The 72,089-nt window shown below is 49.7% G+C and overlaps 1 protein-coding gene across 1 annotated transcript; it reads left to right on the forward strand.

The window, feature by feature from the left end:
- Window positions 1–6,836: 6,836 nt before the first annotated feature.
- On the forward strand, window positions 6,837–59,504 carry LOC144475818 (uncharacterized). The gene is made up of 2 exons (XM_078192114.1): window positions 6,837–8,947; window positions 57,195–59,504. The coding sequence occupies exons 1-2, from the start codon at window positions 7,858–7,860 to the stop codon at window positions 57,560–57,562; spliced, it is 1,458 nt and encodes a 485-aa protein (XP_078048240.1). The 5' UTR covers window positions 6,837–7,857; the 3' UTR covers window positions 57,563–59,504.
- Window positions 59,505–72,089: the final 12,585 nt, after the last annotated feature.

Below are 72,089 nucleotides of genomic sequence, written 5' to 3' on the forward strand. Positions count from 1 at the left end.
GGAATAATGTTTTATAAATATACGCCTTATTTGTTGCGTGGAACTAGAGCGTCCTTCGTTATATGTAGCATTTAATGTGTTTTATGTGTACATACCGCTATACTACTATCTTTAAAGTACCTACATATGGAGCAATACGACCGCTGATAAATAAATAAAAAAAGAGTTGGACGATAAGATCTGAAACCAGTTTTCCCAATCGAAACCGGGTTCGGCTCGGCAATACTTAGACTTCCGACAGCCTGAGCCCTATTCGCGATTTCTAAGAGCCTCCCCGCAGCTGTAGCGTAGTCTCCAAGGAAACCTCGTTAAATCAGGCGGGTCCGCGCGTAATTTCGCCGGCGGCTGGATCGCCGGGTCGGAGATGAGAAAAATACGGTGGCTCGGCCGGGTTCGGTGGTCCGGAGGACAGAGAGGGCCAAAGGGAGGGCGAAGGGGAACAAAGGGGGCACAGGGTGATGCCTCGGCGAGACGACACGACGCAACCCCCGGGGTTGGACGGTAAAAATTCGGATGAACGCGGCCCGCGGAGGGCTTGCCGAGAGGGAGATCGAGGGAGAAGGGGGTTGGCGGGAGAAGAAGGCTCGCCGTCGAAGATATAAATCGGTCCTTGGGAGCAGCTCGGTGGCCGCGTTCCGGCTCGTTCGCCAATCAGGAGACCGGGGAGGCGTGGACTGAGAGGCGGCAGCTCGCCGGTGAACGACGGATCGAGGGTGGTGGTACCAGGAACAGCCGCGATAACCTTGAACAGGAGAGAGACGACCGAGCCGGCGAGGGCGTGCTCGCGCCGAGGGCAGGACGGTGCCGAGAAGTGGGGTTAATTCGAACCCGTGCCCAGGGATCAGCGGAAGGGGCAAATAGATAGGCTCCCTACCCCTACGTCCGGGCAATCGGGAAGACAAGAGACGGAAGAAGAGAGGGAGGGAGACGGAGAGACGCATAGAGAGAAAAAGAGAACGGAGCCGCACATGCGCTCGGCCACGTTAAACTGCTGTCGGGAAAGGCTTCGCGTGACTCGGCCCTGGCTCTCGTCAATTATGGCTAAGTACACGTATCGCATCTAACGCGGAGAGGACACAGAACGTGATGGAATAGGTCGATACCAACCCGAAGACGTCGTACACACATTATTAGCGAACATCCCCACGACGTTCAACGAGACTGAACTTACGTAGTCTACGAAGCCTATGAAGTATACGGACCCTGAGGGAGCAGCATCCATGGCCTCAGTTTGCATACAATAGGGGATGCTGCTGGCAGGTCGCGGACTTAGACGCTCCCCACAGCGCACCCAAACAGCCTTTAGTCCTGGGAAGTCGCATACTTTGACTCGACTTTAGTAAACAATCCTCACTCCGAAAATCTAATGCATAAGTCGCAGTTTCTGATCTTGGGCAAGTCGAATCCTTCGAGATCGGCATGCAAGAATTTATACAATTTAATTACGTACTACTTCTCTGAACTCCTCTCGCTGATTTCTAATCACCTGTGCAGTGTCCTGCCACAATAAGGTGAAGGTAGGGAGCTTATGCTACTTGGGAAAATAAGATATTAGTGTCGAGAGATATTTCGAATACGTTTAATAAATATCGGGCGACCATGGGGCGTGTCGATCGAAGTCCAAGGAGTAACAGGAACGATGAAAAGAGCAAGGGGTACAACATTGTCAAACATGGGCCCGGTTGGGCTCGGTTGGGCTCGGTTGGGCCCGGCTGGCATCGCCGGTGGTGGTAGCCTTCGAGCGGAGACGCAAACAAGTGTTCTCCATGGCCCGCGAGTTGTTCACTGGATCGTTATTACGAGACGCGCGCGGCAATTACTGTTAAGTATAGGTGTCCATTATATCAGCTGAATGAGAGCTTCGAATTCGATGGAACGGCTTGATAAGAATGACGGCGTCGTGGATAGTTATTAGTGCTCGTCACGTCGCTTTACTCGTATGATTGCGAGTACCCCCATTGGCCTTCCATCAACCGTAGATACGACTCGAGTTTATTCCGTGGCTGCCACGGACGTGATCCCTGATCTACGATCCCCGTTTCCGGGGATTCGCATGTAATCCAGGTCGGTTTCAGTCGGTAGTCGGCTCGTTCAATGGATTTAATGAGTTATTAAACTGGACAAGGTGCGAATTGGCCGGTAGATTCCACTCGTCGATACTCGAAAATGTGATGAAAGCTCCTTCCAGGGAAACCGAGATTCCCGACGAACGGGCGACACCATATCTGATTTGCTACAATTTTCGCAGTATAATTGTAACTAATTAGCCGCGTTCTCGAGAACGTGGAACGTTAAGGGCGTAGATTCTATGCCGTAATTTCAACGTTTCATACCACTGATGAAATGAAGTGCAAACTGCGGACGATCGTCACGCTACATTCAGCAATTATCTCCTTCGAGTCTTCTCTCAATATATCGTTACTTTTTACTACAAAATGATAATACACTCCCAGAGAAAATTCAGGTTACGATTAAGCGTTAAAGAAGACCGTAGTGGAGCGTTACGAGTTGTCAAGGAGTTAAAGGACGCGATGCTATTAAAGTTAAAAGACTTACTCGTTACAAGTTCTCGAGATGAAAAGGGACACCTTCTGTCGTGGCAGCAAGTCACGCCATTCAGGATATGTTAATTTCGGCCCGGATCGCGTTCAGGTCTTACCGATGGCTACGTCGACCCGATAACATTCCGACAAATGTCACGAAACCTTTAGGAAGGGAAAGCCAAGGCGGGTCAGGCCCGCGGACATGCTCGTTGCGAAAGGTTTCGCCGCTGCACGCTTATTTATTCGACCACGCAGCCGGACAACGAAACCGCGCGCGTGTGCTCCCGGATTACAAGCCAGCCCGCTGTTATCGCATAAATATCCTTTCATTAGCGGGCAGTCGCTAAAGTTTCTTACGGCGGCTCCTTCCGTCGCGTTTCGCAAAATTCCCTGGCCACCGGCGTGTTTGCCTCTCCGTGGAGTCGTCGGAATGGCCCGGATGACTCCGTGTCCCCTTTCTGTAAACGAATGGTCGCTGAAACCGGATGAAACCGACGAATATCGAAGAATCGACGCGCGGAGAGTCCGCGAAGAAACTGTGCAGCTTCCAGAGGTTGGGAATCCCGCGAAACCGGCGATGTTAATTTATTATATTCGAGTTAATTTGTAGTGTGTCGGTAGGAGGACGTAATGAATGGTATTACGGTAAATTAACGGCGGTAAAACGTATCCTGCAAACACTGCCGCGAAGGGTTCGCGGGGCCGATAGGTTGAAAAAGCAGCGGAGATTAATCGAGAACGGTAGAGATCGGCCGAAGGCGCGCGCGTGTGGTCCGCCGGGGACCGATCGAGAAAGAAGGAAAGGAGGAGGCGGAGAAAAGTGTAAATTTCAGCGAAAAAAAGTGCTCATTGATGAATAGTTTATCGTGTCCTCTCGACCGGAGGAGCCGCGAGATCCGCAGCCTCCAATGCGTGGATTTTTGCACTCTGCGGACCTCTCGCCCCACCACCCTAACGATCCGCTGCACGAGCTTCCCCTTCCGCCGGCAGGACAATGGGCCCTACCTAAATATCGGGGGATCATGCTAAACGGCGGTAGATCAAAGGCACCGACAGAATCCAGTGGCGAGCTATCATAATAATTAGGCTCGCTCGCGCCTCTTTGTATCGGGATAGAAAAGCCGACGGGAAGGTCGAGAGACGAAGAAAAAGGGCCGACCGACCGCTCTTTGGTTAGCTTTGCTCTCTCCAACTCCTCTTTCTCTCCATTCACGCTTCTCGCAGGTCTGATCGCTGCCAGAAACACTCGAAATTTTTCGAAGCAATCCTGAACAATCGACTTCGCCTCGCTCTTTCGATCCCCAATTCGATATTTACTTTACTTCGTGTCTACTTCCCTACTTTTACTCTTATTTTGCTCTCTACTGTGCTCGCTGTATTCCTTGCTTCCTCTCAAGCTTTCGTATTACTTCATACTATGATGTCTTGATTCGACCTGCGATATTTTATTTTCTGTTCCAGTCCTGTGCTATGATCTCTACTTCTTTTCATTTTTTGCTTCTTGCTTTGCTAATTTGAAAGTGCGCACGGCGAATTAAAATCTTCCTAAGTGAAACACTAAGTGACGCTTTTTACTCGTGCTTTTTACATACAGATCAATAAACTACTTGTTCCAACGTTTTTCCCCGCCTTTGTAATGACGTCGTTCTCGTACCGTTTCCGTTGCTGTCAACTATTATTTGTTCCTGTACACTTATTTTAATGGATGTTATTATAATAGCAAAACACAGCCTAGAATTTGGAATCGACATCGGTGAAAAAGGCCAGGGCACACTTCCTCGTTTCTTGCGTATTTCCTATCGTTGACTCCGTTTCGAGAAGCAGACCGTAACGTGCCGCTGGTGGCGTAAAAATCCTGCTCGACAGAGAACAGAGAATCGCGTTTAGCGAGGAAACCCTCGAGTTGTTCCTGTTGTTGGTAAACGACAGACGCTCCCATTCAGAGGAGCACGGCTCATCCTGCTCCCTGGATGTCAGTATCCGGCGCGACTCAATCTCCCGGCGTGTGCACACGGGAACGCGTCCCCATCCGTTGTGGTCGGCTGACAATTCGAAAAATGAATACATAAGTCTGCGGACAGTGATTGTCTCGTGTCGTGAACAGACTCGTAGTCCTCACCGCAACGACTCGAATTCGAATGGAGCTCGGCTCTTGGCACGGCACGAAAAGCCCGGGCCCGGCGTTACACGCGAAAAATTCACCGGTGGCGGAATCCTCGTCCTCTTTTTCCCCCGTCCGAGGACGCTTGTTCCTCTCTGTCGTTTAGGCCGGAGAAGTCACGCGAGCATCTCCGGATAGAATGTCAGCCAGATGGGGCGCAAAAAATCACGGGGTCTCTCTCGGTGCTGGTGAACTGTGAAGGAAATTAGGCGAGGAGCGGCGGGGGATGCCGGCAGGGGAAGCTGAATTCGATGTTCGACGGGGACGGCCGCGGAATTTCTAACGACTGCCGAGGCCGGAGCGGAGTCGAGCGGAATGGATATGTTTCGCGCGGTGTCGGGACATCGGCTGGCAGAGCCGTCCGCGCTCAGATTGCTCCACAATTACACGGGTGAATCGATTCTCAGGACTGATCCGGGGATAATAGTCTGTATGTAATAGTCGCCGATACCTTTCTAGGTCCGTTCCGGGCCAGCGACGCTCGAAACGACGTCATTCGAGCATTATTTTTCCAACGGTCCAGACCTACACGGACCCGCGACTCCCAACCGATTCCGGAAACATGTTCGCCGTGGTCAACTTCCGCTTGTCCAGATCGAGCCTCGAAAAATAAAAGCTGAACTTTACCAGGATCGGTCGGTTGGCTCGGTGGGATCGGTTTCCTAGCCGCTCCGCAATACGATTTCTTTCGATCCCGAGATGTTTCGTGGCTGATATCCAACGATTACGGTCACGGAGAAATTAGATTGATGATGCAACGAGCGAAGAGCACGAGCTCCGACGAAGGCGTCTCTTAGCAAACTTTAGGGAGAAACGTTTCTACGATGGCATTTGGGTGCTTCGTACCAGCGTTTCCGCCTGTCGACATATTCAATTACTTCTATCATTGCCTCGCAATATAATACTAAGTTTTCATTTGCCTGTGCACCGGTCGAGGATTGCGTAAATGTCAATCGATTATACAAATGCGCTAGGTACAAGCGAATGATTTACCACAATGTTTTTGGTTCACTTTCGTACAGAACTACTAACTCGTGAGACTGTTTGGGCCTTCTTTACGTTATTTGCTCCAGAAGTTGACTTTTTCGATGCACACCGTTCTGAATTATATGATCCGAGTCGTTAAATTGTGGATGAATGACAGGTTTATGTGGTCTTGTACGGCGAGCCGAGGTGGATGAGGAAACAAGAAGTAGCAATTTTGAAATTACAAGAACAGGGCAGAATTAAGTGTTCATTACCATACAATACCAATGCGCGGATGTCCGAAACTGCTAGGTGAGGGATGGGTAAGTGTCTGATTAAAAATATAGATAATTGGAAGAATGAACCACGTACCCCATTGCCTGTAAATATGCCCATGCTAGACGCTACGCGTTTTACGTTTGAGTTTGTTCATTCGTCTTTGACATCGAGCACCAACAGCTGAGTTCGAGCGACTTTATATCGTCGAGAACCGCCGGCACGGTTAATGCAAAGACGCTATTATTAATCGGCTAAAACCGCATACTCGTTTTTTGATAGTTATTCGTTCTTAAACACATTCTACTAGGAGATTTGGTCCTCCCTATATTCCGTCTCTTCTAGAATTCTCTCATCTTGTTCACTCCATTTATCCGAAGACTTGCCAGAACCATTTCAACAAATAGTAAATAGATAATTATCGAACCAATCCTCCGGTCGAATTGCGACGGACCTTATGATCCGATGCCAGGGCGTTTCGATAAGTCCCAGTGGAGCGGAACTTGGGAATGGTCAGCCCGGGTGGGATGAAATCACGGTGGTGGGCCTCGTTAGGCGTTTTCGTCGTGGAGGGTCAAGTCCCACGTTCGCCAGAGTGCCGGCCTTTACCGCAGGAAGAGTTTCGAGCCTGTGTCGGAGAGAGAAGGCAGAAGAGGTTGACCGAAAGAAGACGGAGCGATGAGAAAGACAGTTCGAAAGGGGATATCGACCGAGTAAGGGAGGAAAGAAAGAAGAAGGTCGAAGGCCGGGGTACGTTGAGGCCGCTCGAGCAGCGCCACAGGACGTTAAGTACGTCTCGTAAAAATTCCATCGAGGCAGCGTCATTTTGCCGTGTCGTAGGGGCTACGATCACGAGTGGGCAGGGGCAGGAGGGAACTCAATGGGCGGGGCGAAACGAAGGAACACCCACTCGGCTAACCCAGGCGAAGTAGACTCGCCCCCATATCGGCGGTAGGTGGTGCGACCGGCTGGAAGCGTTGCCAGCGGATTCGAGCTGCTCGGTCCCCACCTCTGCCCTCTTCGAGGCGGTCGGGAGAGAAGTGCCTGCCCCTCGAGGAACCCGGCGATACCCGAGATCCCCGTCCCCGTACCATTTCGAGTCACTGGCTTGGACTGGCTTGATACACCGAGCCTGTCCAACTCCCGCAGCTCGTTCACCATCGACGTTTATTGACGTTTCGTCCGCGCATCGACCGCCCGCTCGCTGGTTCCGCATGCCCGTGTCGATCCCAGCTGGCCTCGGGACCATCGGACTCGTTCGAACTCCATCAACGGAAACCGCTGACGGAACTTTTCGGTGCACAGTGTTACCGTGTGCGCGTAGCAGAATCTCAACGGCTTGTTCGCGCGAGTGCATCGACATTTCGACTTGGTGCGGGATGAGAGTTCGTCACTGACTGCGCGCGTTTCACCACGCGTTTCACGCCTCTGAGACCCGGGAGTCTTCGAGGACCTGAGATGACGACGGCGTGGACAGTGGTTTCCTGATCGCTGAGAATGACGAGCAGGCCCGCCGGTGCTTGTGGGAGGCTCGACAGGCTGCCAATGATGTAACGCGAGAACGTGGCCGACGATGACTGGAGGACGATCAGCGGAATGACAGTGCACCGTTGAAAGCAACAACTGCGTGGAAAAGTCGCCCGTGCGGTGGCCAGTGGTGTGCTCGCGACACCGGGATGACTCGAGCAGCTCGAGGGGATTAGCTCCTCGAATCGTGGACGATCCGATCCGCTGGTCTCGGACCTGCTCGACCGTGAATATGTGTGTGGCTTGCGTCGACGTCGACGGTGCCCGAGAACAGTAAATTGACCGCGACAGTGATGCAGGACAAAGATTGAGACGGCGCCGCGTGAACGTGTACGGAAAAACCGCTCGGAAAGTCAACGATCTTTGGAAGAGCTCGCAGCAGTGATGTGTACCACGGAGATGACAGAAGCGTATACGATGTCGCCGTCGACGACGGTGTCTTCCAGTGCGACTACCCCCGGCTGTCTGGCCTCGCCTGTCCACCGACGGACGCCTTGCCGGGGCTCGCCAGGCCGGGGCGACGCTCAGGACGACGAGGACGAGATCTCCGTCGGCTGCCCGAGCCCGCTGCCGCTGGTGGTTGTCGCGCCTAGCGCGGAGGAAGAGGAGAGACTGTCGCAGACCAGGGAGGAGTACGACAGACTGAGTCCTCCGAGGAGGAGCTACCCAAGGGAGTCGATGATCGACGACGATGACAGCTATTCGAGGGGCGAGTATAGGATGTCGAACGGCAGGAGTTTGCGTGCCCGCGAGAGCAGCGCGGGCGAGTCGGTAACCACGCTCAGAGAGGACGAGGAGGACGAGGAAGACGACGAGGAGCTCGACAGTAGGACCAGCAGCAACGGTCCTTCGGCGACAGGCACCACCGATGATTACTTCAAGCCCCTGAAACGCCTCAAGATGGTACAGATGCAGCACTCCGACGAGGAGGACGACAGGGACCGCGACACCAACGAAAGAGGCGTAAAATCCTTTAACATTATGGACATCCTCTCTCACAGACCCAAAGCGAAGATTGTCCGGCCGTGGGACACGGTGGAGTCGAACCTCAGCCACCATCATCGCCATCATTTGCAGCAGCAACCTCATCGCCAGCACCATTTGCACCATCATAATCATTCCACCGCGCCCAGGGATTTGTCCTTGATGGGCATGTCCCTGGCCTCCATGTCCGGATCCATCAGCGAACCTCCCCTGAGCAGCTCGTCCTCTTCCGGGAGGAGTTCCGTATCGGACTCTGGCAGTCCCGATCCCTTGGCGCATCACCACAGTCTCCACCACGGTCTGCACCCCGGACTCCATCATCCCGCGCTTCAACAGCAGCAGCAGCAGCAACAGTTCAAGAGGAAAACGTCGCAGCAGCATGGTGGACAGGCTGGACATCACGGGAAGAGGACCACGGGTCAGGGCAGCCCTCTCGATGCGCTCTTCCAGATGACCAGCAAGACGTTCGACGCTGGCGAACATAGTCAAGGTGAGTCCTCCATGGCTGATTACCGTTATCTCTTTGTAACGCTGACAGAGGTCCGATCTGCTATTTTTTTCGTCTAATATGTTCGCTGTACTTGCTCTCATGAAGTTATAAAAACAGCCGGTCACAGGTCTTTAAAGTTATTTGTGTCTTGCTGATGAATGAACATCTTCAATCTGGTGCAAGGAGTACAGAACGTATTCGTCACCCAATCTATACATTCCAAGAGAGTTAAAGAGTATGTAATTAGAACGTTTTTCGCGGATCCCACAGAAGTCTCATATTTAAATGAAGGGTTAGAGGTGAACGCGGAAGGATCTCGTTCGGACGACACGCTAGAGGAGTTACTGCGCGGACAACGCGATGAGAATTGTTGACGTGTCTCTAGCCCTGATCACGAAACAACGTGACGCTAGAAAATAAGCTACTCAGCGAATTTCGAAAGAGCTGGCTGCCGACACGTGCGAATGGGACTTAATAGAATCGAGCGTACGGTTTTTATCAATGACCGGGGGGAGGGGGGGCGGCTGTCTTTTGTGGCAGCGAGTGTGGACGCTGAATGCGCCGCTTGATTTTGATTGATGCTCTTTGTGGGCGTACGAGTTTCGTTTCGCTGCTCCTCGGACTTCTTTCATTCAATTATCCGCGAAGATTCGAACCGCTTTTTGCTCTCGAACTCGGGCGAACGTTAAATAGTAGAAACGTTCGGGAGCGCGATACTTCTGCTCAAGAAGTAATGATAAATGAAGATGACAATGATAATAACAATATGTAATAATGATAACAATACTAATAATGTTGTTATTATTTTTATTAATAATAATAATTTGAAACCGTGCCAGTTAGTTCCTCTATTGGTCGCAAACGACGAAAACCGGCGCGGCGCGACCCGGCGTTTTGAAACGAGGATGCGATTGAGCAATATCCATGGAGATACAGTTTACCGATTTCCGTTGCGTACAGTTCACCATGTAAATTATTCAACCCCTCGTCATCCATCTGTGGCGGCGGACGCGCGTGCACGATGCATTTGTTGTGTGTTTACCTCATTTCGAAAGTGAGAAATGAACATTAAAAGGCTCGCCGGTACGTGCATACTCTAATTCCCATGCGGACCGTTGCCGCACTGCAATTGATCTCTATTATTCGCATACAATGACTCAGAATCAAATTATCCTTAAATTACGTCCATTAGAAATTGAATTACTGCCTCCGGAAGTACGACCTGTCGGTACACACTCTGGCCCGTGTTCGAGGAAACATTATCGCTTAAATTGTTTCATCGATCCACGAGTTTCTCCAATTTCTCGGCGCTGGCGGCTTCGTTACAAAATGAATCCCGCATTAGGTAACTTCCAACCGAAGTTTGATCCGCATTAGGAGAGTTTAAATATTTATTCTTTATCGACAAATCGCGGCCGCTGGAAAATCAAGTACCGATTTCCGATAGGCTGTCGATTTATCAATATTTATCTTCGTCAGTCGGTTCGATCGTTATTGCGGTGACGAACGCTCTGCAACAATCACGGCCCCGAGAGGCAGCAGAAGCAAGAAATGCTGGTAGCGGAGTCGCCGAGCACGTTTCAAGTGCTACTTTCCAGAAGCACGCTTCCACGAACGCTACTAATATTAGTAGCCGCGTGGCTGTTACGAGGTGCACCGTAATTGAACGAGGATGACATTTTTCTTTTTTGCTTTGCTACCCGCACTCGCCGCGGTCTCTCGACCTTTCTCTCTTCATCTGTCGCCTGTTCATTAGGGTTTTCCGTCATTCCGATGTTAGAACATATCGATCCCCCGAGATCGCGGGAACAGATTCACGTCACACGAGGGACAAACGCGCGATTACGCGACAAGCTTAATGGGGATGCACGCTCGACGGTCATTCACGACGATGCCGGCCAACGTTTACTCCGTTTCCCAGTCAATGGAAACGTTGACGGACGATGTACAAAGCGTCGGGGGATTGCTGCTGCTGCTTCGTTTCAGGGTGGGAACATCGATTTCTTCCACTAAAATTACTGAATCCGTGATTGCCAACAGTTTGTTTGCGTTGCGATCCGACGATGCTTTAGATTTGGTCAAGATTGAAACGAGTTTTAATCTTCTCGCAGACCGACTAAGTAGCTTGACCATCGTATTTGCTTAGCACAAGGTAGCAGAGAACGTTCGAGACTCTCGCAAGTTGGTTAACACGAGAAGTTTCTTCGAATATTTCGTGAAGTTGAAGCATCTTATTTGTTCGGATTAAGATTGAATGGTTATGTTGTGCAAGTTTTATGAATCCTAATAAAATTAGCAAGGCATAATAAATTGGCGTAAAAATTTATTTTCAAATCTAAGCAAATAATTCCGTCATCGATTTGTGCGGAATAATTCCGGTAGTCGAAGTGTAAATCAACAGCTTATTCAGAAATATGGTCTTCCACAGCTTCCATTATTTCTTCACGACAATGGTAAATGCGATTCGATTGGTAGACAATAAGATTGATTGTTTTCGTTATTAGTGTGTCAATGTACGTTTTGCTTACGGTGGAAACGGCACCAGTTCACTGACTACCTGATAGGTATTTGCCAATAGAGAGGAGTCCATTGACGATTCAGGAATATTCTTTTGTTGTTTGCGTGGTCCATTAGCGACTATATACCATGGGATTAAAGCGTTGCACACTGTTAAATTCGCTGGGTTTACACGCAAAGCGAGTGGTTGGTTCCCTGGTCGAGTGGATTCGGTTATTGTTCGGAGCATGCTCTTGAAATTAGCAGACAATGGTCGGTCTTTCTACGGGAGTCTCGGGCGAGGACGGAGGTCGAGATCGCGTCTTTCGATTCCGCCGATCCGTGGGCCGAGACCGAAATTGCCGGCTGTAAAAGCTCGATCCTGCGGTTAATTGCCAGTATCCTTTATTGAAACGTTCTCTGTCCTAATGGAATTATAATTTTACGCAGTAAAAACAGAAATCTCTGTCGTCGGCTTAACGCGAGATGCAGGACTGGCAGAACTCGAAAAAATTGGATTTACCGATGATATTCGTTTCGGAATGGGCACGCAAACAGTCGGCGGCCCACCAATCTCGCTGGGAGTTTCTTTAATCCAATTACCTGAGCAGTAAAAGCACGGTAAAGAGACGCGCGGGACCACACAAACGGCGCTTGTTTTCTCTGAGTTTCCACTCAGCATAGCCACCATAAAACCCAGTTTTCCGTAACTCGGGGAGTCTGACAAAAGTAAATTTCGTCCTGGACCGGGCCCGCAATAATCATCGTAAAATTAAGGGTTTTTGAGACGAGAATTGCCGAGGCCTCGGGGATCCTTCTACCGCGGCGCGACGGTCTTGTCTGGGCCTCGTGATCGCCCATTGTTTGCTATGGGCTCGGCAAATTGTTTTACAACCCTCCTGACCGGTCTCTGTTTGTTCGAGAAAAAGGGAAAACGCTTCTTTTTTGCTCCAGACGACGTAAACATCGGGGAAGGCGCAAAGCGGATTTCGGGGCCACATTATCGGCCACTCGACGGCCTCCCTAGCGCACGACCCACGGCAATCACTTCTGCCATTTAGTAACCAGGCCATGTTTAAAGGTACCATGTTTTTCTCCGGGAACCACTTGCTCCTGAATTATTTAACGCTATTCTTACCGATTTACCTATTTAACTATTCGAATTAAAGCAATTTTATAATCATTGTAGAAAAGTTCAGAAGTCCATTGGGGAAAACTGTCAATTCACTATTATTTATTCGATACAATAACGTTGGTTCAAAATCAGAATAAATTGGCGCATTTATAAACAAAAAATAAAAACTACGTGTTGACTTAATTAAAAATTTAAAAAGTATCTTTCGACCTCTTTGGTAAAAATAGTTACACTTATACTTTGGTAAAATTTTATTGGAATTTCTTGAAAGAAAATCATTGCTGCACAGTTTGGATTTCTCATGTTGCAATTCTCCGTTGAACGGATAAAAGAGGATGCAAAATCTTTCAGTTAAAATATAACAATAGATCGTGATCTTCAAAGAAGGAAGTATCGCTGCGAAGTATTCGCCGAATGTGTGCATTGCGCGACCTTCGAGTGCTCAACAAGTAGAATACACATTATGCCTTACGGCAGCCAAGTCGTCGTTAAATATTTAGTAAACGTTACATTGAGAAGCGGCTCGTTTCCCATTATCGTGCAGGAGACACGCGACGAAAAACGAGTCTATTTTATTCGGTTCACCCTATCGATGCAATTTTCATGCACAGGAGTATGTACATGCTTAGCGACTTGGTAACCGGTCTACCGAGGAAATGATCGCAGGAACTGTCCCAGCTATTTGCATCGATGTTAACATTGTTCAACCAGCTCGTGATCGTTCCTGTCATGCATCCTTGAGCGCTACATCTTTGTAGCCCACGTCACACTGTGGGAACACGAACGACGCGAGTCTCGGTAGCAGTGGTAGCACGTTTACCGACTCGTTGTGGACTTATTTCGTTGAGAGCACATTAACCCTCCGTTGTCACATTTCCTTTTCGAAACACGTATGTCATACTGGATCTATTAGACCCAGTTTATTTATTAAACAACTCTTTCTCGAAAATCAAGAATATTATCGGGAACCAAAAATTTGAGGATACACTTCGAAAATCGTTTTACTATATTAAATTATTAATTTCATTCTTCTCGTGATAAAATTACTTTTCCAAACAAATGTGGGACATATAGATTCAGTGTCATAGCGGTGGGTTAAAAATAATCCTAATTTGTAACCAAACTTAAAAAATTCTATTCATCCCGGGAATCCAATCATACGTGTCGAAGATATTATTGGAACAACATCAGTTTCATTGTTATGTACGGAAAAGAATGGGCCAACCTCGGATACAGATTTTCTGTGCGGCTACACACAGGAGGAACACGAGAAACTTGACGCGGCAAAAAGACGAAGAAAACGAACGAGAGGAAATTGATTCCTGGGTCAAGAAATCCCGAGACAGAGCTAAACGCGCGTCGTGCAACGTATCGAAGCGAGATGCATCCTCGGGAATTGAATATCCTTTCTGTGCACGCCGCACCGGTGGCAGCATAATGACTCGGGAAAAGGACTCGTCCTCGGAGGACGCGGATTGTCGGAGCAGCGGGACGCGTCGTTCATCATTTTCGTACTTCCGTTCAATTACTCCCGGGAGTAGGAACGAAAAGAAGAACCGGCGGCGGAACGTGACCAAGTCGAACACGACGAATTTCCTCCTTTTTTGATTCCGAGCACCGACGAAAGCGCGTTTTTGAGACGCGTATCAGGCTCAATGTGACGCGGGTCCTGGACACACGAACGTTTACTCGGACGTTGCTGGGACGATACTCGAAGAACAACGGAACGGACGTTGCACGACCGGCCGATTGTCCGCTCGTGTCCCTGTCGGGGCCCTCTACGTAATTTCAGGCCCACCAATACATCCAACGGTACCTACACGACGTAATTTGTTATTTGGCACGGCCGGGAAGCATATGTCTCATTTGCATATAGCGTGATACAGAAAACGCGAACCCGGGTTTGGAACGCGAGGCGACGCGAGCCGAGGTGAGGCGAGGCGAGGCAACGCGACGGCCGATGTGCGAAGCTGTTCGACAAAAGGGACGACTTGTCTGCTTTTGGAACGACCCGATCAAGCAGATCGGATCGATTACGACACCTCTGGTAATCTTCCTCGGCTCCGAAATTATCCGTCGAGTTGTAATTAATCGCCGACACGAGTGGACAATGCTCGGCGGACTCGCCTCGAGCATCGAAAGTCGCCGAGATCGGCGAGAGGCCGTTTAAAGGGAAAGTCACGTAGAGTTTTGCAATCTCATAATTGACCCAATATCGGAGGGTTCGACGGTCCTTAAGGGTTGGCTCCTCGAGGTGTGGCGCGGGGAGAGGCGGCCGGAACAGAAGGGGAACACGTTGCCCCGGGCAGCGTGGCATAAAACCCGGTGCGCGCCTTCGCTTTACGCAATTTATGATACGTTCTTTAAACGGGCTAACATTAGGCGAAGAGGCAGCGGCTCGAGGGAACGTTATATGGTCCGTGATTGGACGCACGCGTATTGAAAACTGTCCGATATTAATGAAATCCGCTTTGAACTACGGACGTCTATATACAACAACGGGCTAGCAGACAGTTCGATGAACCTTTCCTTCCCCGAGAACCCGCTGGTTTTAACGGTACGAGCCTCTAAACCTGCAATCTCCACACCGGGAAGGGATCTGGGTGAGGAATTTCGATTTTACTCCTGTTTTTCGCTATCTCCCTGCTTTGTTCGCTCTTTCTCCTTCGCGATCTTTTTCGGACGACATTCCATCCATCAACTGTTCTCGCATCCTCGATAGTCGCATTGCATCGGAAAGGAGTAATAACATTGATTGCGAACATATAACAAGCAAAATAGAGCAGGGCTACGATGCTGTTTCCCTCCTCTACATTTCCACTGTCCCTTTCAAATCATTTCAATGTACCCGTATTCTTAACCTCGACACGAGGATAGTGACAAGATCTTAACAATGATTGCAAGTTGTTTCTCATTTCCTGATCATCTCATTGTTCCTAGCAGAAATGCAAACAAGAAAAAGAAAGCAGGTTAATATTTCTTGATTCACGATGATTCTTTTATTCGCAACTGTACCTCGGTGGTCGATTTCGTAGGCGGTAAGATATATCTTTAATACTGCAACAGCCATTACTCTAATCATCTTCATTGATGCACTGTGCTTGCGCTCGAAGTGGTCAGTCATCTCGCAGCTAATTCTGCAGTCGTAAGCCGGTAATCCAAGCTCATAGATCCCGATGCAAGAAGATTCGCGGCGAAAGGGTACGGCAATTTTGCCAGAGCAAATGAAATTCCGGTATCGATCGAAATAATCTGTCCCTGAGTTCTCCGATATCTGGTCACGATCGAGCGGCTGTCTCCTCGGAGAATCGCGAGGCCTGCAGAAGATATCGACAGGCTCTTCCCACGTCCCGCTCCCCCTGGAATTCGATCATTACCATTCTCGCGGAGGGTACTCCGCGAGGCCAGTCAGCCAGTCAGCCAGTCTGCTGGGGGTTCCGGTGCTCGAGAAGAGAGCAGCAGCCGGCGAGGTCGTCTCTCTGTCTCGGTTTTTGCGAAAGGATCTCCGCAGCGGTGCGGCGATTCGTTCCCTGGGCTCGCGTACCCCTTGCCACCCGGAATACGCATAAAACGTGTTGTTCACACGAGCGATCGGGACCGACAAGGCAGGCAGGCAGCCAGCCAGCCGGCTACCTCCTTCGACCCGAGCGCTGCGGTCTCGGGGCCGAAATTACGAATGATATCGAATCGAATCGCTCGTAATATTATTCGATACGTGTTCCATTACTGGCGCGGCGGAGCCAGCGGCCTCTCGGGATTCAAATTAGATTACCGATGGGTTAGGCTCGGACCCGATCATACGTAGACCCGTGTCCTGCCATTCTGCGCGCTCCTCGATAGTTATATACTGGGTGTTCGACCGGCCGTGTCAAATATTTTAACGCCATCGTTCTCGCGCGGGTGGTAACGCGCAATCGCGATCTCGTATTTACTTCTACGGCACGTGGACGCGTCTTATTGGATGATAAACGAGCTAATAGAACGCGTAGAAACAAATGACGATGTTTTGTCGTACGATCGTAATCAGGAAATTACATTTTCTTTCATATACACCCTACGTACGCGGCACCCGAGGTAAGAAAATGACCGTATTTTCATCGTGATGGACGTACGAGAGAGTTCCCTATACCTATTATCCGAAGAACTTGTGAATCGTTAATGGTTTGAAAACGGTCTCGTTATTACAGCAACACCGTTCCCGCGTTTAAATGTTTCACACGCGCAGTCGAACACCCTGTATATATTATTTATATACAAGGAGACGTTGCATACGCGAGTAGAGGTGTCCGCGAGCGTGTAGCCACGGTGCAACACATTTGCAGAATAACAGAAGAACCGGAGGAACAGACGGACGGACGCGGCCAGCGGGCCCTCGGGCCCAGGGCCCCCGTACAACACGGTAGCCTCACGTATCCGCAATTTACTTCTGATTATTATGCTCTCTATACTTACGCGGCATTCTTATCTCCTCTTCTTTTTCGACCTCTTCTCCCTCCTCGCTCGCCGCTTCTTCCTCCTCTTCTTCTTCTTCGTCTTCGTCTTCTTACCGGCAAGGAGACCAGTTCCCCTCCCGCACCATCGCAACCGATTGTCCGACTCCCTGCCAAGGTCGAGAACCGAGTATCGACACCCGATCGCTGGATCACCGATCGTACGAGCCCTCGTCAATGACCTGACCTATCCTCTTGTCGGAACTGCCGCGATCCTTAGACCAGCTTCGCGACTGAATTCGCATTTGATATTTGTAGTAACATAGATAAAATTAGTTTTTATATTTCAAACCATGTTCCTCTGGGTTTACATTAGCCGACCGTAGTACTATTAAATATTTTCCATCATAACTTCTCATAAGATCTAAGTAATCTGATTGACACTCCGATGGCAGAGCTTTGTCGCTAAAATGTACTTGAGTATATTCAGGACTGTTTATATTTTTATTTATTACTTTTTAAAATACGTTTTCTATACTACTTTCCTAGAGACACAACTCTCTTCTATAAGCCTCGATGAAACATGTGAAAGTTTAAATAAATTGTCAGAAACTGGATAGTAGCGTTACTTACTACAGTGAAACGGAAATCAGAAAATGAAAATTTATCATAATAAATGGTATTTAATCGTTTTAATAGAATTCAATTTGTAGAAATATGTTAAAATTAAAGAATTAAGATTGGTGATCCTGTTAACTAATGATCAACGATAAAGAAATTCTAATTACTAAATCCGTTAAAGAAAATCATACGTCGAGTGATCGATGCACGCGAATAAAGTGTTGGTCGTACAATTGAAAAAAAAAACGCGATACAAGCGGTGGCTGATAAAAAGCGAATCCCTGCATCAGACCACATTAGGTGTCCGCGCAGTACAAAAAGTACCAACAACGCGACCGTTTAGGATTCTGAAAACTTTATTCACGGTGTTCGCAGTTGCGAATCTCGAGGAGAAGAGCACGGCTCGGTTCGTGGAACACGCGTAACGCCCGTCGAGCATGCTTTTTACTTTAGAGCCCGGACTTAGGCTATCTGCTAGTCGCTAGGACGGCTTGTCGTAAAGGCCGCAGAAAGCGACCGCATCGTAAACGGCACTTCACGGCACACCGTGTTCGGTCTATTTTTCCCGTTCTTCCGGTTAATACGAGACTGCCGTGCCGGTCGATCCAATTGATGTTGATGGATGTCGCGATGAACGGATCTTTTTGCAAGAACGGGTACCGCGAAATGTGTTAATGGTCTGCCGCGGCATTGCCGTGAAAAAGAATCGTCGGTTTCTATATTAAATTTCATTCTGTCACCTAGCCGATTTAGAGTCAGATTGCACGAATTTTTAAATGATTGTACTAATTTATATTATCAACGACTTGTTTGTAAATGTAAATTATTTGTAACTGAATAAGTAAACCAGTAAAACAATTTATTTCGCCGTTGTCAACTCGTAAAGTGTCACACGAGATCTTGCGATAGTTTCGATGAATTGTTCTTCGAGCAGAGAATTGTTTCAACGTTTCAAGGAATGATACTCACCGCACAGACAAGTATTAGTTAACGGAATAATCAGTTCTCGTTTTTTTTTCCTTATTGGGGGGGGGGGGGGGGTGAGTAATTACGTTTTCTGATTGACGGATACCGGTACGTGTCCACGTCGCGGTGCGGCGTGGCGCGGCGTAGCGCGACGCCGCGGCGGCGGCTCGTTACAACGACAAACGATCAGGCTGGTAATTAGCCTGAGTATGACATCGCCGGTAACGCGCATAGTTGCCGGACACGGTCGGTAGCCGCCGGTATTATCAGTCATAATAACGAGCCGGCGCACTCGGCCGGCGTAACAAGCGCCGATGAAAGTATTTACGCTCGGCAACGATTCCGTAATTAAACGTCCCGGGTGTGCGCCGCGTGTAATTGCACGAATTCATTCTGCGGATCGATGCGGTTAACGCAACGCGGCGGTGCGGTCGATATCGATGCCCCGTATTTCGCTCGAACGATAACGGGCGAACAACCGATTCTTCGATCGTGTGCAGTTATCGAGAACCCGCGATTGTTTTTGTAATCGGAGCAGAAATATTTGGGCGCGAATCGAAGCTTTGGATCGCTGGAGGTGTTTCGAGGAAAGATCAATTTAATAAACTGTTCGATTGGCGGAACGTTCCGATCCCAAACCTTGCAAAGGGACCCATAAAAACCGAAAATTCACCTGATTATCCACGGTCGACGAAACTCGTTGGTCATACGAGACTGTTTTCGCCCGTGATCGCGTCTCTCGTGTTCATCAGAAAAGAGCCAACGGGTCTTTCGCTGGAAGCTTCTTAACCGGATAATAAGCTGGCCCGTTCGAGACGTCCGCTTTCCGTCTCTCCAGCACGTGACGGCCTGTATCGCTTCTGCTTTCTTTTCCTGTTCAATGGTGCCGCGTGTTAGTCAGGTTAAAGGACCACTCGAGTTTCCGGATCCTCGTGGGCCCGCGCAGAGACCGCGGGAAAGGAATCTTGGCTAGATAAAAGAGGGTGGGCCGTGCGTTTGTACTTGTTGTGACAGTTTCTGCCGGGCAAACAAAACACCGGCAGCTCCACCCCCGTCGTCACCAGAGTCCGGATGCCGGCCCGACTTTTTACCCGACACGACACGACCCGGGGCACCCCTGCTGCGTTAAGTGACCATTCGGTTTCCGAACAAGTGTGCGCCCGCCGAGGACATCCGAGACATCGCGACCGTCTTCTGCGTCTCCTTGCTCTGGAAATACGAGGGGCGTCCTGTTGCGACATCGGTTCACGCTGATCCTCTTCCTCCTTCGAGGAAAACGCACAGCACGAGGCTCTTCGTCTACCGAAAAGCACCGGTAAATATTGTCGAGTGTCTCCAGTCTCCAGGCCTGGGTGGTCGCCAATTACAACCATGACGGCATAATCAGTCGCTGAAACGTTGTTCCGTTCCGATTTCCGTAGCGATCGACAGCCGGAGACTATTACGGAAGAAAACTGATGGCGATAAAAACAAATTCGTCGCAAGCTATTTTGGGTGAAAACCGCCCGGGGAATTTTTGTCATTTCATATATGCAACGTGAAACCTGAAATAGGGATTTCAAAGACAACTACAATATTCGTTGTAAGGAAAAATCAGATCAGTATAAAAAACTCTTACATGGAGTGAATGAATTTTTGTAGCTCGGTTATTTAATGTTTCTCAAAAGTGAATGATTCTGGAGATGTAGTATCACGAGACTGCACATTTTATGCACATTTTATAAGAAAATCGAGTATGTGTTATTTAAAACTGGAGGAAGTCTAAGATATCGAAGTATATTGACACAAGAAATCGATATTAAAAATTATTAAAAGAAAGAAGAAACTTTTTGTTGGTTCTTATTTCTCGCGAGATCCGCAGATTAATTATTAACATTCTCAAGTTCGATAATATGATACGTCTTCTACCACACAATCTACCACAGAAAACAATAGAATCGACGCTACGCGCTGATCGTTAATCGCAACAGCAACGTAAACAGACCGGAGGAAATATTTCGGAGCGATCGGTATCGAGCGGTCTTTGTCTTCGCGTGGAAATCGACAGTCCGGATGGCCGGAGGGTGGAAACGCAATGGCGGATTGAATTCATTTCGTGCACGGTTGCCTGCGCACGGTCTGTGGTATTGGGGATACTTTGCCGGCCTATTAATGCACGCAAGAAGGAGTCGATTGGCCTGAAAATTGTGACATGTTTCGTGCAACATTGTGTCATACAGTGACAGAGCCGTGCCGGTGAAATGAACGGGTACACGTTGTAATAAAACGTGACGGCCGGTCAAAATTGGACGTAAAGCGACGTTAATGGTATCATTTTGCCTCGGATAGGGTTGGGAGCGTGGTAAAGAGCCACGGAAACGCGGTTTTCTGCGCTCTCGGTGCGCGACCGCATCGAACTCGTGTGTCGCACGGGGAAAAAAGGGCTGCGAACCGAGTCGCCGTCGCGTCGGTTTAAACGCAATTACCGGCGGACACGAAGCACAACTTGGGAAGCCGAGCGTTTACTTTTCGCAGCTGGAATTTTCACGAGCCGTGCGCGGCCCCCCACGGCTGCAACCCCCGACCGTGCCAGCAGTTTTATTTGTTTCTGTTTCTATTGGTGCATACAGCGCCGTTATTCTCGCAGCGACACCAGCCGCTGAATCTCGTAAATTTTTAAACGAACGAACGACTCGCTTCAGCTTTTCGAGAAACCACGTTTTTCTTGGCTTCGTGCGCGTGCGAGGTATGCTTTGAGTCTACAAGCTGGTTCCGAGGTTTCTTTTTCCCAAGGAGGAAGACACCGAGGAGCGTTGTGCGACAACTATCCCGCGGAGGCTCGATATTAAATGCGCAACGAACGTTTTTACGAAAGATCGTTCGAATCCGTTCTGCGGGTGGAAATGCCGGCTTTTTTTTTTATTTCTGCCGTTTGTAGCGATCCGGGGCTCTTTTTTGCCACGGAAAAGTGCACTCGAGTCGTTAAAAATTAATGAAACGCGTTGTACGCATGCTTGGTACAGGTTCAATTACGCGAACGTGTTATTAGCAGCGCTGACCGGCAATACAGCTTATTGCCGATAAAACGGTGGCACATGTTGCAAAGGAGTTTCCGATCTAAACCATCGTAAAACAGCAGGCCGAAGAGTTCACTTTCTTGCTGTACGGTGCGCCACTAATTGAAAGGACCAACAAAATACTTGCGACCGGGTAAACCGGTTCGTTTTGCAGCTTGCATTACCAACACCTCGTCGACGATACAAATAAGCTGGAATTTCTGTATTAATTAGGATTATTAGGTTCTGCAAATTAGCGGGAGAGAGCGACCAGTTTTCAGTTCTTTGGAAAAATCGTGCTACAAATTGTCGGGCTTGTTAAATAATTGTAGAAGCAACCAGTTCGTTTGCGCATTACCAGCGGATCTCGTTTGATAGTCGCGCGGAGATCGTGTCGAATCGGTGGAAGGAAGGGGATCTTCCGATTCCTGTGGGAGGTGATTCGTTTGTTGTGCGATGTTTAAGCAATTCCATTCGCCGCGCGTAATCCCGGTGTCGTTCCTCTCGACAGGATTTCCACCGATAACTCAGCGGAATTAGCCGGCAGCGGTATTGCGGGGGAATAATTCTCAATTAGTCGGTGGAGATGGCGAGTCCCGGCTAAGTCGTATTTATGTCAGTCGGCGGAGAGGTTCGTCCGGTCTCTGGCCCGACCTCGGCTTCGGCTTCGGCTTCGTATTAGACCAAGCCCGGAGATTTATGCGATCGATCCATCTCAGTTTGCTCTCGCTGGATCCCCGCGTTCAATAATCGTTTCGGCCATTCGTCTAGCCGTCTCGTTCCGTCGCCAGGCTTCCCAAACAACCCCTTGCCACCCCCTGGGTTTCAGCCGGCCGCAGAACTGCGAGACGCGTGCCGAGGAAAATCATTGTCCCGAGCTACGCGATTGAGGGATCTCCCACTGTGGAACGGGACGAATCATCGGTGACCCTTCAACGGCAAATAGAAATAAATTTCCCACAGATTACACCCGGTTGACACGGTCCTGGATTTACGCGAGTTTCCAGCCCGGCCCTTTGACTTTATTGCTTTCGAATGCGGCTGCTGAGTTGCAATTTATTCCTGGATCTCGGGGCTTCGGGCAATCGGTGATAGAGAGCAGGCTTAGGAATCTGGCTAGCCTTTCAACACACCATCGCCAATGTTGTTGATACGATAGATTCCGGTACATTTAGAAATGTATTCAACAATATGGAAATAAATTTTTCCAACTCCTTTAGAAAACAAAGAGCGTGCAAAAGAAATCTATGTAATAAATTTTGTCTTCTCCGTTCGTACAGTGACAAATAAGCTGCTCTAATTTTGTACGACTTGTATGGGCAAGGCGTTAATTAAATAAATACGACCAAGGGCTATTCGATCAGAATCTATTGTTCGGTGTTGTTCGAGGTAACCGGCTGCCCCGATGTATTGTGTATCGTTTGCTAATATTTGTATTCTATCTTCCAGAATACGAAAGTGATGTCATAGAACTATCTACGATTGTAGATAATTTGGGCCTTGCATAAAAATTCACAGAGCCTCGACTATATAATGACTGGCTTTGCCGAGGATGAGGCAGCCAGGTCGCGTTAATCACTCTATCGTAAGCCAGGAGCGCGGTCGCGGCATATGTCAAATGTGAAATCGAATTTCGCACGGGAACCGCACTCTGGCAGCCGGTTCCTCTGTCTCCGGCAGGAATAAATAAAAATACGGTGTAACCGTTGACGGCCGTTCGTGTAAGAATGGCCGATATAATAGGCTGTGCAGGGCCGGCTCGGCGCGATGAGGCCCAACCACCGTTGAAATTGATTTTCGCGTGTCACGTATATTTCGGCCGGGGTTCGGGCTGATTGTCAGAGGATGACCATGGCTCCTTTTTGCCTTGTCTCTCGGTCTCCGTCGCTGGTCTTGCCGTGCCTCGCCGGTCTCGCCGAGCTCGCTGGTCTCGCCGGAGGCTAGCGCGCGTGTAGATACGTACACACGAGAGGAAGAAGAAGTCTCTCTCGAGAAGGCCGGGACCGCAACGCACGGACGAGCCTATGGAACGGAAAGGGTAGAAAAAGAAGCGTAAGAGGCAGAACGCGAACGGAAAAGGGAGAAAGGGAGAAAGAGGGAAAAGAAGAGAGAGAGAGAGAGAGAAGCCGGCCGAAGAGGCAAGAATAGAGCCATAAAGCCTTTCGGTGAGGCTCGCGTCAAACCGCCGCGCCGCGCCGCGCCGGGCCGCGGCTGGCCGAGCAGCGCCGAGCCGCGGCTCCCTCATTGTTTCGGATTCGAGACTTCCGCTCGGGAACGCTTCTTCCCGCCACACCCTCCGGCTGGATCCTCGTTAGATCGTCCGTCGAAGAATGAAGACGTGAGCCAGCCGCGAAATTGCCAGGCGAGCATCGCCAATTCTCTGGAACCGTTTCTCTCTCTCCTCGGGAACAAGCGTCCGCGTCCGTCCCGATACAATTCGCCGAGTTTTTCGAGCGTCGTTCGTGTCGTTCGCCCCTCGAAAACCCATGCGAATCCGTCGCCGGACGTCGCCTTTCACGAAACTTTACGACGGTGTTAATTTCTTGGACGCAGAGGCGAGGTGCTAACCGGCCGAAACAAAAGCCGCTTCTTTCACCGGTCGATCGATACGGGAACGTATTTTCCGAACGATCTTATCGCTGTTAGGATCGCCCCGCTTCCTGAACACGAGTCGTTCGTTTTAATTTTCGTGTAAATTTCACTTGGATCCGGCGTTAGCATCCATTGTACGCCGAGATTCGTTTGGCCGATTAGACGGCGAGCAACTCGTACACGGGCGGTAAACGAAATTTCTTTTTCTCTCTGTTCAGAAGTTTTTGGCGATTTAACGCGGTCCTGCTCGGCCGGCATCCACGATTCAATATTTCACGCGCGAAGCAGACGAAATTGATTTTCTGCGCGCCGCCTGTTCGAAGTGTCGCAATTACATCGTTGAAAGGTGAAAGATCTTGGCGAGTCGTTCGAGCAGCTGTCTACTTTACAGATTTCTTTTCCCTCGGAAGGTTAGCCGGAGATTTCAGACGGTGGCACAACGACCTCGAAATCCCTCGTCCACTCGTTCTTATCCGGTACGGCGAAGATTGGCCAATTAGCCGGAGATTTGATCGCGAGAGGCCGATTAATTGGCGAGCTGAAACGGCAACGGGCCTCGGCGATCTCGGTGAAATCACTTTAAGCGATCGGGGAGACGGCTTGAAATCGCGGTCATCCGGTGACATTTGAAAAATTGCCGCGATCTCGCGTCCCGCCACGGGATTGGCCGGTCTCCGCGTGACTCGCGCGGCCGGTTCCTTTACTGTCCGATTAAAGAACGTGAAATGCCCGGTCGTTCATGTCCGCGAGACATTAATCTAGAACAAACATGGCCGTCCCGGGCTACCGTATCGAGCAAGGCTATCATGTCTAATGCGCTAATGACTCTGGAATCGATTAGCCCGCTGCATTCTTCATCCTAGCCGCGCGGCGCGGCGCGGCGTGGTTCACGGTAGCACGCCGAGACGAGCCGCGCGCCGCTTCGAGTGTCGCGAGAACACGCACGGACGCACACAGGCCAGAGCCACTTACCCTTTGTGAAACAGGAAACACGCGTCTCGAACCGATAGGGACGTATGCCACTGTAAAAGCGACTCTGCGAGCATGGCAGTCCCGTGGCTCGTTTCGCCGGGCTTTCACGAGAACGTACGCGCGGACGTGTTTTCGGGCGGCTGACGCTTTCTTTCGGCAGCGGAAACAAGGAGAAAACTCACTCTTTACGAAATTACACACCGATCGCTCGTGAAAGGATCGGAGCTCTTTAAATTTTCGACCTCCGGTTCGCCGGTACCGTTGGGAACGTCGCGAAGATCCGAACGAACGCGACCTGGCGAAAGTCTCGTAAGCTCTTCCGAAACCATCAAAGTGTCGAAGTCCATCAAACTTCTGTCTGCCTTCTTAATCTCTCGTTGAAAGATGCTACAAAGGACGCGTCGATCCAGAAAACAATTCTCTCTTCACCCAACTGTGCCTGTTTCCGACTGCTACCAAAGGGTCTCCCGACGAGATAATACCGAAAATATTTTGTGAAAAATACATGCTTAAATTGAAAAACATTCGACGAATCTTTTGCGTAACTTTTAGTACGATCGTTGAATTTTAGTCCGATTTTTAGTTGGAGGGATCGCTCGGAAGTGTTGCGGCCGCAAAGATCGAGGGCTTCGAAGCAAATAGAAGTTGCATTAACCGATACGGAAGCATAATGCGCAAGTAGATAGCGGAGGTAACGATCAGGCATTCCGTAATGAGGATCGCGTGTGCTCCGGGCGAGCGTGGATGCTCGAGTGTCGGCTGCTACAGCGTTTTCCTTGTCTTCGGCCACCCTCTGGCCCACCCCGCGGCCACCCTTTGGCCACCCTGCGCTTGCAATATCCGTTGTTTAAGGGTGAAACGCGATACCGCGGCACGGGCTGTTCGTTCGATATCTCGTTATAATGTGGCAACAGCTAACACTCGTTAACCTCCGCCGAGAAACCTTGCTCTAGTTCAATCATGTAACAGTATCCGGGCTCCCGATGCTCGTTCGAGCTTCTCGGCTCGGGCAGAAAACGCCTGGGCCGGGGATCGATCTTCTTCGAGAAGCCAACGGGTTCCTCTTTAAAGCTGCGTAATCCGCTAACGAGTTCCGATCGGGTAAATCCGATCGTGGGCGACACTGATCGCGGATGATTTGCGGGTTCGCCAGTTTTTGTTAACGAATCAGCATTTTATTTCGCGCGGCGTTCAGGCCGACAACCTGTTTGCCGGTTTTCCACGCTCGTTCCCTGTCGGCCAGATAACAGAAACGTCGATAACAGCAGCTATCGTGCGGAGGCCGGATCGCGCGTGTCCTGGCCCGCGATCGTTAAAATTTTCGCCGATCTTAACGACCTGAAATTACAAGCCACTCGTTCCAGTTTTCTTTTCCCTATCTTTGCCGCGTGAACCGCTCGGGACGTAATTGCGATCGACCCTTTGCGAAACGTGGATTATTCGGTTGCTAGTCGGCCAGCGTCTCGAAGTAAATCACTCGGCCGATCGACCATAAAGTTGATAATCATTTTCGAGTTGAGCGCGCCGCGCGACAGATCTAATTGCTTCTAATACGCGACAAGAATTGCCGATCGTACGGTCTCGTTTAATCGATACTGTCAGATCCAATCTCGGCTGAAACGCGTTTAATCGCCCCGCAGATCGCACACCAGCGAATTAAAGGTCGCGATTGGATAGAAACTAGACGAGTTGGTCTGTACAGGTTAGCTTTGGTTCGAGGCATTTTTATTGACAGCGTCTCAAAACCGTAACACCGATGAATTTCGAAATGCTTAAAAAATGCTTATTCAATGTATTAACAGTTAGCAAAATATCTTTGGCGACGACATTGGGATGACAATGTCTCTATGTAATCCACACACAGGACGTCGACCGTCAACCCGACACGATTATTCCCCATAAAAAACGATATCCACACCGTGGAAAATAAACAGTCCTTGTTTGTGTCATATCTAACGCCGGGGATCCTAGGTATAGCTACGTCGGAGACAGCAGAAGTGACTTATGAATCATTAGTTATTTATTTCATCGTGCATCGCTGATGCCAAGTCGTTCGATTGCTTGGCTATAGCACGCGGTGGTAAACAGACCAACTAATGAAATAGTCTAGCTGCAGCTAGTCCCGCGAGGATAGAAGAATTAGCAAGTAATGTTACCCCCGTACAATTATTCTACAATATCCACCGTCTTTGCGAAACTTTTTTCCGCTGTAGAGGGATAGCTAATGGCACCTATGACTTGTTTCCTCGGCAAAGGGAATCCCCAAGCGAAAATAATATTAGATCGTTCGGTAAGTTCGTGCTATTCTTTCCACCCCACTAGATGTATGTATATGCGATCATATAGTAATCAAAGTTCAAGTAATGCGAATGCATTTCTCTTGGGTTGTGAATGCATGTCTATTTCGATTTTCCAAATAGATAGTTTCTAAAACAACCGAAATTGCTGTCACTGTAATCCAATAGTTATTTACGTCCAACGACGTCACGCGAAAGTGAAAGAAACTACCAACGATACGTGAATGTTCAGAGAACTATTGTTGCTCCACTTACTCGAGTAGCGGTGCCAACATTTGCTAAGAGCAAACGTGCCTATTTAATTAGTCTAAGTATGTTGAAGGAAAAATGCACGGTGCTGGAAACTTCGCAATTCTGGTGCCATGGAGAAGATAAGCAGCAGAAATTCATTAGCGTGGAATAATCATATTACACGGCTAACTGCAGCAAAAAACAGAACACGCGAACTTTCGACGTTAAAAAACTAACTTACCTATTGATATAATTCATCCTCGAGACAGTCCTACAAGTCAACTGTGAAATATATTAAAATTGAACTTTGATATATTTTGACTACCTCAACCCTTCAGTTTCACTTTGTAGATAACAAAACGAACAAGCTTATTTAGTTCCAAGCACATTTGAAACGCCATTATGATCATTAACACGTTGTTCTGTTCAACGGGTTTTTAAAAACAACTGTTTACTTTCCCATAGTAGATTGGGGATCGAACGACTGAAGATCGAGGCTCCCAGCTGAGAACACGAAGGAATTTGCAAGCGATGAATATGTATTGTTTTGCACGGCGTATATCATCCCATAAATGATAAATACCATTTTCCGTAACGGAGCGATAGAAGCTGCTCCGAAGACGGATGTCCGGAGCGGTTGTTTTCAATAAAACTGTCTACGAAGGGGATTCAACTTTGCGCGAGTGGTGGGGCAAGGGAGGTCTGGAGAACGTATCGATTGGGTTGGGTAGCGACAATGACAGTGCCGTTCGCTTGGAAAACAAACGATCCGACGTCGGATCTAGGGGGATCTAGGGGGATCCGGGGGATGAAGTAGATCGTGGGCGCGCCACAGTGCGAAAATGAGCTTCTACCCGGGCATGGTGCGGCATGGCGCGGTATGGTGAGCAACGACGAGACGGTGTCGCCACCATGGCCGCACCGCACAGTCACTCGTCGTTAGTAGCGAATGGTAGCGGGACAGGCATCACCACCTCATTCTACAGTGTCTGGTCGCTGGCGCGACCCCGAAAACCCGTTGCACTATGGGCGGAGGCGTTGCGGAACGTAGCAGGGACGCGACGTCGGCCATGGTGGGGAGGTCGAGGGTGTCGACGGTGTCGGGGGTGTCGGGGGCGGTTGACAGCGGAATGGGGCGGGTGTCAGCGTCGTTGCGGGGAAATCGGCCGGAAAATGGGAAATCCAGCGGCCTGGTGACAAATGGTTGATCGCCGCGGGAGAAGCCCGAGTCCGTGGCTGCCTCTAGACGAGTTTCGGATGGCAAGAGGGTCTCGAGAGCGCGGGGGTTGAACGGGCCGAATGCGTCGCGGTCGTTGGACGGGAAACGCGCAGCTATGCGAGCGAGAAAGTTCGTGAACCGTGTTGTCTTTTTCGTTATTTTCCACGGGGGACCCGGGAATTCGCGGACTTTTGACTCTTCCTCGTGGCGAATAAATCCGGCGACTTTTTCACGAAAAAGTCCGTTCGGGGTCCGCGAAAATTGCGAGAACGGTCGATTTCACGTGTTCGCATATTCGCCGGGCTCTTAGAAAATTCATTGCTGCGTGTCGCGGGCGTACGCGCGATAATTAATTCTCCGTTCGAACAGTTTAAGGAACCGTCTCGCGCAAACAGGAGAAAAACGTCGGGAGATCTGAAAGTTAAATATTTGACTCGGCGTTATAGATCCCGATGATTTTCATCTTGAACGTCGGGTGGAAAGCTAGCTATCGGTCTGCGCAAATATTTGTCTGTGTAACGTGACCGCGGAACGTTATGGCCTTAGGCAGACAGAAGCGTCGCGTAGTGTAATTACACGATAAGCGATGATTTAGTCGCCGCTGCGATCTGACCAGGGCTCAACTTATTTTGTCCCGCTTTATTTTCAGGTCGTCGATAACAACGGTAGTTTTGCGGCTGAAAATTATTTAGCAGAGCCGCGAAGGACAGTTGACATTTTAGTACAGTGTATGGAACGGCGTCGAAGGCTGATTTATACCCTCGCACTATCTCTCAAGTGTTAACACAACCTCTACACCCCCTTTCGCTCTATCTGCCGCGCCGAATGAATAATGCAATCCAGAATTCCTTACAGGAGTTCGTTTTCCCAGGTGAAACGTTTCTCGACCGTCATTGTCGCGCAGGTAGTTTCTCTCTGCTCCCGAGCCGCGTACATACGGTAAGAGTACAGAATTACGGTGGCTACATACGAATAACTCGATCATCGACGACAGAGGGTTTTGCCGGACTATCGAGCCGTAACGAACGAAACGAATGCGAGCACGTGCAAAGCCCGGTCGTCGCACCGTGCCGCACCGGTTAACGAACAAACGAGCGGAGATACGGTCTCGCCAGGACGAGGTTTAATTATCCCCCAGGAATTTAGTAATTTTCCATTTTACCATCCCGGTGGCACAGCGGCGGTCGCGTCTCTCCCTGAGACGATACTACGCGAGATTTCCATTCGTCTCGAGCCGGTTCGCTTCGGTCTATTTACGCGTCTTCTCATTCTTCCTTAAATTTCTGCGATTCCGAAACGTCGAAGAATTTCATTCCGCCGCGAACATCCCAGACGGGGCAGCCAAGACCTGCTGGCTCAAGGACGTCGTTTAATTATGCCAGGGGAATTCAGCGATCACGGTTTTATCGGCGAGCCGTAACGCGACTGGTCTTCGTGCAGGCTTTCTTTCAGAAGACAGCGGGGCGCTGCCGGGGCCGAGGACGGTTCATTTTTCCAGGCATCTCGCGCGGAAACGCCGTTGCGGTTGCGCCTCGGAAAACTGCTTTTCTAGAGGGGACGCGACAAAACGTCTCGCCTTGACTCGCCTCGCCTCCCGTAAAATAAATGGACCGATTTATGTGCCGCAGACACCGGTTCGCTTAATAAAATCTCCGCTATGTCGATACATTTTCCTCGGGTATTCGCCGGGCCACCCTCTCTGGAAAGAACGTCACTTACCGACGCCACTGAACATCCAGGCTATCCGATAACGACATTTGCACGTCGATCGAGAAACGATGCTTCCTGTTCCTATTAAAATTCCTGGGCACTGTTCCCAGAAAAGCGGCAAATGGTTTTTCAACTATTCTAGAACGTGCAGCGTTTAACTTTCGCTAATGACGACGTTGCTCGGCAAAAGTCTTTAATCCATTTATCGTCTTGACTTCGTTTTGGAATGGTGCGACAGTTTTAAAAGGGAACTGGTCGTATTGAGGGTCAGTGAGCTTAAATACGGAATTCTCGCGGACGCTAATGCTGTTGATGGATCAACGATTTTTGAAATGAGATGTGGACTTATCCGGCGCTTGTCAGAGATAAAAATGGTGGAATGCGATACACCTAGACCTGTGGTGCGCAGACGAGTCGACGACCCGGGGTCAATAAAACGGAAAATTGCTGAATTCTCGGGGCATAATTAAATGGCACCCCTCGCGGATACCACCCTCCGAGTTTACTTTCTCTCTCTCCACACTCTCTCTCGCTCTCTCTCTCTCTCTCTGAACTCTCTGCCGGTTCTCCGGATTTACTGCCGCTCTCGTGGATCTTACGGCCGTTACGAATCGGTTACACCTTTTCCGCGCGAAACGATTAACGTCGCACCCCTGGTGAAACAGTGGCGCTCGGGTTTCCGGGCGAAGACACCGAAGGGGCGAGAGGACAAATAGTCGACGACAAACCGTGGAAACATCGGGAGGGGGGGTGAAAGCTGTTCAAAGAGAGGAAGAAACGGAGGGAGCTGGAAAGGGACAGCGCTCCGGATAATCGCGCGAAACGATTTGCTCTTTTCACGGCCGATTAAGTCCGCAATCTGTTGGCCGAGCGAGGAAACAACTGGGGTGGATAGACGTTGAAATAATACGGGAGATCGGTGGCTGATGCCCAGGATAATCGTCGCCATTAAAATCTCTACTCTCGAATTGTTCCGATCGCTTCTTTCGATCGCTGCAGCTGCAACGACGGCTTTATATTTTCTTCAAGGTAGGCGGCTAAATTTGGTCTCGAAGCAGAATTGGTACCATTGGCAAAGCTAGGAGAATTTTCATCTTTGTCCAAGTTAGGATACTCTGTCCTACTTTACGCACAGTTTTGATCGAGCGGTATACTTGGGTTTAGAGTCAGTTGTCTCGGAGGTGCATAGCCAAGTCTCGAAGCCAAGGCAATTTACGTCACTAAGCGGAAAAATGTTCAACTTATTAAAGCTAGGCCACTTTGTCCTATTCTGCGCTCGGGGATCGACGCGGTCCTTATTCACACTTGGCGGCGTATAATAACGTAAAAAACCCTATACAAGCGTAACGAGACAAGTTGGTAGCAGCTATAATAATGACACGCTTTAGTTCGCAATGACATAATGAGGTTAAAGCGTCCACCACCAATCGACTAGAGTTACCAGCTAGCGCTGGCAGCTATTTGATTCAGTCGATGGCGTTCGTGAACTTTATTTATCATGGCTGTCTTTCTAGTCGCCGGCGGTAAGGTGTCGTTCCTCGGTTCAGGCAATTTGGGGACCGTCGAATCGACGACGAAGGATAAACGATCCCACTCGAGGGTGGTGGTTTGCGACACCATGGCGACCATCTTTCTACGGCCGTGCTATAAGCAGAACTGTCCTACGGGCGAACCAGGCTTCTGCTTCGAATCACCGGCAGATACTCATGCGGGCGGCGTGTTTGAGGACTTATCTCGGGCTCTGGTCTACAGCCGTGCCCGTGCCTCCCATAAGCCCGAACATGGTGCCGTTAGCCTGTTCGCCGCGGGCGACCTCCATTCATGCATCCAATTTAGACGTCAATGGCGCAAATAAACCATCGCATCGGGAGCCTTAATCGATCGTGGCGTTGATCCTCGATCACGGTGCTTTGTTTATTCGAGGACATCGAGATCCAAATCGCATCGAATTATGTAGCCGTAAAACTCGAGCTCGTGCGCTTCCAAATTCAAACTACCTTAGTTCCGCGGTTTTAAGCGACTACCGGAAGAAAAGATATTATTATTTTCTTCCCTTACCAACGGGATTAATCACACATTTGTTACAATGAAAAAATAAAAAAATCATAGCATTCATGCAAGTACAGTTAAAACAGAAGAATAAAAAAAGAAACGGAAGGAGAAGAATGAAAAAAAAGAAAGAAAAGAAGAAAACCAATATTAAATACAAACAATCGAGGCAGAAAAGCTTTCTTTCTCTACGATTACGATGTTTCTAGCATCTCGCGAATTCTATGCTATCAGAAAACTCGCCTGAGAATCCATTTCGATTTTCGCGAGACGGATGAGTTTATCTCTTAGAGCACGAAGCATTAGATCGCCTCGGAATTGGCAGTGCCACGTTCTCGTGGCAACAATCCAATTCCGTAGGCTGGCTCGAACGTAGTCGCGCGTCAGCAAGGACAAGGTGCACGGGAAAGAGAGCAAAACGATGGTCTGAACATGAAACGCGGATAGTTACACGCGGGTGTCATTAGTCCGGGCAGCAATTAGGAATAATTTCGAAAAGTAAAGCCCGTAATTCACGCGGGGGACAAGAAAATCTTTTATCACCGTGTCGTCAGCGTCATCGGCCCGCGACGCTGAGAGTTGGCGAACCTCCAATCCTTCTCCGGGGAGTCATTACCTAATTACCCGAGCCGCTTTATGAACACTTACGTGTCGGGGTTCGTCGTTCGCGGCCGATTCGAGGAGACAACGACGATGTGGGAAAAGCCGGTGGAAATGAACCACCTTGGGGTCACTTCGGAGTTTCGCCGGCGATATATAAGGCCGAGTCACCAAGCTTGACGTCATCGTTGTCGCTGCACGATGAAACGTTGCACCGAATTATATTCGTTGGGCTAAAATACGCGTAACACTTAAAATTATGGGATACAAGTGTTTTTAATGTATTGTTAAAGATATAGTAAATGATGTTAATTTTAAGCGACACGACTTTTCTTTCGAACGACATTTCCATCGTAAATCACTTACAATCTATTCGCAGTGTCATCGAGGGAGATGTACAATGTAATAATTAAGTTTTTGTTGTTCTGCTCTTTTGTCAAAAGGACACCTTGAATGAAGATCGTTGTGTAAAAAAAATCGCTAAGATATACGGGTGTAAAACTCGGTAATTACCGAGATATTATTGAAATAGCAGAGTCCCATGTCTCGCGCTGCATTTAGTGAGCTGCCTATTAAAATTAATTACTACGTCACGAGCTCCCCTTGACATCGTATAATTCTTGTTTGAAAAGTGTCTCCGTACAACAAACAGGCTGCAAATAATTTCAAATGGTACACCGAGTGACTCACCCTACTATTTGTTTCACTATCACTGCCACGCTTACTCCTCACTCGAATTAAAATTCACGTACTCCCTTCGCGACACCTGTATATTGCGTTCATCTGCTCGATCATTTCCGTACGTGGCATAGATCCTGAATTTCAGTAAAACTTCAGGCCACCGTAGAAATAACTGTTACTGCATAAATATCAGATCGATGGTGTGGAACAAGATCAGCAACAGCGCATAATGTTTTTTGAGAAACAGTTCCTCCGTCGCGTTCTTGGGGAATTCCAGAAGCTGTTAAGGGTTGACAGTAAAAAGCAATCTCCGGGGACGTTCGGACGGTGTCCCGGCAGAAAGTATAAAGGACGCGTGTTTTACGGTTTTGCGAGCGGCGGGCGTTTCAACTAACATTCCGCGGAAGCCCGAAGGAATGGAGTTGTTCCACGACGAGAGATTTGTAGGTCGGCTTCTCTCGGTGTACCCGCGCAGAAAATATTTTGGTACCAGAGGACAGAGAGAGAGAGAGAGAGACCGGCAGCGGGCGCCGCGGGTCGGTGGCATGAACGACCCGGACACGGGCTTCGAAATCAGAGAAAAAAGAATGGCCAATAAAAGTAATTCGAGCTTGGCCGGATAAACGACGTCGTCGAACCTTTCGACTACATTCCACGTAAATTGGACACGCGCGCCTGCTGCATGACGAGCTAGAACCAGCGCGCTCGGTCTGTCGGAAATAAACACCTGCTAATGTCCATTAGTCAATTCCTCTTGGCCACGGATTTTCGTTCTCTTTCTCTCCCCCGTGCCCGGCTTTTTTCCCCCCCTCCGTTCGGTACACGCGCGGTGCATGGACATCCGGTTTAATCGCGTGGAAACGGCCGAGAGGTAATAAGTACGCGGTGGCACTCGAGCGACACCGAAATCGCTTCGACGCACACCGATATCGCGTGTTTTGCCGATTATTCACCGAGCCGATCGTTTCTTGTTCTCAACGAGCAACGCGGAATTTAATTACAAAGCTGCCGGCGGTGATCGATCGACGACTGTGGGCGAAATCGGGGGCGGATCCCGTTTCGAAAGGATATCGCACGCTGCGACAGTGCACGCGTGTTGTGCTTCATATGTTTTCACATTATAGCGGAATCGCATCGAGGGTAGAGCAGAACGCATTTATTCTATTATTCGACAAAGTTCGAAAAAATGAGTAGGACACCACTAATTTCTGTTTCAATTTGGACAAGAGTACATCGATCACGTTTGCAATCGTCCATCATTAATGTACGAAGCATCAGCAATCGAACATGATCTTTATTCGACACCTGCGCGCACGGTTGAGATGCAAATTTATTCATCCCCATTTTCTTGCAGTGTTCGTTCGCATGTTAGTGAACAGCGGATCTTTAGACGATCGTTTTGGAGATATTTTCCGTTCATGTTCTCGAAATTTGTAGTAATTACAATTGCGAACCTGCAGTCTCATTGTTCCCATGGTAATCTCCTGGGTCGCTAGTCTGTTATTACATAATCTATTTGTCCCATCTTCCGTTCCGACTTCTCGGTTACTCTCCAAAACAAACGGATTTCGATTAACGTCAATTCGCGGACCGTGAATTTACAGTTTGTTCTCTTTTCGCTAGTTTTTTGGTCTTAAATCCATTGGCAGAGAGAATGACGGCGTTCTAACTGATTCATTTCTTTGCGATTTCTTTTTCGAATCGAGGGACCGGACCGTATTTCATGGGAGCCTTTGTTCTCGAATTTAACTTGCAAAAACCCGTCGAAAAGTCGCCCGAGCCCGGGGTCTCGCTGATGGAAAAATACTATAGCCCACGGGTGTTGCGTGACAATAATTGATGTGTGCAGCGGAAAACGTCACGTATTTGCTGCGTCGCTGCGGCCTCGTGGCACGATGCATCGAGACCCAGCATTCTATCGTCGCGGATCTCGGCCTGCAACGGGCGAATCGATGGAATAACATTGTTGCGCCGTCGTGATCGATGCATCCGCTCGGAACGGTATCATCCTGCGCGCAGGACATGCTGGAACATCGTTCAGTCGTGAAACGAGTCGGGTTTCATCGAAACCTTTCGCGTTTCTTTATCCGGTTGCACGCTCGATTTGCGTACCTTAATGCCCCATTACTCGAAGACAAACATCGTTCCGCGCTACGGTTGCAGTTAACTCAATCCAACTTGAAGTTTCAATAGCTTGATATCGTGGTGTTGCGATATTCCAGCGTTCTCGACCTCATAGAGTCGCTAAATAAAAAGTTAATAAGTTGCACGCGAGCACAATGGGACTAACAGATCCGTTCTCGGCGTGTTACGCTCGCAGAATTATTCTAGAAAGCACATTGTTGACTTCTACATGTTCCCTGACATATTGCAACCATTATAAGTCTTACAAGTGAATTTAAAATCGAGTTTAAACTGAAGCTGGTAAGGTAAAGCTAATAGTAGGGATCGCTTTTTGAATAATTGCTTGTCATAAAATTTACTTTGCTTAATCAAATGACTGTTGTAATCACTTTGTAAAGCCTGTAAATTACTGTAATTATACTATATATGTTTGATATTTCTCAAATTTTGTTCGAACACAGCGCTTTTCTAAAATATATAATTTCATAAAGAATATCGAACTACACGTCCTTTTTAATTAAAAATTAGCTATTTTCGACGAGTATACTTATCAAAGATAGCTAAGCGATTAACTACTTGGTCTTAATAATTACAACTAGTTAATATATTTTTACAGAAACAGGAAAATTGATGTTTATCGCGTGTTTGTATTTACCCTAGCGATCAAGTAACATTAGCAGACGTATTAAATTTTGTTTCGATTTAAAACAGACGAATGACAGCGACAGACAGTAGATTCTATACGCATGACGAGTCTGTTACGATGTGTCTAAATCAAAGAAAAGAATGGCATCAGCCATATGTACATTATCACCGCGCGGCAGTCAATACGTTAAAGAATAATCGTTGGCTGTCGATGTCGGAGAAGTTATAATCATGGCATCGGCTGCCAAGATTTAGTGACTGTCAGGTCCTCGACGGTTCGTAAACACGTCGTTAACGAGTAGAAAGATCCCGGAATGAACGAGTTGGATGATTTGCTGGTTGAATTTCAGCCAGCAGCGGAGGAGAGCAACACCTGCTCGTCGCGGATAGCCTCGGTGCAACAATATCGATTTCCACGGTGCATCTGCGTCTCCGATTAGTCGCGGATTATTCCCACGAGCCGTTCTCGGGCTCCTCGGGCATCCAATTACGGTCGCAGGACTCAATCTAGTGGAAAGCCCGGGGAAAGCAGCGACGGAAACGCAATCGGTTTAGCCACGGCGTGCGTTTACAGGTGGCGACGTTTGACACGGTGCACCGGCACGTACGTCTCCCCCTCTTTGTCTCTCTGCTTCTCCCTATATGCGTGCACTCTCTTTTCCGGCTCCGTTTGCAGCTCGCGGCCGACGCTGTGCGGCGTTCGTTCCTCCAATCGATCGATCGATCGATCGATCGAACGGGCCCAATCCCTCCAATTACCGTTCGAAAAAATACGTTCGACGCAGGGCATTACGCAACATGCTAATCGGCCCTGATCGGCGGCCGAATCGCGAGATTTTCCGAGAGCTGGGACTCTGACCTTTCCGGCGAACCACGCGTAACTTCGTCATGCTAACTCGTGCGCGGAGCTTTATTGCCGGTGACTATCGAGGAACGTTCGTGGAGCTATCAAACAGCACGCGGATGGATCATGCGCACCGTTAGTCGCGAGTCACACGGTCGTTCCGCACTGAATATATTATTCTTATCGCCGTGTCGTTTCCTCCTGGGCTTTGTTCGCCAACCGACCGAGAATTTATACAACTTTTGCCCCCGACCAGTTTCAATATTAGTCACGAGGTGATTAGCCGTTAAAACGGTATTCGTGACTTGCACGTACGAAGCGTGTAGATTACAGATTCGGGTAATCCTTAACGGAATGATTGTCGCAGGCATTCGCGTTGAAAGTCCGCTCGCAGACGGATCGGTTAACGAACCGCGGAAGAATGGCAAATTGAATGCGCCGCCGCCGGTCGCGATTATTCTCGGGAAGATCGGTCGCTTCGTTCGTTGCTCCACGGTGTGGATGTGGTTTGATGGTCGATACGGTAGATAAACGAAGTTACCGAGCGGCTTCGAGGAACACGCGCGTGCGATGCGCCGTGCAGCGAAATTGATTGATCGAAGGATCCCTGCAATTACGTTTAATGGCGACTGCTCGTCGGTTATTGCGAAATGTACAACGCCGCGCGATTACTTCTTCCCGAAAAGAGCGACCGGTAATGTTTCGGGAAAATTACATTTGTAAGCAGCGGTCCGGGCCGATAGCATTAACGACGCACGAAAACCCTTCCCCGTAATGTATTCGCTATTATTTTAATGCCTGTTCCTTTATATCTGGCAACAGCGATGGGCGCGAGCGTATCGCGAACTTCACCGACGTCGAATTTTGTCGGGACTCCTTCAGGAAGTAATGGCGGCCTGTTCGTACCTTATACAGAATCATCTAGCTAATTGGAAATGATAATAAGGCCAATTTATACGAAATAAAACACCGTATTTCCACCCACAAAATGGAATCAAATTCCTTCTTAGGTCTCGATTGATTGTCGGCGACGATACGAAAGTTTCTTGATTTTGCGGGTAAAAGATTACCTGTATGCAGAATTCTCCGAAGGGGTGTGGCTCTATTGCCCGCGATCTCGTAGCGATCCCAAAAAGATCGTGGCCGTCGATCGGCACGAGCTCAACAAGCGCGCTAACGAAACGAGTCCTGGCCCGATTGATCGATATTCCTGGATACGGATCGAGATCTGCTCGCTACCCGGCGAAGGCGGCGAAACGCCGACACCTACAATTACGTCTGATTGGCCGTTCATACGGGCGAAGATGAAGAACGTTCGTTTTCGACGAAAGTTGGATCTGCTCGGCCGATGATTGATCGCTGGTCGATCGTCGCTCGTTGCCGGTCGCTCGCAGAAACGACAGCAAACTCGGGAACGTTGTCGTCGTCGCGTCGACGCGTCGCCGCGATTTATCGTCGATTTAGCTGTCGCGAGATTCCCGGTTCGCAAATCTCCGACGAGTTTTTCGCGAAACTGCGAAGTAATCGCTACGGCGAGCTATTGCGTTTCATTCGGCTCGAGGCGATTCCCGGGGTTGGTTAACGATGGACGCGACTCTATCAGAAGGTAACTAGGTAGTTTTACCAATTCCCTCGTTTTCCACGGCGGCCGATTAACAGATCGCCGCTCGATGATATACCGCCTCCCATTATCCGGCAAGTACGCGGCTAATAGTCCTCGATAAGAACGGTCGGCGTCCGGGAAGAATAGACAGAGCACGGCCGTAGATCGATATCGGAGATAACGACTAGTTAGACCGACAACAAAATTTCATAAAGCAACCAGGGGCTTAATTGCGGGCTGTAACGACGCGACGTCCACGATCTTGTTGCTCGCCTTCGCAATACATTAAGCCGCGCATCGAACCGATCGACCAGTTAATTAGGTTCTGTTTATTGGGAAAACATGGATTTTAATGCGACAGTGGATTAGCCGTGTTTGTGGAAGCCGTCTGAGCCTTCCGGAACGGCGAGCACCAACGGACGAGAGCCCGGTCTTACCATTCGCTCGCGATCTGTTGGCGCAGCTGTCCTCTCCTTGGTGCCATTTTTACTCCCGTTCGCCAATGGAGAAGTTCGTCTCGCCCCGTTCAGACGAAACACGACCACCGAGCCATCGATATAATCGGACAGGATCGGATCAACGCGTTACTGTCAATCTCGTTCTACACCGTTTTCCCGATAACTCCGATTAAGAGCTTTCTCGGACAGCAGACATGATAGCGTTGCTTATCGTTACTTGTCCTGGTTAACAAACTGCATTAGTCTACTTGCTAATTAGACTTTTCCGGTTGTTGCGCATTGCTGGCCACTGTATTTCGCAACGACAAAATTAAATAGAACACCATACGGGTTTCGCAACCTGTCTTCTCGCGATTTCGAATTGATCTCTTTCTTCATTCGCACCCCTTGAATATCGTCCGCAATACGATTATCGCATTGCAAGAAACGCGCGACGATTATTGACTTCCGGTATGGGCATATTTTATTTATATTTCATATAAAATTGTTTTGTATCATTATGAACCAAAAATCCATCTGTTATCATGGTCTTTTAGCAGAACAAATTTTTGTTCATAATTCGATTGCTGAAGACTGTCTTCTCTTCTCGGGCCTCTGATCGATCAGTCGATCGACAGCTTGATCTCTCGGTGATTTTCTCCCGTCGCGTCGTACCAAGGAATAATAGCTTCGAGAAGAGATTGTGCGGCGAAAAACCGCGAGATCTGCCGAATGCAGATCGGCGAGCGAGCATTCGGGAGTGCCGGTGAAAGGATCAAAGCATCCCGAAGAGGCAACACTCGCATCATTCACTCGGTAATGCACGTAGGTTCGATACCCGATACCGATACTTTGACGGAGGCTTATTAATAACGTCGGCGCGGCGGACTAGTCGGTTGCCGGCCGAACGATACCTGCCCTGGACAAATGATTCTATTAATGAATCGATGCTCGCTCCATTAACGCACCTGCGTGATCGAGAACGGGACGCGACGCGACGCGACTCGACGATGAAACGTAAACGGTACAACCACGCGAGAAACAAAAGCGAGAACGAAGAGAGAAAAAGCACGGTGCAGCGACGGAAAATCAATCAATTATCGATTCGTAGCTCTTAATAACGCGTCCTTTTGCGCGACCCATTGTGTAGCGGATAAAACGTCGATAAGTACTCCGGTGATTAATCGCCGATATTATTGTTAATTACCATTCTAATGAGTGATTGATCGAGGGAACGACGACGCCCGCGATTAGTTGCACGCCGGACAATTAATTACCGGAGAGAAAGTTGCAACACGTTCCGCCCCGTCATTCCTCGCCGTTTCTCGAGACAATGACGCCTCGGGAGCTTGCCTCGCACCTCGTTCTACCGAGATCCTATCGAATGGTTTTTCTGACGCGCGTGGGTAAACGCCGCGCCGGTTAAAAAGAAAACGGGGGATAGCTGGGATAAAGGGACACGGCGACGACGTCGAACGATCCTACGCGATCGAACACGAACTTCCGACACGCTTCTTCGCCCGGAGAAAACCAGTCGAAACAATGCCGGCCGAGCTCCGATCGGGTTCTTAATTTCCTGTCCGAATCGATTGTCCTGTGCCACTCTTTCGCGTCTTCGTGCCGGCCTCCTTCTCGTTCCCGTTAATTGCCACCGCAAAAAACGATGGCACACAGAACACACATTCGTCACGCGACCCGCAAAAACCGCGCCGAAATCTGCTCATGGCGTCTATCGTCTTCGCTTCGTTTCGACTAGACTGTAAACCCTTCGAAAACGAATTCAGTCGCAACGACGATATTCGAAACGTGCCGCGAAGAATTTTCCAAAATTTCTAGGATCGTTGGAGAAACGATCTCCGGGGGCATTAAAATCTTCGAACGCGAGCGAGACCGTTTCACGATCAATGAAATTATATTAACGACGGAGCCGCCATTAAAATCGAAACGATACCGAGAACGGCGATTGCCCGTGGATTTTCTGCTCGCGGAGATCGGAATAGCCCTGGTTTCTGCTTGCCGAGCTATAAACATGGCGAGCGGGGCCTCCGACATTTCTTCAACCACGATAGAACTGCATAGCATAACAGTTCGATGGGTCGGAGCGATCGGAACAGGAGTCGTCATCGGTCGAGTCATTGGCCAGCGGCGATCGCATTAAGAAAATGAAATGGAGGACGTCTGGGAGCTACGTTCTAGGGAATTTAACGGGCAACGACACGATAACGAGGACGACAGCTTTCTGGCCGAGAGGAGAAGCTGGGCGCGGAAATCGCGAGCGATGCTGTTTCGCGCGTTCGACCGCGCTTTTAATTCGTCATTCCATTAAGCGAGATCCCGGGAATCGGTGGCTCCCCATCGCCGCGTGACCGTGTTATATATGCTAATTATATGGCTGTCAGCTGCACCTTTTTTCCCCTTTTCTTTCTGTCTCTGTCTCTCGTCTGCCTTTTTTCTATCTTACAACCTTCCTCTCTCGCTCTCTTTCTCTCTCTCTCTCTCTTTCTCTCTTTGTCTGTCTGGTTTCTTTTTCTCGCGTGACCTTTCCCGGGCCAAACGACACGTCGAAACATCGGTTTATGGCACACGAGGCGAATCAGTATTCCTCGGGATCGGTGTTCCGCAGCCTTGAACTTTCTCGACCACGAGATCATCTTTTTTTCCACCATCAATAAATCTTCGAATCCATCGGGGTCCTGTGATTCTCGTTATTATCGCGGGTCGAGGTTCGATCGAGGTTTCGAACCGCTTTTATTTCGCTGCGATTCTCCGCGTCGTAAACGACTGTTTTTCTCCGGGACCCTAACAGAGCGTGGCCTTAACCGGCAATCGAAAGCTGTGATTCAGAAGTTTAAGATCCCGTGGCAACCGATTGTCGGAAGATCGGAAACGATCGATAGAGGTTAATAGAAAAAGTAATAGACGAGTCCGTTTGCGGTCGCAAACAGGTGCTAGCTCGAAGAAAAGTGCTGGGTTAGAAGAGCAATCCGAGTATTAATTTCCCAGGCCGACTGTTGCGTGTAATTAATATATCAGGGAAGGGGACTATTATTTCCGTCGGTACTTGCACCTTCGGTCGTGTTCCAGCGATTTCGAGAACACCGCTCTATTATTTGTCTAGTCGATAGCCACCGCCCTTTGGCAAGCGTCACGCCACCCTCTGCCCTTCGCGCCCTTCTCCCGATCGCCAGTTGCTCGGTTCCCCTTTCCGCGTACCATACGACCAACGGGAACCGCTCGACAGAAGTTATGTGATCGATTGGACCTGGACCTTCTCTCGAGCACGATCGAATTGGCTGCAATTAGCCGCGATTACGCACTTTTCCAAACGCTTTCCTGCATCAGCTTCTTATCCTCTAGAATTAACCTGCGACCAGTCTCAAACGAGGACCTCCATATTTGCGTGCAATAATTGCGTAGATTTATATAACAGATTCTACCACTTTACTAGAGTCAGCTTCAATGATCGATAGAATTAATATGTTTCTCCGGTAAAAAAACCCCATCTAGACATTATGCTTTGCGAATGTTTTATTTACATATGCGTGTGTGCCAACGCGGTCGCTTAGAAATGCTCGTTGCTAGTCGTTAAATTCCAACGGATGCTCTACGGATCTAATCGTATCAACCGACTATTCGTAGCGGCTAATCGTTTTCATAACTTTATTGATTTCTTCTATCCTCCTCTTTGTACATTTCAAAGCTCAGTCTTACGCGCGTTACGTCATCCAAGAAAACTGAACAAAGTGAGATAATACGTTTACTTTCATTCTAGTTTTGCAACACAAATTAGGAAAATAAAAATAAATAGAAGAGGATTGGGATCAGTCGACGAAGTGTACCTTGTATTTCGATGCTCTCGTAATTAACCTTTTAGATACTACGCGCAACTATAGTGGCTTTCGCGAATGGCTCGTGCTTTACTCAATTGTCTTATTATTTATTAAAGCAAACAATTAAAGTGAAAGTGGGTATATACAATATATTAAGAAAAGAATATGTGTTATTAGTACTATATATAGATATCCGGAAAAAATATATATTAAGAGAAAATCGTAATTTAGTTACGAAAAACTTTATTTGCGCAAAATCCTGCCGTATCTAAAAGGTTAACTCGCTTGGATCGCTTTCTCGAGAAAAAGTCTGTGGCGCCGCTTCCCTCGTTAAGGTCCCCAAGGCAAATCGCAGGAACTCCCGGAACCACAGCTTCCCGACAACTTTCGGGGTTGGACGAGAGTTGATTTATACCGGCGAAAGTGTCAGCCTATAGTCCTGACAAACCAACCGCGGCGACACGTTCGAAGAACTGCTGGAATCCGGTATCCCGACGACAGAAATTGTTTTCCAAGAAGCATCGACTTCCTCGGCCAGCCGTGTTACTCAATACCGTGAACTTTGAACCCTCTGACGGGATATTGCACCCAGGGGAATCGCGGCCCGGCTTTCCGGGGTTGAACCCGCGGGAAATGACGTCGGCTTCTACCTAGCCGCACGTGTAGCCGGGCTAATGTCACTCTTGGCGACGATGGACGCGAAAATTAATTCCCCTCGCATGCAGTTGCTTCCCGGCACTTTTATTTAAACAGAAAGACGGGCAATTTCTGTTGGAAATTATTTTCCCTTCTCGTGGCTTACCTTGACGCACTTTCGATTGTTCTTTTGTCGAATTGTTAATGGCGTGGAAAAAATTACGGAAGTTGAGTAATCGAAATAACTCTAGAAATCTAGAGTGATTCGTCGCTCAATCGCTCAGCGACTTCCGGAGCAGAGGCAGAAGGGAACGAGCATCGGAGCTATACTTTTCATTTGTGTATTTAAAATGCGCGCTCGTCCGCACCTCGTAGAAGGACGCTCGTCTCGTCGCGTCTACTGACAGGACGTCGTCTCCCGGTCATTAGTTACGGCGTCGTCACTTCTGCAATTAGAAGCCACTAACCATTTTTTCTTCCTCTCCGTTTCTCTGCGAACCTCTACTGCTCGGACGGTATCTCTCGCACGTCTCTCTCTCTCTCTTTCTCTCTCTCTTTCTCTCTCTCACTCTCCCCGTCGCGTCTTTATGAGCTGTTACTGGCGTGAGTCAACACGGTCGACTTCCCAAGAGGATTCTCTTCTACGGTCGTAGGTAGCATGTTAACGCCACCTAGCCTCTGACGGTTTTTCAAAACCGGGTTACATTTTTACTCGGCGATCGCCATAGGTACTAATCTTGGGGGATACGACTCAACGAACATATTGTACGAAGCTGCCCCACGCGACAACACGCAGACTGATCGATGACAATTCGGTGGTCGCGTGTTTCCAAGCGACGTCTGAACAAGCGTACGAACTTCGAGAACCAGTTTCTCAAAAGTCGGTTTCTGTGTAAAGCCCAACGCCGTCGCACTTGGCCGCGAATGTATTCATATCAAATGAGGGTGAACGGTTGCCGGTCGTTTTGTGGACGGGAACAGACGCCGCATCCTGTCTTTGCGGATTCCGTCTCCGACGAACTGCTCGTCCTCTATCCCTTCTTCGGCATCCTGCAAACATCGCTCTGGAATCAGCGCGGCAATTCAATCGCAGGATTTGTAGAAATTCACTTCAGAGTTTATTACCATTTAGAATAACTGTTGGTTAATTTGTTCACGGGAAAAACAAAATAAAAATTATACAAAATAAAATATTATCGCTTATAAAGATTAGTGAAAAATGATCATCGTACAATCTTCTGCAGCGATAGTTTTAGCCTTCTTAGAAATTATTCAATTATATCTGTCTTCGAGTGATCGAATGATGGATCATTCTGCATTTATACCATTTCGAGAGCCATATGTCTTGCCATAGTTCACAGAATGAAATAATGTGCGATTCCTTAAATAGTTTTATGGCGCATACAGAGTAACAATTGCATAATTACTGGAAACGAAATGTGATTTCTAATTGCTTTACTTACGATCAAGATATCGATACTACTATTGAATAATACAGACATGAGAAAAGACAGCGATTTTAGCTTTTAGAGGGGAACAGTCGACAGATGTCTTGCCTGTCTGGTTTATCGAAATTATCGACTGATATCTACAATCTGCATAACAGTTGGTTGTTCTCAACGATAACGCAGGAAATCAGCGTTGCAGAACTTTGTGGAGATCATTTGTTCCACGACAAAAATCCGTAACGGAGGTGGTTAATTGCGTCGCGGTAATTCGAGTTCGGGATTAGAGCGGGAACGGGGGGAGTTAAAATTAACGAGACAGTGGGGCGAAGACTTTGTAGGAATGGAAGCCGTGTAGTAGCCGACGGAAGCACCATCCTTGCTAATTTCCGCGCGGAAAAACGCGGCGGCACGTTCAGCCGGTGCGGCGCAAGGAATTTCTCTGATAATTACGCTAATCAGCGGCACGTGAATCGGGCAACTGTCTTTCGACGGGCTCAAAGCCACTAAAAGCGAGTAAACGACGACAGTGGCTGGAAATAGAAGCGGCCGCGGAACGGCGTGCAGCGGCGCAACGCAGCGCGGCGCGGCGCGGCGCAACGGCGGGGGTGGCTGCGAAGCTCGTCGAGGATGGAGCAAGATAGAAATCTGAGAAAGAAGTCCGACTTAATAGGATCACTGCGCCCACGGTCAAACGGCTCTTGAAGTCCCTGTTATTTCAAGAGACGAGAACGAGCCGGCGCGAGCCGCTGTTACATTCCGAGTTACATCGTACGCGACAGCCTGTCTTTTGCAAACGACTCCCCTCAACGATCCTATCGAACGGGGAATGCCGTTCGTTCACCGTTCTATGCTTAGCGTATATTTGTCATTTTAGTGTCTGATTCGTTACCAATGATGAATGGATTCCCTGTCGTAATACGGTTGCACTAACTGTATGCAAAATTTCCAATAATTTAGGAATCTACTTTTTCAAACGTTGCACAAACTTCGCGAGAATCTGTGGCAGTTGATAGGGTTAGCATATTAGTGTTAAAAAAAGAAATATTCTGTCAGGGGATGCAGGAGGAAGTTTATCGAGATACAAGATTTTTGAAGATCGCGGCGTCCGAGGAATCTAGGAAGCTTCGGAACGAATTTAAAGCGGTAGCTACGTGTCGGCGCGTTTGGATTTTTGCTGGAGCGGAATCGCATCGGCGAAACGATCACGATCCCAGGCGGAGGCACGCGCGATAAAATACGATCTGCATCGGCATGAGCAGACGGTAGGCGAAGTCACGAGCCGTTCGGGTCGGCGCGGGTCGCGGATCGCAGATCGCGATCCGAAGCGGAGAAGACGAAGGAGAGCCAACTGTTCGCGTCTTCATCAGCGGGGCTGTGGAAGTAGGGGGGACCACCCATCAGCAGCAATATCGTTTCATCAGTCGCTAATATCACTGCTTCGAGTGGTTCAACACCTTGTAGCACCAGGTGGGACGTTAACGGCGCCGCAGGAAGTCCTAATGAAGACAAATCTCACCGAAAATGGCGGCCATACTTATTTCCTGCTCCGCCCATCCCTTTCTCTCACCGTGGCACAGCCATTGTCCGACCACTTTGTCTCGGCCCGACTCAATTTGACGCTGTTCCACGGAAAATTTAATTAACCTCTCGCCTCGACAGCCGTCCCATCCTGCCTCCTTGTCGCGTCGCGTCGCCGTTCGTCGGTTCCGAAGCGGCAACAAATTTATTTGTCGATCGACAAAACACTCTATAGGTATAATACGGTATCGCAATTTGCTTTGTTATCGCGACCTACTGCGACGGAAGATAACAGCATTGTTAGCATCGGGAATTCAGAACAGACATAGAAGAAATGGTATCATAGCTCGTACGAAGTCTCCAGCGTTTTCCCAGCGGTCTTTGCATAAATTAAAACATAGTTGCCGGCGTGGTCGTTTTCGCTCGCATAGGTTCCTGAATATTTGACGTAGTCGTTCCTCGAGAAATTGTGACGAACGTTTGACCCATTCTATACCTCTTTGATGATGGCACGTGTGAAGGTAGACTAATATTATTCGCGCAGATACCTTACGTATTCGTTCAGCATCGATCAGGCAAACGTTCTCTAATACGACATTTCCAACCATATATCGTTTCACCTGTCTCTTCGCAAAGTCTTCTATACCTAATGATACAGCTGTTACAGCGAAATTTTAAACCTTTTCGCTACTACGCACTTTGCCAATCGCTTTACGTCCATTGACAGCTCAGGTAATATAATCTATATAATCTTTCAACCACGAAACACGACTTTTAATGCCACTCGCGATCACGCTCGATCCTTCGGAACCTAGCTGCATGCGTGGCTGGCTGTTCCACAGTGTTCAATGGCCGAAGGAAAAAGCAGAAATCGTTGGGCTCTCCATCGGGGTTGTTTACGCGTCGCGTTAACGATTGCCGAGCGCGGACGGAAAACCGACGTTGACGGGAACGTTAGCCGCGGCGCGCCGGGATAATTATGTGAACCGGAATATTTACGTGTATCGGCGGCATGCACGCGCACCTGTGAACCGGCCAAGCTACATCGAGCCCAGAAACACGGCGGAGCTCGTTATCGATCGTGTCACGTGTCGCCCATGCTATGGAAACAAATAGCCGAGCAAAAAGAATACCAGAATCCTTTATGCCCGGCGCGGCGAGCCCCGCGAACCAGTAATTTCGTATCAGCGAAGCCACCGATTGGACAATTGCCCGCTGAGAGATGCCCATCGAACTCTTGATTACCCCTTTCGCGATGGGCTTCGTTCAATGAGTCTCGCGATTCTTTTATCGTCCGCCAGTTAACAATGAACCCGACGGATAAAACCGCTCGATCGAACCAGTTCTTCGTCGCAACGATCGATAAAGTCTTTATCGTTCGAGGCAACTCTATAGTTTCTTATCCGTTCGAACTAATGGCTTCTCTTGAATTTCTTATTCGCCTATTCGATAGCAGTTCTAATCGTTAACTAGACTGCAGTTGAATATCGACTAGCAGTGGTAACGCCGCTAACCATTCATGGCATCCCTTTAGTTTTCTATCCGTCTATTGAACAGGAATTTCGATCGTTATCTCGATTGTCCTTGAATTCGACTATCACCAATAATTCCACTTGCAGTTCTTGCGTCATCGAAAGAAGTTTCATATCCTCGGCAGAATCAATGAATCAACTCTACGAATAACTCGTTGGAAGCATCCATTTGTATCTCGATTCGTTAATAACGTTGCGGTACGCTTTCGTCGGGTTTCCGCGATTGAAGTACGGCGCGCGACACTTTGCGGAAAAAGTGGGCAACGAGCGAACGAGGACAGAAGAAAATCGCGTTCGCAAAGCGGCGAAAAATCGAACGATAAATCTTCTGTCCGGAGACAGTCGTGCCCTTGGGCCTAAACGACTAAATAAGTGTTCCAATTTCAAAATTACCCGCTAAACGATTTGTGGGCCGGCAGAAAATATATCGTTGACATGTGGGCAAAGCCCCTCGGGCTCGCCGGAGGGGTAGAGGATCGTGGGGATCGTGGAGGGAGCAGGGAGGAGAGGAAGTTCCCGGGAGCCGGAGGGACCGCGAGATGGAGGAAGACAGACGGAGAAACGGGGATGGAACGGGAACGGGAACGGAACGACGGAGCGGAGGAGCGGAGGAGAACGAAAAAGAGAGACACGATGCGACGCGCATGGTTGCCCCGGGGAGACAAATGACCGTCGACCAAAGGAAGACACTTCCAAATTGCTCCACGGTGTCGCTGTCCCGCCTCTTTTTACGTGTCCCTTCGTATATTCCTCGGTTGGACGGCTCGTCGCGAGCGAACGACCTATTAGCAAAATATTCGAGGAACTGCCGACGCGTGCCACCCCTGATCCTCTTCGAACCACTGTCCTCCACGCAGCGGATGTCTCCTCCGAAACTAGACTCGTTGATCCATTCTCGCGAACGTCTTCATCTCGAAAAGATTTAAGCATCGATTTCTTTAGGAGAGCCGATACAAATGCATCCGATTCGAGTTTCTTACGCAAGCAAAAGTAAGCAATGAAGCCCGTGTTCTCCTTCGAAAGCGAAACACGGGACAAGATTTAAATTAGCTTACAGGGCCAATAAATCGGCGCGCATGACTACCTTGGAAGCCTAATAGCCGGAATAAATTCCACTTTAATTCGCGGCAGTTTTAATCGGCTGAGCAACAGTTTTATTGCCAGAAAGGGAAACCGTATTCGTTAATGAAGATGCAATAGGGTCGTTCGTATCCAAGGTTCAAAGATAGGATTACGAGCTTCCCGAACTGATTTAGAATCCTCCGCGCAACGCTCGCTTCTTCGTGCCTTCGATTCGATCTCTTTGCTCTCGCGAGAGCAACGGATGCCGTTCTCGAACGGCGATCGAACCCTCCAACCAGAAAACACGCTGCGAGGGCATTAAAGTGCACCGCGTAACGCAGTGTCTTACGGTCCGCGATAGCGCGAGAAACGAACGGGATAAATCGTTGCCGGACGATTAAGATGCCTTCGAATTTTCCACTTATCACGGTAGAATAAATTTATGAGATCGCGGAGCCACTCGACTCGATCAAGCCTGCTGGCCTTTATTGGTCTCGCGCCGCGTTTCCTTGTTCCGCGCGTTCCTTTTCCTCCTCGCTCCTCCATCCGTCTCGACTCGCGCGACTAACCGGTCGGCTAGTTTTTCGTCTCGCTCCAAAAATCACGCGGATGGTCTTGGGAGGATCCTGAAGTCGGTACGACCGACAGCCGGTCGATCGAATCCTCGGATGGCTTGACCTAACCGAATCGTACCGCCGCAATTCGTCGAAATCGATTTTTATTTTCCACGATATCCCAAATGTTCTCCGCCATTGCGCGCGCTCTCTTTCCATCTTCGATCCTAGCGATCGAAACCGCGAACGATTCCGCTGCTTTGTAAAGTCGTTTTTTCGATCCACATCCTAGCCGTGTCGATCGATGCTTGGAAAAAGAGGATCGCGGAAAGAAAATTACAGGCGTTCCGGGACCGATTTACATGTAACCCGACCGCTACGCTGCGGCGAGATTACAAGCATACTTAGCTATTTTGTAGTTCCGCCGTGTATCACTGTTAGCCCGACGTCGTGGCTCTTCGCTATGAAGGAAACGTTTAAAAAGACGTCGTTCTTCTCCGGTAGAACGGCTACGATCAATTGTAAAACATCGTTAGCTAAAGTACTTCCGTGTCGGCCGGACGCAAGAAGGCCGAAATTTTTGTTCGGGAAAGAGGCAGATCGGATCGCGGGCAAGAAGAGCTGGAGCTGTCGCTGTTCTCCAAAGATTCGATGCTTGTTTGTACTTTCTAATAATCGGCGTGTCTCTAGCCTCGTGGAAACGAAGCGTGGTTTTTATTTATTCAACGATTCTTGCAGCAGAATATTTGCCGGGCTTGTGGAGAGGAATTTCAACGTTGAAACTTTTCTCCCGGACGCGTTAACTAACCATCGTAAGAGGCTGTAGTCGCGACAAAATATCGTTCGAGAAAATATGCCTAGTGCGAGCGTATCGAAGACAGCTAACAAGAAACTGTTACCAAATAATCCATTAAACCTGTGGCTCGTCGCGGCGTTTCAAGATCGTCGCGGCTCTTAACTCCGACGCGACCATACTCGAGTGATTTCTGTCCGAGCGGAACCAAAATGGCCGCGCTCCCTGCGGGAGCGTTGTTTCTGCCACTGTTAGTCCTCTCGGTGTAGTAAAGTAGATCCAAGAACAATAACTTAATTTAACATAGCGGATAGCGGGATGTACAAACGGTTTAATCAATAGGAACTAGAAGGCTACCGCAAAGAAGACTGTGCCTATTTTTAAACCATGAGGACGTCCCTTAAAACAGACGCATATCGATACATTTCCAAAGCCTTCTTCAATTTATAATATCATTCGTAGTAATTTTGACGTAGCGGGATATGTAGTTGGATGCCATATTGTGTTAGAAGAAACTAGAATAGACAAATTGAGAATAAAGGCAGAAGAAAAAGCGATAAAATACGTGCTAAATCTCATCTAGATCTAGCGTTACCTTCAGAAAAAAGATGAAACGAAGATGCCGGTGGAATGAATGCTCGAATGAAAGAGATCATTACGAAGCCTAGTTGTTGCGTCGGATGCGATGGTCCACGACTCTAAGGGTGGACCACCTGCCGCACCGCATGCCTAACCCTCTCTTTTGACACCGTGCAACTCGAGGAAGCGCCAGGAGAGGGAAAGAGAAAGAGACAGAGAGAGAGAGAGAGAGCAGCACGGTTTCGATTAACTGGGTGACTCTGCCAAAACCCGCGGTTCATTACGAGGCCTGTCCGTTCAATTACGATTATCCCTGTCCGGCAAGAGAGTATCCGTCGCCACATGGCCTGTCACGCGGAGAAGTTTCCCCAGGCAGGATCCAATAAGGCGCCCATAAAAATGGGGCATATCTTAGCAGCTGAATCAAAGTTGCGCGGAGCGGGGTCGCGGCTCATTAACTCGGTTAAGCTCCGCGGCAGCCTCCGCTCCTGGCCGCTTGATTGCGGCCGCGAATACGTTAAAAGCGGCGTCGTCATTCGTCGTCGTCGCCTCCCGGTACGCCATCCACGGGCCATCAACGTAAATCACGTTTTAACGCGTTAATCCGCAGACGTACGGCGTCCTTTAGCGGAAGTCACCGCGACGGCACTCGGAGCGTTGCGGCACGGCGCGGAGAAGAGCGGAGCAGAGCGGAGCGCGCCGTCAGCCGCGTTTCCGCACGCCAATTGGCGTGTCGGCTCGCAATTGATACGTGCCTAGGCGCAACCGGTGCACTTGGAATTTCACCTCTCGCTTTTTCCACCGCTTTTTTATATCGTCTCTCTTTCTTTCGCGAAAGCTTCCATCATTCTCGGACCTCGCGTGTCTACTTAACCGTCCGGACGGGGATGGAACGCGTCGCGTTCTGAACGCTAACTTCTGTGTCAAGGGTCGTGACACGTGAACCCCGCTGCGAACATCCGGAATTTCTACTTGAGCCGCAACGTTAAGGAATTCGCGGATGACCGATCGAGATTGCTTTGTTGAACGAAGCTGCCCTTTTCCCTCCCACGTTCATTGAATACTTCCAAATGACTAAGGAAGAAGGATTATCGCTCTTTTTCTATTTCATTGCCTAGATCGTGCGACTAACGACCGGCATAGGTTGCTGTTGGATTTAATAATAAGTAAATGAAAAGTTTTCACTAGTTGGTACAAACGTGTGCTACAAGAAAGAGAATGGGGATGATCGATTCCCTTTCAATCAAGAGTAAACGCGAAAGCTACACATGTTTGTTACTTCGACCAAAATGTAGGATTCTAAAAATCTCGCGAGCCTCAGTTAATACTCAAATCAGGCTGGGCTCCGATAATCGGTTACTTTGTCAAGAACAGTCTCCTCTAAAGCTTGTAGGCTAGAGCATAGTCTCGCAATCGCTACAGGCTGTCTGCAGTGTCCGTTCGTCTTCGCGAGGGTCGTTCGCAGAGAGGACGAGTGTTTTCAGCGAGAGGATCAGGTAGATCGTAACAGTTGGAAGCCGAAGCTGCAGCGGAACGGTGGATCCGCGCGTCAAGTCATTAAGCAGCTTTCGCATTCGCTCCGGCAGGCCGCTCCGCGCTGCGCCGCGCCGTCTGAAAAGCCGAGAGCGCGCGTCGATGCGCTTGGTCGGTGCGTTTCGTCTTCGTCGGTACGGTTGGTCGATGAGGGGCGCGGGAGGAGATGAGAAAGGAACACAGACTTAACACAGAGAGCGAGGCGAGAAGAGTGGATCGCGGCTAAATGCGAGGGCCTGTATAATCACAAAGAAAGGTGAGAAAATCCGCGAGTCGGAGATCGACGACTGCCGGGAGACTGTCGAGAGCCGAGAACCGAGACCGGAGATCGGCGACTCGGACGCGGGACGCGGGACGAGGGGTGGAGCGGCGAGGGGAGGGTTGCGAAAGGACAGCCGAAGCGGCGAATTCGTGAACATCAAACGAATTAAATCTCCGCGGAGAGTCGACCGCAGAAACTAATATCTCGGCGGGCTCTCCTCCGCTCTCTTCCGTTCGTCGTTTCTGCGTTCTCTCTCTCTCTCTCACTCTCTCTCTTTCTCTCTCTGCTCCTCAACCGCCACCGTATTTCTGGACGGCAAAATGGACGGTCGACGACAAAATTGTTGCCCATTTTTCTCGACCGAATTAGATGCGCCGAAAGAATGCGCCACCCGAACCAGCGATAAGAAGAGTCAGCTACCGGGTTTGTCCTCGAGTCGAAGAGTCATCTTCTCGTTATCGCTACCAATTTCCAAGGAAAACTCACTTAGGCGAACGCGGCAGGAAGCACCATCGATAAAATCGACCTTTATTGCTTCTTGGTTATTCCGTAATTCCGCGACGAGAGGAACTTCCATCTCGGCGTCCATAGATAGCGCGGGGTTAAATGGCACACGAAAAAATTGCTGCACGTGTATGTGACAGCCATCGATGATTAAATGCCTCGAGTAAAAAATCACCGAGTTTACGGATCGCGACTATAATCGCCGGACTACGAAACACCGCGCATTTATAACTCGTTAAAATCTGCCTTGCAAAAGTCCGTCGCGTCGTAAAGTTTACGCAGCGACGTATCCGCGTTCTAATAATCGGCGAGTTCTTGGGGCGTCTCTCGGTGCTGCGAAACAGGGCTTCGCGGGACAAAAATATGAAATCCAAATATTCTCGTATAACGATATCAGATCTTGTCGAATTGTTATATGCCTATGCGTACGTACATGTTGTATGCTAAGTAAGAGAACATCGATCTCTTTTCAGGTGAAGTTCAATTATTTTCAACTTCATCCTAAGACTGAAATAGTTTCTAACTTGTTGTTTGTGGTATTATAAGAATCTAAAAAGCTTTTGTGTTTCAAATTGCGCCTTACAGTTTGAAACGGTATGAAAGTGTTTCGTATTCAATATTCGTGCAGCAGAAAAAGCTCTCAATCTTTTCGTGCGTCTCTCCTTACGAACAACCTGGTGACCGAGCTACAATTTATTAGGTTTTTCCGATGGTCTAGCTTAGCAAAGACGTAATTTCCGAGGCGACTGAGTCGGCTCGATCGCAATTAAATCTGGCACTCGTCTCGCGCGTGATCAGACATTCGCGATCGGCAAAAAGTACGAATTGGTCGTGATAGAAACGGCCGGGAAGACGGATCAGTGTTTTATGGCGACATAATGACGCTTTCGAGGGGCATTAAATTTACCCCGGTCGGCAGTTAAGACGTTTCCGGCTTGAGAAGCCATTCGGAGAGCGCGTGTCCTCGCGGAAAACCGGGAACCGCGAACGAGGTGCAAGCTTCCTAACGCAAGCTTCCTTTGCGAAAGTGATCTTCTCGGTTGTAATGGACCGTAATAGATATTATTCGCCTGATAGGTGTCGATACCGCCCCGTTGCATCAGGGAAAGTTCCAAGGATACTCGTGGACTGTCGAATAGCAAAGCCTGTGACTCGTGAGAGTGAAGCTGTGAGCCATCATCCGGACAATTTGCAATTAAAGGCGGCCCCGTGCTTCCGCGGAGCGGATGGCGTCCGTTTTGTTCTGTCATTATTGGATCAGAATAGTGTCGAGACGGCGAGATACCACTGCTCTCAGTTCCCAGCTGCCTCTTTTCCGAACCGGGTTTCCGGATTTCGCCGAGCTTCGATTTAATTGAACGCTCCGAGACCTACGCCGATTCTAGTCCTTTTTTCGACCACGGAAATAGCCGGACGATTTATCGAGCTCGGTTTCGCTCGCGAGGCTAATTTACATGGAATTAAGCGGCTCAGGAACGGGCCCGGCTCCTCGATTTCATTCCTGAGTTATTACCGATTCGTCCTACATAAATCTCCGACCGTCTCTCGGCCGGTCCCGTCACGGAGAAAGGATTCATTCGGGCCAATAAGTGAATATCGGTTTTATTGACTGTTTGTCGCATAATAGCCTCCGCTCGAAGATGGAAATTAATATCTGCGGTAACGTTGGCTTCGCTGCTGGATAGGGTTGCCCAACGCACCGAACGTTATTCGTGATTTTAGCAAGACAAGCAGATAGGAACGAATGAACGCGCGAATTGAATTAATCTGCCGCGAGTTCTGATTCGATCGAACAATTTACTCCGATTCTGTGAGCTTGGTACGGGCCGCAGCGCTTATTGTGTTAGCGCGTCGGGTCGCGTGGAAATTCCGATTAATTCGGGCGAAGATTTTGTAAGCAGCCTGGAAAGAAAGAGCGGCCGATCGGCATCGGCGAGCTCAATGGCTCGGAACGTGAGAAGAAGCTACGTCTGCGGACACCGTGGAGCAAGGTTGATTGTTCACCGTCGCGCCGGGTTCGGGGCTAGCTTTCCAGTGGGACTGTACACTCGGGTTGCGCAGGTGTGACCGATGGCGGCGTTCTTTGATCCTGGAGGGACTCCCCGACTGCCTTGTCCCCGACTCATCGGCCGCCTCCTTTTTTCGTCATTCGACTCTATTATTTCCTAATGGCTAACGCCATCGCGAATTCCGCATCCGTTTTCCGGGACGCTTCTTGTCCTTGGCGCGTCCTTGTTGCCCTCTCCACACCGCGACACGGAAAAATCCATCGAACTTCCACCGAAAGATCGTTAAATTCTCGAACGGCAGTTTCGCACGGCTGAACTTCGCTTGTTCGTCTAATTGTTTCGGAGCGTTAGGAGCTACCGTTTCGCGGTGTTTAAAACCGGAAGTTGTAATCCCATTAGCTTCTTTGTTACAACGATCCTCGTTCGACGTTAATTACACGCCTCGACTTGGCGGTGCAGCTCCGTGGAACGTTCGGATCACACTCAATTATTCAACAACACAATCAGCTAATTGCATCAGGACACTGCGGGCTAAGCGGAGTTTTCGTGTCTACCCGCTGCAAGAACTCGGCCAATTAGAGTTCCCCGGTAATGCGAGGCGACGATCACCGATCGGACATTAGAAAACTGGCGAGGGCGATGGCGCGGGCGGTTCGCGAGTCATTCCTCTTAATTATTCGGCGGCTCGATCGCCTAATTGCTTCGCGGCGCGGTGTCCGAAACAAAACTTTTAGCAAACCCTAGGGCAAGAAGCTGTCCCGGAATTCCTCGGACTGAACACCGTAGCGAATAGGTAATACGATTTTTATGGAGAGAGAGAGAGATCCCTTCCGTGGCTCGAAAATGCATCTGATTTGTAGCTCGGAGCTGACCGGGCCCCGGTGGAGGGGACCGTCTCGAGTCTAGGGCCCCGGTATTCAAAGACGCCCGAGGATGTCCGATTCGTTTTGCATTTCTCCTCTATCCTCTCGTTCGGAGATTAAGAAATTTCGATATTAGATGCGGCCCTCGAGTTCTAAAGCGTATTTATGGAAGCCAACCAGGCTTCCCGAAGTCGGCGGTTTCGCCCTGGAATTCTGGGAAAGTAGAATCAAGTCGAACCGGCGTTGCCCGAAAATCTCGCATCCCGACTCACCAGTTTCTTTTCCCAGCTTCTCTACTCCGCTCATTCTTCGTTCGATGTCCGCGCTCTGTGTTCTCGAAAACACGCCATCGATCGTTGACCACGAATTATCTGACATCTATTTGAATCCTGCCTGCTAACGATTCGGCTAATTTTCGATCGACGTTTCTGTTGCAGAGCAAGCGAACCACCTGAACCTGTTCAACAACCGGCAGCAGCCGAAGAAGAAGCGCAAGAGCAGGACGGCGTTCACGAACCAGCAGATCTTCGAGCTGGAGAAGCGGTTCCTCTACCAGAAGTACTTGAGCCCTGCGGACAGGGACGAGATCGCGCAGCAGCTGGGCCTGAGCAATGCTCAGGTGATCACGTGGTTCCAGAACCGAAGGGCGAAGCTCAAGAGGGACATGGAGGAGCTGAAGAAGGACGTGCAAACGGTGAACCCGCTCTTGGTGGCTCAGCACCATAAGACCTTCCTGGAGAACGTGCAAGACCTGGGGATCCTGAAGAAACGGCCTCTGCCCAGTTCGATGGATGAGAAGTCGTAGGAGCCATCTCGACGGGCGCCCAACCACCGGTAAAATTCCCTCGAGGCTCTCGAAAGGACCTCTGGACTTCGCCCAGATCATCCGATCCGACCCTTTCCATCGATCGTCCACCTTCGTCGATCAAAATCGAGAGGACTATTTCTCTTGGTCGATCGGCTCGGAGCAGACAAACTCTCTTTGCCCTGGAAGCGGTCGGGTGCAACGGGGCGTGGCTTCGTTGCTCGCTGTTGCTCACCCGGAGCCAAAACCGTTCCGTAGGGCAATCTCTGCCCTCACCCGATTCGCGGTACTCGAAGGATGATTCGAAGACGATGATCTGGCGAAGCTGGAAGTCAGAAACGGTACAAAGACAGCGAAACAGGATTCTCCGACGTTCCCTTCGGAAGAGCAAAGACTGAGAGTCCAACGAACGCGGATGCAGATAGATGGGGAAATTGGTGCGGCTGTTCTGTGAGTGGTGATGTCCCGAATGTTCTGTAAATGAAAGACTGCCAAATATTCACGGGCACCGCCTCCGCAACAGATCATATTTTCGATATTAGGATCGTTCCGTTCGCGGCGAGCCATCGTCGAGCATTTTCGGACGACGTTGACGAAGACGGGGAAAGGAATTTCCACGAGGCGGATAAGAGCCGCGGAGACACGGGAAGCGTTCTCAACACTTTGATGCGCGGGGAAAGAAGCTATGAAAGAATTTTCATTCGGTATTTATGCAACGAAATGCAAATGATCGAACCACGAGAGGCGCCTTTCGAAGCAAGTCCTCTCATCGAGTACAATAACCGCGGTGGTGAACGGTATATCGCAATTGCACAAACTATAACTGTACAGTCGCCAAGTGGGGCGTGACGAGGCGCCACTTGCATACCTGCGACGAAACGTAATTGGATGAACAATGGAGGCAGAATTTTTGAATTTAAGCGAGCCGGAGCGAACGGAAGCTATTATTTTTCGGAGGCGGCGAAAAGCAAGGTTTCGTACGACGATCAGTTCCTTCCAAGGAACGAATTCAGTGCAGAACTAGAGCGATCGAAATCAGGTGCAGTGCAGTCATGAAAATCAACTACGGAAGGCGACGCATGCGCAGGAAGTCCCGCACAGTGGCGTGGGACGACTACCTGGCGAACATTACAATTCTGAATTACGATTAGACAGGAGTTCTGCGTCGCGTCACCATTGTCAGGTTATGTCCAGAATCGCAATGTTCACCCTATAGACGAAAAACGCCATTGTGCGGGATTCCCTGCGCATGCGTTACCTTGCGTAGTTGATTTTCATGATTGCACTGATCAGGTGTTCCCGTGTCTGCGTGCTCAAGGATGGCAGTGATTTTTCGTTTGGTTGAGCGGAATCCGCGAGATACCCTGTATTATATTGTATTTATTGCGTGCAGAGGAGGATGGTGAAGAAAGCCAAATGAGCCGGAGAGCGAAAGATAGAGAGAGAGAGAGAGAGAGAGAGAGAGAGAGAGAGCATCGGTAATAAGTTATTAAGTAAATATCCTAGCGCATTATAAATTATGAAACGAGGCGGGCCGACGCGAGGCGAAGCGACACGAGCCTCGATCCTGTACATAAGCTGTATATACGTCGTTCTCCCAAATCCCCGAGTCCCTCGAGATAACCCCCGTCCCCCGCCCCAATTTCCTCGACACACCCCATTCGATAATGTTTACGTATAAACGAGAGATAGAAACGTCGGAAACACGTGTAGAGAATAAAAAAATTCAGATGAATTATAAACGATAGATGGGACACTGCAATATACCTGATCATCAGATTAATTAGTGAGCTTTACGACCGCGTTAGAAGATGTAAATCCGTATCGCGTACATCGCTTAATGGTTTACGAGGTGATAGACGCGTGAAAGGGAAGCTGAGAGTGCGTGCGTGCGAATCGGACTTAGTACTGTGTATAGTGAGTCTAAATAAATGGAGACATTTAAAATACACGCGCGGAGTAATTGCGAGTATCGCGGTACCCTCTGCCCACCCTTTTCCCGACGATCCTCTTCTATGCCACGCACGAACAGGAGGATCCGAACAACAGGTAAGTCGTTTCGTGTCGGAATAATCCGGAAGCAGTCGCTGGACTCGTTACGTCGTTCTTGACAACGACTCGTGGGATTCTTTCCCGCGATAATATCTTCATTAGAGATATCTTCATCGAGGCGGCCAACCACAAAGGGTGGAAACAATTCGGGGCGACGACGATCAAAACCAGAGTCGCGGTGGAAAACGTTGGGAAAGAATGGAAATGTTTCGTATTTTGCGAAATTGTAGAAGAAAGGAGAACGATAACGAGACGCGACGGCTTCGAAAGAATAGAGGGCAGGCGAAAGACAGAAGGCGAATCCGCGGGGCCGGTCGGGGCCTTCAAAGGCGAGCGCGAGAGGCGAGGAGGAATTATTCTCTAAAAATAGCGTGATACACGCTGCCCTTCCCAGAACCTTTTGAAGCCGCTCGCGAGGTTTATTCGAAGCTGTAATTTATTAAGATGAAGTCATTTCGCTTTTCCCGGTCGAACCTGTTCAAGCGAACTCTGGCACTCGTCATAACCAGTCATCCGAAATCGCGGCTAGCTAACAACAACAACCGGTATCGAGAACCGCAAAGCCTGGCACGCTCGTCGTCGAATGCTCCGCCAAGGATAATAATTATAAAATTATTCCATCGGATTCCGAGCAACCCAGATCGAGACGAGAAATGCATAGAAATCCGCGAGCATATTTTTCGATGAGTCCGGTTAGCGGAGGACGATTGTGGAAATAATTTTTGGATTTTCCTCCGCGTTATCGGTACGACTAAAACAAGATTGCCGCGATGACGACGCGCGCGCACGCTAATGGTGTCGTGGCGATGCTTTCCCGAAGCCGGTCACTCGTAAATAGAAATGCTAACCAGCCATCGGTGACCAGTCCGCCGCAATGAGAGATGTACAGAGAAGATACCCCGAGCATATTACCGACCTACTTCCTGTTAGCTGGGGTATCTGATGTTAAACGGAACCATTTTATATCGAGTCTCGTTAATGAGCCCGTCATTAGCCTGTCGTCCATTATCTCGATATAAAACACGCGTCGTTACCGGCCTGTTGATCGATTAATCGCCGCTGAATCTAGGATGTCTATTAGAAGCGCGATTACGCCCGGCGAGCATGCACGCTGATTACACGTTTTACGGTTCGCCTGGTGCGCGCTCGGCGCTGCCCCGCGCGAGACGCGAGACGCGAGACGCTCTCGCGGCCGTGACTGATAAGACGCGCTTGTCGCGATATGATCGCGTCGAAAACAACAGGAAGAAACGGCTAAACGGCGTTACGCGCCAGCCGTCCCGAGACATCTCCCGGCGCAGCGCGGCGATTCACTTTTATTAAGGGGGATTATGTAACTGAACGTTTCGAGCGCAGTTTTACGTCGTTTCGATGGGTCCGCCGTGCACCAGGAAGTTGTAACCGAGGCCGCCAATTAATCCCTCGGTCTTATTCTTCTTCTTGAAACCTCGGAGACCAATTAATCGAGTCAGGCAGTGCTCGATCCCACGAACGAAATGTTATACTCTATACGAAAAGCGTTCTACTCATGTTCTTCGAAACGAATCAATGTTGGCATCAATAGGAATCAAAAGGGACGCCATTTCAAAAAGGTATTATTTCCGCACGGTATTTACGAGTCACCGATGTGTCACCAAGTATAAGTACTCTCTGCGAACTGACGACGGAGCAAATAACCGGCCGCGACACGTACACGTTCAGTCGATCCTGTTTCGACAGTCGAAACCGTTCGTTGCTCGAGCTCGAGAGGGGTTCGTAGCCGTTGCTGGCACCGACGGGTCCATATATGAAGCAGTAAGCAAGGTAGCCCGCGCCGCCCTGTAATTCAGCCGCCGCAACATCCAAATAAAGAATTCATAATGGCGATGATGACCACCGCCAATTTTCTCGATATAGCCGATACACCAATAACTCAACCGATATCCAGCCGGTATGTCGGCGTAATTTCGCTTATTGTCCCCCGGGTCTCCGCGAAACGAGAATGACATTCAATGAAAAATAAAAAAGAACCGGCCCGATTGTGGTCCACGAACGCAGTCAATTCTTATTGTCTGACCTATTGTTCACGCGGTGCACGTTTCATCGGGGCCCCTAGAGTTAATCGATCCTGTCATGCGACAACCCTTTCCCACCCTCGCGAATTCACTTCTTGTCCTGTCAGCTGTTACTTTTTTCGAACCACGGCTACAATAAAATAACATTGTACCACGTAATTGAATAATTTTAGGAAAATAATGTTCCGCGTGATTCAGTCGAGGCTCGTTCGTCGAACGAACTTTTCATTGGAAAACTCGACTGCAATTACGCGGCTGCAATTTTCTGAAGCGATTAGAGTAACCGTGAACTGTTAACTTCTCTACGATCCCTGAAAGCTCCGAGAGTCGATTAGCGTCGAACGTTAAGTATTCTCGCGCGGCAGGTTCGGTCGCTAACGACATACAGCCCAGGACCCTTTGCATAATCCCGACCAGTGGAGATTCCTCAATAGCGGGCCAGGCCGGGCCGGCCAGATCATTTTCCTGGCATTGACACGCCCCCGTAATTCGAACTCATTTACTCGTTGACTCGCTTAACCCGCAGCCAGTCATGCGTCAGTCAGCTGCGGCCCCGTGCGGCAGATCCGTAATTTCGACGAGATCTCCAGTTGAGCACGCGAGAAACAAGTTTCCTTCGGTCCACAATGTAATTAGACACTGGCGAATCTAGGCTGGATCCATCAGCCGGCCTCGTTAATACGATACACCTCGGTTGACCACTCGTTGCGCCCAAATCTCTCGTTCTCTCTCCTTGTCCCTTCCCTCTCTCTCCCTCTCTCTCTCTCTCTCTCTCTTTCTCTCTCATTTTATCTTCTTTGACCGTTCCTCCACCCACTCTCGGCTCCTCGTTCGCTGTCTTTCCACCCTCGGCTCCCTTCTGAAGCCGGTGCGGCGTGGCGTTTTTTCGATTCCTCGCAGACCGACTACTCTTCCGCGGCCTACCTGCCTACCGGGGTCTTTGATCCTCCTCCCGCCAACGGGATTCATTTACACGGGAGGAGGACTGCTTTTCGGCCGTGATACCTCCGCTAACGAGAGCTCGCGACCCCGGGCACGTTCGCCATGGCTCAGCCTCGGCCTCCCTGTGGATCTTGCCTCGACTAACTAGATGTTAATAGTCTCCACGGACGTGGGAACCGTAGCGACATCGAGGAGCCTGACTCGGCTACCTGAACCCTACGCGTCGCGTCGATTCCCAACGACGATCTAATACGTGCGCAACTTTAACCTTTCGCGAGCGATCACGATTAGCCGGCCATTAGAGTACAGGTCATTCAATTTTCTCGAATGGGCTTCCCTCCTTCTCCGATCGTATCGGGAACGAAATCGCACAGCGAACGGCCCACAGTTTCCCGAATAGAATCCTTCTAATTTCTCTTTTCGAGGTCGCGTGACTGGCCTGGCTCCTCCTACAAACGACTCGGCAGGATCCAATTGTTCACAATCCAGCAAGCTGATTGTTCGATCGCGCGACGACGCTCCATAATTCCCCACGCCGGTCAATTAAAACTTAGTCACCTTTTAATACGCCGCTGGTTCAACGGTCCAGAGGTGTAGCTTTCTTGTTTGCGGGGCGGTTTCGGAGCCTCATCCATCAGCGGCGACCTCCATCGGCTGTCGCAAAAACCGACGAGCTTGTCCGACGCGTTCGAGGTTGGCCCAAATAACTTGGGACTTCTTCTTGAACGCTCGCCTCCCTTGGATATTTAATTAATGGGTGTTTAAGTCGATGTTGTACTAGCTGCGGATGCTCCCTGCCCTTGGGTACGTCCTGGATTGCTTCCAGCAGAGGACAGACGATCTACGTAGACGGTACGACTCTTGAATTGAATGATAGTTGATGGATCTCCAGTGTCTATCTGTTAGCTTCGAGTAGGCGTGGCTTTGTGGCTCCTAATTTCAGGAATCTCTGTCGACGGTCGTTTTAAACTGGCATCCAGTGCAAACGACGCCAGAAAGGTAGATGGGACACCACCAATGGAAGATTATCTTGCCCAAGGAGGGCGTGGCTTCGTTGCTCCCGATTCCAAATGAGCACGCAACTGTCCTCCGTCCCTGGGACGCGAGACCGCAGGCAAATCGTCGATTCAACGGTCTCCGAGTCTCCTTGCACGGTTTCCTTGACCAAATTCGCGGCGGGCGAGGTGGGAGCCGCGAATAAACGCCACCGATAAATTTCTCTAGAAACTGGAATGCCCAGGACCACCTCCACGCTTACCAGTTGCAACACTTCTGGCTTCGCTGATCGGACAAACTGCCGGCTAGCCGGTGATCTATAGCGATGCTCGGGCCTCGCCCGGTACAATAACCGAGGTGAGAGCGAGAGTGTAGGGGATCCGGAGGTCTGTAATCAGGAGCCGAGCCGCTGGCAGACCCTGCCGCGGTCCCGGGCCTCCTTACCATTAACCTATCCGGTAACCGTTCTGTTCCGTTCTGTTCCGTTCCGTTCCGTCAACCTGACGTCATCGTGATCCCTGATCATTCCATGACGCACGCATCGCATGCGCGGATACTTTGACGCGATTCCTGTACCCTGATTCCCGCATACTTTCGCTGGTCTGCACAATCCTTAGCCCTAGACACTAAATCGTGTTCGTCTAGAATGTCTGGAACACATTTAAACCGTCTCTCGAACGTCTCTCCCAAAGTCAATAAGCCTAGTGGGTCTTGGAAAATTCATCGTGACATTTTTACCGAGAAGTTGAACAGTTCCTTGTTAATGGAAGTTTGCCATACGTCGTAACCGGCAAAATCCGTTAGCGATTATTTCATTCGGTTCGTCCAAGATCGTCGAGGAGGTGTCGGCTCGAATCGCTCGAAGCGTGAAGCCGTGCCGTGCCGTGCCGTGCCCGCGTCTCTCCTTCTCCGTCTCGTTCTCCGTTTAGCCCGGCGCGGTGTGTCCGTTTTGGATCCTTGAATCGCGGTTCGTTCGTGAATTAATGGTCCTCCCTTTTGAGGCGATCGAGGCGAACCCGAGAACTTCGAGAAGAAGGGATTAATTTGGCTGCACGCGGCTCACCTGGTGAATGGACTTCCTCAATAGAGGACGCGGAACGAACCTTTTGAATCAGCCTCTACATTCTACGGTATGTCGTTACATCCAACCCGGTACCGTCCACAGCCAATGTCACCGTAATTAGCAATCGTTCCGGATTCGTCCGATGGACAGACTAGTTACCGTGAACGTTCGAACGGGTAATCAGGCTGATTGATTGACGGGTTGGATTTCGACGTTTACAGGCTGTCAGGTCCAATGAAGTCGCCGTCAGATTTCCGCCGGTACATTTTCATTTATTATTCCAGGCTACTGGCTTTCCCCGTTATTATCTAACCGTATACTTTCCTACAATTTTTAGCCTGCCTATGCTCTTCGCGTTACCGCACCTAGACAGGCTGTGGACGCTTTTTACAGCGGCGTAATGATCCAAATTAATTTGTAACAATTCTACAGACCCGATCAACAGACCTAGAATATGAAACGAGATCTTCTTGGAATCATCTGTCGACTTCGAGTGAATAGGTATTATGGAGTAGCAGACAGATCTCACTTGTCGCTAGACCCCTAGAACGCTCTTAGATCCCAACTAGCTCGGTCGATCAGTGGATTAGGTCAACCGAACCATCGGACAGACCTACTCGGTCGTTCGATCTACTTAATTTCCAATCTGGTAGATCGAATATCTGCTGCCGTCGCTTATAACCCCGGAGTGCTTATAGATCCCCGAGCCTACAGTTTAACGGACAAATGAACGGCTCGGCGAAGTACAAGAAAATTAACGTAGACGCTATTAGATAATTCGCACTAAATAGATCAGGTAGAACGGAGATCATCGACGCGTCTGCAAGAAATTTCAGTTCGATGACTTTCTGTATACACTGCGTACAGGCTCATCCCGTGTGGAACGGTCAATATTCTAATCCCAGTTCCCAGCAAGCCAATCATTTAGCCGTCAAAGAGTGATTAATCGAGGGAACGGTTGCTTGGTCAAACGGGTGACCCGGCGAAACTGTCGAACCGATCGACCTATTAACGTCAAGCTGCGCCAATACCGCGTTATCATTTACGCTACCTGAACTGTTACTCTCTGCGCGCGGGCCGGACAAATTCTCTAACTCATCGAACGCTACGGAACGACCGGATCTTCCGTGTAACACGCTTCTCCCAGGCTCGTTTACGCTTCGAGGATCTTCCCGGAATTATAGGCTGCACGGTTCTTCGTTTTCTCCTTTCCTCGACGGCCAATTTGCCGGAGAATTATACGATTTTCCTTGAAAAAGCTTGGCAGGCCGTTGTGCGAACGCTCCGACCCCTGTCGACCGCGATGAGGAAGACTCTGCTTCTTTGGGATCGACGGGCCAAGTTGGATCGCCGCGCCGATCGCCGAGCGGATCGCGCACCGCGAGAGTTCGTTAGCGGCCAACTGTTGAATATCATGGCTTTTTAGCCTGCAGGTGTCATTAGGCCGCGGACGGACGGACGCTGATTGGTCTCGGCCGATCGCCCTCGGGGACACCGGCTCATCAGCTGTCCCATTCGCGCCGGCGAGGCAAGGCGACCGCGTCGGCGACGGCGACGGCGACGCTGAGGCGTTTCTTCGACGAATCTAGCTCCCCTGTGCTCCGATTCTCCCACAGCCCCTCATTTAAACCACTCCCTTCGAAATGATCCCTACGATCTAGTTTCTCCTAGCCTAAAAGATCGCCGCGACTATTTGATCCGTCTTCGCCCGAGCCGAAATACATACTGCGTGTTTCTCTACAACTCCGTGCAGTCGTATCAACTCGCATTTTCACTTAAATGTTCCTCAGAATTGTTCCGAACAAAAATACACTTTCCTGAAATGTACGTCGAACGGTAAAGATCTCGCAGCGCAGATTTCTCACCGATTCCAGAAAACGTTTCCGAGGAAGCTGCGAGAAGCTGTCGCTGTCAATTGTCTTGAAACGCGAGGGCCCAAGGAGTTTAGACACGGGTTGCATCGGCGAGCGCCGCGCCGTGCCTCGCCGATGAGCGTGTGCACGCAATATTTTCCAAGCGTTGGAAATTGTTCCGTTAATAAAGGAAAATTGGCGGATCTCCGGGAACGGAACAAGAGTCGCGAGGGTATAGTTGGCGGACGGCTGCGAGGTACGCGGGGCCGCTCTCCGAGTATCATTTTTCAGCGCTAATTGGATTGGCCGTTCAAATACGGCGAATCAAGACGTCGGTGCGGGATAGAGAGGATAGAGTGCTGCACGGCGAAGTCTCTCCGAGGGAAATCCGAGGCACGAATATCGGATATCGTTCTGTATTATGGCTTGGGCGTTATTCGAAGGCGCTACTTAATTATCCGGAGGCCTCTAATCTGCCTGCGCCGACACACACGCCACGCTGCGCACCTAATAGACGCTGAGGCCGAGCCTAAACCCTGGATGCCAAAATCTTGCTCCGAGCGGAAGGAAGAGAGCTTGCATACGCTCCGGATTATGACATTTCCGCAGATGTTCGATCGATCGATCGTGCATCGATTAATTTCCCCTAAGCCGTCCCTTAAACGCTGTCTCTCTCAGTCTGTGGCGCGGTAAGCGTCGGAAGTTTATCCCAAGTACAAAATTATAATAATTTCGATGATTGAACCGAAAGTAGAAAGTTAGAATGAATCATTCTAGATGATGTTCAGATATTTTGCAAGTTAAACGTTCTAGTTAAACCTAGTTCGTTCGAGTACATTAGAATGTAGATGAATTTTGATATCTAGGAAAGAATTAGTGTCGCCTACATGTATGACCGAGTCTCCAAGACTCAGTCTCCAAGAGTCTACACCATGCATCAGAACGTCTGCGAATCACTTGAGAGAACGAGTAATTTCGACTGTATACTTCCAAAAAGTCATTCGAAAATAAGTCCGGGCCCCGATTACGATGTAGGAACCAATTAAACCGATTGTTAGCGTCGCAGCTAACGCGACAGGACCATCTGTCGGATTCACCGAATCACGATCGATTACTCAAAGGCGACAGCGATCGCGTGTCAACGATCACGAGATCTAGGGTCCCGGGGGGGGGGGGGGGGGGGGGGGGGGGGTGAGGGGCCGAGGAGTGGACGAGGAGGGACAGGATAGTGTTCGCGGAGACAAAAGCCGGCGTAGATAGGCTCGCAGGAATCCAGAGGATCCCGAGAAGAGGATCTCGGCACTCGGCACTCGGCACACGGGGGTTCGGATTATTAGTGAGCGGGTAGTCGTGGAAGGTGTGATTCTGACGTGTCGGACGCCTCTTCTCCGCAGGTGAGAGACACCATAGGTCCTGCAGCCCGTGCAACAGAGACCGAGCGAGACGAACGAACGAGGGAGAGAATGGGGGGCAGCAAGCAGAAGAATCGCGGCTAAGAACCAGAAGAGGCAGAACGAGAGAGAAAGAGCAAGAGAGAGGGAGTGAGAAGGGATGGAAGAGAGAAGGAGATCGAGATCGTACCGGATGAACAGGCGAACCTGGAGCACGATGAGGAAAAGAGAGAATCAGGCGGTGAGAGGTAGAGGAAGGTGAGGAACAGGAACAGGGTCTGGAGGGGAGGAGAGAAGTAGGATGCTCGGGGACTCGGGGTGGGAGAAGATCAAACGAGCCGACAAGCCACGGGGTGGTCTCTACCCGCGCTCCTTCGCCGCTGTTCCTTCTCCTCGTCTCTGCCTCTGCCGCTGCCTCTGCCTCTGCCTCTGCCTCTGCCTACCAGCTCACCACCTTTCTCTCGCTCCTCCTCGGGCTCGCGAGTCTCTCCCTCTCTCCATCTCGCTCCGTCCCTGTTTCGCCTCTATATTATTCATATTTCCACGCTCGTGTCCCCCCTACCTCCGACTATGTGGTTCGACGATCCACGGATCGAGCACGTTTCTCTTTCTCTCTTTCTGCTCGGAGTTGCGTGAAGCCGCGAGTTGGCTCTTGGCTCGCGCGCGTCCGCTCGACCCCGCTCAAGCAATCTCCTCAGGGTCCAGGACGCGCCGTGCCTCGCCGCGCCGGCAACATTGTCGGAGGAAACTCGCATGCCTCGCCAAGCCGGCCTCGAACTACGAAATCCCCAAGTCCAGGCTCGTCCAGGCTCGTCCGAGCTTATTACAAAGTCCTAGCCCTGCGATCCGCAGTTCGCATACTCCGCTAAACGGAAGCTAATGGCAGACTAACGACGACAAATGACGCTGGCCACCTCGGCGATCGACACACGAAATGTTCTCGCAGAGCTGGATCGATCGATGCACTAGGCTCGTGAATTCTACAACTGTCCTCGCGACGGGACAACAAGACGGCGAAGGCGGCACATATAGGGTCTGACTTCCAGAGCTTATTCCACTTTTATGCAGACCACCCTGCATATGCTCGCAGCGCGGTGCGGTGGGCCGAATGATACGGTTTCGTTTGATGGGACAGCTGAAGCTGCGGGGTTTGAAGCAACGACATGCTACTCGATTTGGCCGAGTGGACATTATTATTATTTCTGGATGCTGCGCGGAACTTAAAAAACTTGTGTTCGTACGCTGGTCCGATTCGCGCGTAAGACTCGAGTTCGTGTATGGTAAAAAAAAATGGTGGCAATGAACAACTCGTAGGAATGCGTGCTATACGCGCATAGGCCGTTAGGATAGAAAAGTGGAATCTACGCCGTACCCGAAGGGTTAATGGAAGACGGTTGCATGAGCGCTGATTCATGTTACTCGGTCGACGGTTTTTGTCTTCGTTGCCACAGGCTCGAAGAGTTGTCGATGGAAAATAGAAGAAGCCGCGTCAAACACAAAGCTATCGGGGAATTGTACCGGGTACAGGGTCTTGCAAAAGTTTCAGTCTCGCGCCAGGGGCACATAGAATCTCATAATGACTTCTCCAGGTAACGAAGTCCAATCTATTACTCGTGTATTTGTTTCCTGTTCGCAAACGGCCAATAATATCTGAAATCCGTGGCCGGCAACTTCGAGGATCGTTGAATCAGCTGTTCGGAACTTTTGATCGACGCTTACGACGTCGAAAGCTGTCTAAAAATAATCCACGAAGGCAAGAGCTTCCAATTAGCACTGGCCTCCGAAAAGCTCTTTACCTTATCAAGCTAACGAATCCAATTACAATTTATCATCGCTACTTGTTAAAAATGTAGACTATAACAGGCTCCGTCCGGACAGTACGGAGAGCAGAGGTGTAATAATAAAAAGCAAGAGAGTGGGACGGATAGATAGAGCGAGGGAGGGAGGGGGCAGTGTTCGAGTTATACGCGAGGTGCACGTGCAAAGCGACACTCGATTCGATCGTCACATTAATAAATTCGCAGCAAATCACGGGTGAGGATTGCGAAGCGAAGGGGGCGATTTTAGTTGCAAATCGCAGAGCGCCGCGAGACCCGACAAAGGCTCCATCAAAAGGACCGCTTTTCTTCCGTCCTTCTTCGTGCCGATGCTCCAGCCTTCTCGGTCACCTTTCTCCCTCCTTCTCGCTCCACCTCCCACCGTTCTTCTCTGTTTCTCCCCTCGTTCTTCAACGTTTCTCTTCTCACCTACTCGCTCGCAGCCGTTCCTCTCTTTCCGAAGCCTCTAAGTCGTGCCTCTTCCTAAGTTACTCGCGGCCGCTCGTTGTTCCACGGTGTTTCCAGGCCAAGTACCTCTCATTTCTCCACACCTTCGCCATTATCATACAAACATTGGCGACGAGCCGGTCCCCGATGCCGGAAAAGTGCTGCGGTCGCGAGACCGCAAACATTATCCTCGCTAATCGTGCCGGGCGAATCTCTTCCGACGCGATGCGACGACTCTGCTCTGCCCCGCTGTGCATCGCGACGGATTCTGACTTTTCAACCGGTCCTCCCATAGCGTTCGGAAAACTACGATCAGTTTGGGAGAAGATATCGAGCACGGAGATGATAACAGGAAGCATTTTCCTGTTGCGGTTGTAACGGCAAATTCTTGCCACGATCGTTTCGAAGCAACTCTCATCTTCCAACGAATCTCCCACCGGTTTCCCGCTGTCGAATCAGGTGGCCACCTCCCCGAAGAAAGGCCCAAGATCTATTCGCCGTCCGCCCCAAAAGTCGTAACAACGACAGGTACCATTCTCTTCCGGCGAAGGTTCCATTCTACCATCGAAATCCCGTGAAAAAGGGCAACTCGGGCACGGGCTTTTGCGGTGAAAGAGCGTCTCGGGGGCCAGGTGCCGTAAGAAATTAGTAGCGGCAGTGGTGCACGGTGCCGGACGGGGCCCTCAAGGTCCCTAATAACCTCGCGCCAAGCCGGATGGTATCGATGCTCGGCCGCCCCTCTCTTCTCGACACCCCTGTGCGCGTTGCATTACCCTCGGCATCTATAGCTCAATTTGCCGACACCTCGCTAAGTATAGGTTGGGTGGGTGGTCCTTCCTGGGACCACGAGGCCCACGAGAGCAACGGGAGAACGGGCCTGACCTGGAACGATAGGTGAAACACGGCGGATATAGGGGTGAGAGGTAGTGAAACGGGGGGGAAGAACGGTTTACATCGTATGTCTCGATGAACCGAGATACAATGGGGCCCTACACGATCGAGCCACCCACCATTTCTTCGGATTTATTCGGGATCGCGCAACCCCTTCGGTGTGGCTCGTGCTTTTAATTATATTGTCGGTGTGCCGCGATACATACTTCGTTACCACGCTCTTACTTCTGCGATACGTCGATTCAACGAGATAGCAAATTATTGGAGTCTGAGTGTGCCTCGATTCGTCGCGTCCGCCGCGACTGTCGGAACAAGCGGACATCTAAATTGGCGAATCTCTGGTAACATTGTCGAACCGCGGACGAATTCTGAAAGGGAGAGACAAGCCGCTGCGGCCGCGAGCGTGAATTCGTTCGAGGAACTCGTTCGAGGGGGAACGCGCGCGACTTTATGGGGCCTATTCCGGCACTTCGAGGACCGTAACGATCCGTCGACTGACACGGCCGCTACTAATTCCTGCGTTCGTAACGTAAGGCGACAAGTTATCGTGTTCCACGCAACATCGAGCAACGGAGAGCCGTTTCACCGAAAAATGTTGACTTATGGAACACGGTGGCGGGATTATCGAGGACAGATTTTCTCCTAAACGATCGTCGCGTCGTAGCCGTAACCCGGCTGTCATCGGTCTCCAGTGATTCGTCGGGGCCGCTTTCTACGAGCCAAGCGGAGACGGATTCGCCGCGGGACCGGCGGCCATTATCGGGTTAGCAAAGCTAATGGACGTACGAGCGCGATATTTCCCATTCATTACGATCGGCTCGGCTCGGCGTAACTCGTGCCGAATGTGTTTCCACCGTGAAACATTCCTTCCGCGAACGTACGTATATAATTCAAAATTAGAGCGGCGCATGCCATCGTTCAGTTGCTTTCCACGATCGTAAATCGGGCGGCTCCTCTTTGTCGCAAGCACTCGTCGTTAACCGAGCACATTCGGCATCGCGGAACACTATCGTTTCGAGCG

Source organism: Augochlora pura, chromosome 10 (assembly GCF_028453695.1).
Source record: "Augochlora pura isolate Apur16 chromosome 10, APUR_v2.2.1, whole genome shotgun sequence".
In the NCBI taxonomy this organism is placed as follows: domain Eukaryota; kingdom Metazoa; phylum Arthropoda; class Insecta; order Hymenoptera; family Halictidae; genus Augochlora; species Augochlora pura.

Bases quoted from the DNA above. Each gene is read 5' to 3' on its own strand.
- LOC144475818 (XM_078192114.1), top strand. From the start codon at position 7,858: ATGTGTACCACGGAGATGACAGAAGCGTATACGATGTCGCCGTCGACG. The intron at 8,948-57,194 runs GTGAGTCCTCCA...TTTCTGTTGCAG, and splicing joins CGCTGGCGAACATAGTCAAG to AGCAAGCGAACCACCTGAAC.